The sequence below is a fragment of the Xenopus tropicalis genome, chromosome 7 (assembly GCF_000004195.4).
Source record: "Xenopus tropicalis strain Nigerian chromosome 7, UCB_Xtro_10.0, whole genome shotgun sequence".
Taxonomy (NCBI): Eukaryota; Metazoa; Chordata; class Amphibia; order Anura; family Pipidae; genus Xenopus; species Xenopus tropicalis.
In genome coordinates, this window is record NC_030683.2 from 111,932,527 (window position 1) to 111,993,474 (window position 60,948).

Here is a 60,948-nt window from a genome sequence, read left to right on the forward strand (position 1 = left end):
TAGTTTGGGAACAGAATCCAACAGGGGGCCTGTGGGTGAATCTGCCCACACGGAATATAATCTTTATCACTGCTCTCCGGGGTACCACTGTATGAGGGGTCTATTTGCACACCCTAATGGATGCTCTGCTGAGTGGGCTACACACACCCACATGGTTAAAATCCAAAAATAGGAAAAAAAAAGCTCCAGCAGATTAACTGCAAAACATTTATTATGGGTAGTGGTAACACGACATGTTTCGGGTTAATACCCTTTATCAAGTGACACTTGATAAAGGGTATTATCCCGAAACATGTCGTGTTACCACTACCCATAATAAATGTTTTGCAGTTAATCTGCTGGAGCTTTTTTTTCCTATTTTTGGATTTTTGCAGTTGTATTTGGTTGCAGCACAGAGCAACAACTAGGAGCTAAAGCATTTTTTCGTAAGTACTTTATACAAAGTTCACCAATAATTTTTCATTTTTGAACACCCACATGGTTGCACTTACTGTAAATGTGCTTCTATGAAGTACACTGTAGTATATTAAGCATTGACTCTTACCCTCAACACGTATCATCATTGGATTGCTTTCTGAAGATTTCATTTGTACTGCGCCCCCAGGCTTAGTTTTGAACTTACAAAAATACTGTCCTATGTGTTGGTTTGATGCATTTGTTATATGATAAGTAATTGAATTTTCCTCTTTAACTAATTCCGTAATTAAGCCATTGTATTTATATAGAGAGAGGATTATGTTGGAATAAGGGGTGCTGCACGTTATTGTGATGTTGCTGCCTGGTAGAACAATTCTTCGAGGAGTGACAGTTATGGATGGAGCAGGGTAGCTCTCTGTAAAAGAGGAAAAAATTAGGAAAAGGAAATGAGGAAAGAAGAGGAAAAGGAAGTATGTTTAATTGTGTTGGTGACACTGATTAATAGAAACAAATAGCATTCACAGCACCATACTCTGATGCTATTCCCCCAACAAATGTATAGTAAATCAAACTGTAATGGGGCTCCCCAGGACTGGTAAACCCACATCACAGGAAAGGGGGTAGAGCAGGCCTTTGCTGGAAGAAGGAGACATCTTACAAAGTAATGTGATGAACCAAGGCACGGACTATATTCTCGCAGGGATGGCAACATACAGACTGGGGCATGGGAGGCCCAACATTGTCAGTAGAAATCAGATACACAAAATTAACTACACAAATCACTGCATCTCTAAAGGATCTTCTCACATACAGAGTGTTCAATAACCCTGTCACATGGAAAATGCGATAGCAAAGTGCCCTTAGCCGTTGAGGGGGCCTCCTCCATCAATAATGCTTTCCCCTTCTTCTCTGTTCTCTCTTGTCCAGCATACAGTGAATGAGCTTCTCCTGAGATATCTCACCACAGCTCCCCCGGCCCCCGCTAACCTACTCCTGAACACTCCAAGCCCTAACTTGAGCACTATTGCCCAGGGTCATAATTTTTACACTGACTCCTTGTTGTTGCCACAGGCTGCCCTTACTGACTAGCACAGCCATCTCTCACCTCTGTAGTCTGAGTTTGGTACCAACCTCCTAACTCACTTAGTCCATTCAGAATTCGGACTACCAAGTGACTTTTATACATTTCCAACTGCCTTTGGTGTTACCAGGGCAAAGATGAAGTCCTTGGCTCCTGCACTACCGACTGGCTTACCTGAACATTGTCTAACTGTTTACATTTCAAATTAAACATATTTCACCTCCTTACAAAATGCAACCATATATAAATATATAATAATATATAATAAAAGGCACCAATAGCAACCAATAGGATGTTTGCTTTTAAACAGGTTACCAGTAAATGCTACCTGCTGAAGTAGCATTGGACCTCTTTTTGCTAGTGAGTAATAAATGTTCCTAGCCACGGGGTCTGCTTCCTTTATAGTTACGTGTACAAATTGAACCTTAACCCGCACACCCTTAGCTCTCCAAAAAAACTCACCGCTCGGTGCACAATGCCCAGGGGGATCGGCACCCCCCCCACAGACTCCAAACAAATAGCAGTGGCACTCAAGAGCTTCAAGCAGGACTAGCCCTTAAAGTTCTTTATTGCGGAAAAACATGCAACGTTTCGAGGCAAAAACCGCCCCTTTGTCAAGCATGTCAAGCTTTATAGTTACACCACTGGCACCAGCAAACAAGTACATGTACGTTGTACAATTCAGCAATAAAGGCATGGGTCCAAATAAGGGACGTTTATCTTATCTGAGGACCAAAATAATGTTTAAATGAGAATATTAGTCATGTTAAATTATAAATAACAAGCAAGTTATGGGTTGGAAGGGAGGGCACCAACATACCTAACCCCTTCCCACCCCTTATGAAACCTGCACCATTTCATTTAGCATGATGGGTTGCACATAGTAAATGTAACCCTATTTTGGCTACGGTTGTACTTTTAACACGCAATCACCTGCGTGTGGCGCTACAGGAGCCCTGAGCCCCCGCTTATTATGGGGGACAGGTGTAATATAAATGAATGGCGTGCCTCCACCCAGGGTAGGTATAGGTAGAACTATATGTATCCTCCCTGGGAAAACTCTATGAGGTCCTCTTTGGACCCGGACTCCCAGCAACTCTCGGTACCTTGCCCCTCCCTTGGGGTAGCTGCTTACCAGGCAGTTGAGGATCCTCAGTATATGAACCACCAAGACACTGGTTGAAATGGTGAACGAGATGAACTTGTTTATTGATGCAGGCAGAACACTTCAGAGGATGTCACACAGACGGCTCAAGTCACACACTCTCTCTTTGGGCTACCCCCGGTACTCCCGCCGGATGCTTCCACCTAGGAACTCACCCCGGTCCACGCGTAGGGTCCCTTCACTGGGAACACTCCCAGGTGCTGACTTGGCTCCCCTTACTACACACTACAGGCCCTTAACTCCAGCCATGAGTGCTGGGGGGTCTTAACCCCTCTCTCTCCTGTCGGGGCTATCACTGCCCGTTCTCTCTAGCCTGCCTGTCACTCCTAGAGTGACCTATTACAGTACCTCCTGTACTAGAACCAAGCCTGTTATACGCTTCTTTACAAGAAGCAGTCCCAGGACGAAGACCTGCACAAAATGGGTGTCAGCCCTTTTTATACTTTTAGCACAGCGACATCTAGTGGTTACTGTTAACTTGCAGGGAAACTCCCTTTTCACACATAAACACCCAGGACCACCTTTAGGTGTCCAAATCTCATAAGGCCACCCTCATGGTGCCTGTCTAAAGGGGAACTAATCCTGGAGGGGCCCAATTCTTTGGGGTCCCTACATAAATGATCCCTTATACCTCTGAATGTTATAAAACAGGATTAGGAAACCTTTGTGACGCCGGCAGGAAGCAGCGGCAGATTTAATAACCCTGCCATAGACTCTAGCAGCCTTGCAGTTTCATGAGATTTGTTTTGTATTTGTCTCCATAGCACATTTTTAGATGACAATAATATAACATTGCTGATACTTAAGGTTTGGCCTTACCCCAGACATACACATACTCTTCTTCACTATCCTCTGAACATTCCTCCGCACCACAGTATCTACAGGTGTATGTGCCACTCATGTTTCTTTGGACATTATTTAATTTAAACTTGGACTGACTTTGTTCCACGGTGACATTGGAATCAGCGTGCCGCAGGCTGTACGTGTACACTTTCTGTGATGCTGTTTCACAATCCAAGTGGACACTGTCGCCCAACATAATCTTATCGGCTCCATTTATTGTAGATAATACCAAGTTTGGCTGTTGAAGAAGACCTGCATTGAAACAAAGAATTTTTCCAGGATGTTTGTACATGGCAAAGAATGGTACATACAGAAAATGAAGTTTAATTTATCGATGAGCGAATGCCAAACACTCACCCCCATAGGCTTCTTTATTTACTATTAATAGGCAGCCTGGAAGATAAAAGAGGGCGGTGTTAGAAATAAAAACCAAAAGGAAAAAGCATGCCTGGTGGTGTGTGTTTATGTCACATGATTCATCTATGACAAATGGCATTGCTTTGCTATGTGATGGGCACAAATGTCTGGCATCTTACAGCCGCCCCTCTGGCATTTGCTAGAACCAACAGATTGCCCATCTGGGCCTGCCTAAGGCCCCCATGGGTGTCTCCTGAGAGACAACACAAGCAGGTGAACTGGGATTGTCATGTTTCATTTCATTTGTTCCCATCTCTCCCCCGTAGTTTCCTCAGTTTTCTGTCTATGTTGTTAACTCCACCCTCCAGCAGTATCTTCTAGACTCCATTTTTGTACACATATATATTTGCTGGAGTTGATCATTGTAAGGTTCCTGACCGCCGATTTTAAATGTAGTAATCCGTGGGAGCCCTCCTACCAGGATAAAGGCGTATACGGGGACAAGAATGACACAACTCCAATGGAAGTTTAAACTTGTCCAGTTTATTCTTACGTGCTCATAGTATTTATACCCCTTGTGTACGTGCAGATACAAAGAAATCATTATAGAAAAAAGATGGAGTAGAGCCTCATTAGTAAAAAATGGCCTACTTCGTTAGCTTCAGAGATGGCCTTCAAGGATGGCTAATGCGGGACAGGAATTTTAAGGAGGACACAAGGAGTAGAAAAGGCGTTATTGCATAGATAAGATTAAGTTGTTTTTCAAGGCTTATATTTCGTAAGGTGCCAGCTGTGCAAGGGTACTATTTGGGAAAAACAACTATTATGGGATGTTCAAACCTTGCTGTTTGCTGTTACAAAATGGAGATACATTTCTAAAATGAAGTATGATATGCTAAGCATCAAAGTGTATCAAAGTATCAAAATACATGCATATATGACTATATGAATATGAGAATACAGGATATTATATCAAACCTCACAATCCCTCCTTTTATCACGAAATGATAACATATTGAAAGATGAAATCTATGAAGGGAGAATTTTAGGTACCCTCCCTTTTATCACAAAGTGATAACACTTAAAGTTAATCATTATAACATGAACAACACAAAACTTGCAATAATACAAAACTTGCAATAATAGCAACAATGATGACAGATAGAGAAAAATAAGAGAATCCCTTAAGGAGGCTCCCAGTGAAATACGAACAAACCAATTTAAGCGGCCAAACTCCTGCTACCCCGGCAGGCAATAAATCAACCTCTATTAATCTTGCGCTATAAAAAACGCAAATAAAACCTTGCGTTACCAAAACGCAAATAAAACCTTGCGTTACCAAAACGCAAATAAATCACTTTTGTATGCAGACTTCAATGGAATGCTGCCAAAACGCGGACATGGCGGTGCTACAGCCGGACATAGTAAGACTCAAAATTAATAGAGTTATACTCACCCTTCCAGCTGACGACACCCCACTCCTGGTACCATAAAACTGTAAGGTTCCTGACCGCAGATTTTAATGTAGTAATCCGTGGGAGCCCTCCTACCAGGATAAAGGCGTATACGGGGACAAGAACGACACAACTCCAATGGAAGTTCAAACTTGTCCAGTTTATTCTTACGTGCTCATAGTATTTATACCCCTTGTGTACGTGCAGATACAAAGAAATCATTATAGAAAAAAGATGGAGTAGAACCTCATTAGTTTTAAAAAAGATGGCCTACTTCGTTAGCTTCAGAGATGGCCTTCAAGGATGGCTAATGCGGGACAGGAATTTTAAGGAGGACACAAGGAGTAGAAAAGGCGTTATTGCATAGATAAGATTAAGTTGTTTTTCAAGGCTTATATTTCGTAAGGTGCCAGCTGTGCAAGGGTACTATTTGGGAAAAACAACTATTATGGGATGTTCAAGCCTTGCTGTTTGCTGTTACAAAATGGAGATACATTTCTAAAATGGAGTATGATATGCTAAGCATCAAAGTATCAAAATACATGCATATATGACTATATGAATATGAGAATACAGGATATTATATCAAACCTCACAATCATATTATGATCTTTTGAACCTATCTAGATGTTCCCTGTTATCAAGAGCTTCACAGTTTGGAGTAAACTTCTTAATGATCTCCAGGTTGCCATTCTGATTGAGTCAACTGTCTGCCAACGCTACTGAGGTTGTAAGTTATTGCTATCTCAAGACAACTTGATAAGTTATAGAGATCACACTTTCAATGCTTAGAATGGAGAGGCAGAACAGAGATGGTAAATATACAAGTATATTATACATAACATAAATAATACAGACACAAAAACAATTTTGTGGAAATACAAAAGGCTTGAAGAACAAAAGATTAATCATCCTTATCTCTACCCTGCAGTTTAGCAGTTAGCATACCATGATGTAAATGCTGTCCATGCAGAACATCTTTAGGTGGGTTAGATTTGACCTATAGGATTCTTACAAGTAACTTATAGATAGTAGCTATCTGTGAATGCAATCTAAAGGTGGCCATGCACATTAAGATCCACTCCTTTGGTGAGGGTATACAAACAAGCGGATATTCTCCTGATACACCCACCCTAAAGTGGCCAATAGTGGGCTAATTACGATTGAATTACAAAAAAGGCATGTGAGCTGTCGGACGGTGGATAACTTCAATGAGCCAAAGCAGTCCAAGATCCGTCGGGAAAAACATACCTGCCCAATCAACATCTGGCTGATTTTTTGGTCAGATATTGATCAGGGAGGCTGGAATTCTGGGGCAAAACACTACATTATTGATTAAACACTGGGATTTGTGGCCAACATTGCACAATGCACTTTGTCTGCAAATTACCCTTAGAGATGGGGTTAAGCAAGGATACCCATCTATATGTTTATGGTGATCCTCTCTCATTAAACGTGAAGCACCCAGCATTTATTTATGTGTGAGGGATTGTCATGTTTTATGGCGATTGTATTACCTTTTAAACGCCGAAAATGAGAAAGTGCCTTCCCCTTAGCGGTGTTTCTTACTGTTAAAAACTCATTCTATTGTGCATCACTGCTGCAGAATATGTGGTGCTTTATAGATACAAAATACAAGTATGGGATCTGTTATTCGGAAACCCATTATCCAGAAAGCTATGAATTACGGAATGCTGTCTCCCATAGACTCCATTTTAATCAAATAATTCAGAATTTTAAAAATGATTTCCTTTTTCCCTTTAGTATTAAAACTGTACCTTGTACTTGACTCCAGTTAAGATATAAATAATCCTTATTGGATGCCAAACAACATTTAATTAATGTTTTATTGATTTTTTAGTTGACTTAAGGTATAGAGATCCAAATTACGGAAAAACCCCTTATCCGGAATACCCTTGGTCCCAAGCATTCTGGATAACCTATACCTGTAATAATAATAATAACCTTTTGCTAATGTTCTTCACTCCTAATAGTCCCCTCTGTTTCTCTCAGAGACGCTGCCTTTTGGCATTCCCCACATCCACTACATCTCTCATGTCTCTTTCCCCTCTCCGCCTTTCTTCTCTCCCTCGGCCTCTTCAAAACTAGCTGATGTGGTATGAACAAGCTGGGATCTGGGGTTTTCTGGATAATGGATGTTTCTGTAATTTGGATCACAATACTAAAGTCTGCTAAAAATCATTTAAACGTGAAATAAACCCGACAGGATTGTTTTGCCTCCAATATGGATCCATGCAGCTTAGTTATCATCAAGTACAAGGAAATAATTTTTAAAAATTAGAATTATGTTCTTATAATGAACTTGGGAGCTGGCCAATTTGGACAGTAGTCCGGATAAGGGATGCCATATGGTAACATAGTAAGTTAGGTGGAAAAAAGACGCATGAACATCAAGTTCAAACGTTTCTGTCTATATATAACCTGCCTAACTGCTAGTTGATCCAGTCCCTGAATAATCTGATTTTTTCCCCAATCACTGTGAATGGCAGTACTTATTACTATGTTACTACATTATATTACTCATGTTGCTCTCCTCTTTGTGTCTGTAAATTACTCTCACACTTAGACTGTAAGCTCTACAGCAGGAACCTCCTTCCGCCTCTGTCACTTAATACACAGCACTTAATCTTTGTAACTGGATGCATTTATAATTTTACTTTTTGCACTTTTTGTTCTCTAACCTGCATTATTGTATTATATAATGTACAGTGCTGAATATGCAATCAACCCTTTATAAATAAAGATATACATATTTCTTGCCTCTATGGGAGTGAATGAAAACTAATACAGGTATCGGACCCCTTACCCGGAAACCCGTTATCCCAAAAGCTCCGAATTACGGAAAGCCCGTCTCACATAGACTCCATTTTAATCAAATAATTCAGAATTTTAAAACTGATTTCCCTTTTCTCTGTAATAATAAAACAGTACCTGTACTTGATCCCAACTAAGATATAATTACCCCTTATTGGGGGCAGAACAGCCCTATTGGGTTTATTTAATGGTTAAATGATTCCCTTTTCTCTGTAATAATAAAACAGTACCTGTACTTGATCCCAACTAAGATATAATTACCCCTTATTGGGGCAGAACAGCCCTATTGGGTTTATTTCATGGTTAAATGATTCCCTTTTCTCTGTAATAATAAAACAGTACCTGTACTTGATCCCAACTAAGATATAATTAATCCTTATTGGATGCAAAACAATCCTATTGGGGTTAATTAATGTTTTATTTATTTTTTAGCAGACTTAAGGTATGGAGATCCAAATTACGGAATACCCTTGGTCCCGAGCATTCTGGATAACGGGTCCTATACCTGTACAGGCAAATTAAAGGTTGCAGTTACTCATCTCCATAAAACAATTGGCAGAAAATATATAAAAAAAACCATATATATATACTACTAAATATCCAGCATACATGACGTGAGTAAAATATTTATAAATAGAAGATTAAAAGAATAATTTGCAACCTGTAAGGCAGTTCACAAAATGTAAAAAATCGTTGCCTGTTTTGCTCTTGCACGCTGCCTTCTTCTGATTCAGAATTGCTGCAGGTCTGTGGCTCCCGTCGGATACCCGTGGCTGCCCCAATGAACTGGATCAGTATTGTCTGACTTGTATTTCATTAAAAATGAGAGAAACTCGTACATGTTATGGAATTGGTTTAGTAACAGAATTGTGAGCAGACTTTAGACTTTAGCCCATAGGAAACAATGGAATTTGACTGCTCAAAGCTGGAGAACATATTCTTATTGGTGAAAAAGAGGCGAGAGAGGGAAATGCTTTAAAAAAATGAGTGAAAGTGGTTAAAGGAGAAGGAAAGGTAAAAACTAAGTAAGCTTTATCAGAAAGGTCTATGTAAATACAGCCATAAGCACTCACAGAAATGCTGCACTGAGTTCTCCATCAAAAGAAACACAGGATTTCTTGTCTCCTTTTTTGTTAACATGTTCTTAGGGTATCTGACTTCCTCTCTCAGAAAAATCCTTCAATCCTGGGGCCAGAGTCTGCAGTTCTCTCCCCCCTCCCCAAGCGGTGGGGGCAATGACCCACGGCATCGCACCCCCCCCCGAACTGCGCATGCACGCCAACGGAGGGGGCGGGCGAGGTGGCCGACCGGGTTGCCTAGGGCGCTCGGACGGCTTGGCCCTCCCCTGGTTCTAAGGTTCTAGGTGGCACTAATGTGGCGAATCTATTGGCAGTAAAAAATGCCAAAATGACTTTCATTCTCCTTTAAATAATAAAGAATAAAAGAAAGTTAAATAAATGTGCTAAATTCTGACTGTTAGGAATATGCTAGGAATTAAATTTCAACCACTGAAAAAAAACTCCTATATTTTTAAATTGATCCAATCATTCTGCCCATCGCTGTCTGTGCACTTGATTTGCCCACAATGCCACCCTCTGCCAAAACACAAGCATTAGTCATAGTACAGATGGGCATTCTATTGTTTGTAATTCTTTATCACCCTTGTAAATAACCCCCAATATCTTCTCTCACCCCAATATATACTACACCCAGCATGGAGAAATTAGTCAATAATAAATAATTTCCTGCTAAAAATTGGCTTCTGTGAGGTATCAGACGTGTAATATCCTGACAGATAATTCACATTTATAATAAATATCTATAATTTCTCATAGTAGAAATGCTTCTTTTATAAGGCGGGTTCCTTCAGCACCATGTGAACTGTGTGTGTGTGGTTTTGTGCATGTTGTGTGCAAGACGGTTGCTGGTTTAGAGAAGACAGATTGGAATTGATGGAATAAGAGTTAACAATTTATTCTCATGAATTAGCAGCTAAACAGATAAGGGGAGAAGCTGGACCACTTTGTATGTCAACTGTGTGATGAATAAAAATCAGTATACAGTAAGGTCACATGGTACCAAATTGTATTTGGACTTTGATGCTGCATGAAACTTTGTAAACAATAAAACAACTGCTGTTCTCGGAGGAAAGTACATTCATTTCACAGAGATAAATGAGTTAGGAACCAAGCCATCCAGTTCATGCAGAAAGCAGCTAGAATGGCTCATCCGAATGACAATTTAGGGCTATGACAGATGGGGAGATTAGTCGCCGTGCGATAAATCTCCCTTGTCGCGGGCGACTAATCTCCCCGAAAAGCCATCCCATCGACAAAAATGTAAATCGCCGGCATACTCGATTTGCCAAAATCGTGGAAGTTGCCTTGAGAGGCAACTTCTGTGACTTTGGTAAATCGTGGCCATTTACATTCTAGTCGTGGGATGGCATTTCGGGGAGATTAGTTGCCTGCGACAAGGGAGATTTATCACGCGGCGACTAATCTCCCCGTCTGTCACAGCCCTTATGGGAAAGGAGTCAGTGTGTGGGTAAATGAGTGAGGGAAAGCCAAAGCCAGTTCATTTCAAGAATGGATTAACAAAACAGTTCAGTCAGACAGTTGGCTGTGAGAACCAGACTAAACAGTTCATCTAAGCCACTGAAGTGAAACAAGTTCTACGGCTGATGGGCTTTGGTATAGTGACCCGCTTGGGCTTCTGGCTATGGATCCTATCCTTGAAACCACGACTCAACTCATTTCCCCGAATGTCACTCATTTATCAAAAGATCCAAATTGAAAAAGCATGATTGAAAAATGATGTGGAATAAATGCAACAGTGTCAAAAAATGTAAAAACCTCTAAAACCATAAAGCAAAGACAGATCTTCCAGTTGTAACATGGACGTCTGCCATTGACTCCTACATGATCTCAGCAGGTTTTAGCTGGCGTATTTTTGGATTTGCCACAATTGTGTTGCATACTAAATGGCAGAAAAATCATATATTCTCTACAACAAAATCGTATTTTGATGCAAAATCCACGAATCATGGAAAAAAAAAAATCAAGTCTTAGTAAATAACACCTATAATATCTAAGTTTGGCTTTAATATTATAAATCAAAGAAAATCCAATTTTGTAATGGGAACCTCATTCTGCAAATTATGTAGGCAGTACCATATAATGTTATCCAGACCCATTATCCAGAAAGCTCTAATACAGTGATCCCCAACCAGTGGCTCCTATGCAACACGTTGTTCCCAACCCCTTGGATGTTGCTCCCAGTGGCCTCAAAGCAGCTGCTTATTTTTGAATTTCTGGTATCCATATCCTGCTGAAAAAGGCTGAATCTTCACCGAATCCCAAACCAAATGCTGGAGTCGGTGCATCCCTAATCCATATTGACGCCAAGACAGTCCTATTGGGTATATTCCATGTTTACATGATTTCTAGGAGACATAAGGTCTGGAGTAGTAATGAGCGAATCTGTCCCATTTCGCATCACTGAAAAAATTTGCAAATCTTTGAAAAAATTCGTAAATCTTTGAAAAGATTAGCGAAACGCGAAAAATTTGCAAAACGCCAAAAATTATGTGCTCAAAAGAAACTGTTGCACTCATCCTTTTTCTGACACACGCAACAGTTTTTTCTGATGCATGAGACAATATTTTGTAGTGCGGTGAATCCACGCCTGGAGAAAAATTTTGTTCATCACCAGTCTGGAGATCCAGATTACAGAAAGCATTCCAGATAATGGATCCTTTACCAGTACTTTATTTCCAAGCAAAAAAAAATTATTATTTTCACTATCTTTAACAGCTTTTTAGTATGGCAAAATCGCAAACTGCAAATATTTACGCGCCCACTCTTTGTTCAAATTACACCACAACTCTGGTGGCGAAAAAATATATTCTAAGCAAATTGCTAATTTCGGCAAAATGACCATCGGCGCTATGTTCGCACACAATGAACACACACAGTGGGCAAACTCACACAAACACACATCTCATTTGTGAATATTTGTGTGCGATGCGCATATCATTGTTTAGTAAGGAAAGGTAAGGCGGGCACAGCAGTGCAACGTGTAAATGTTTAGGGGAAAACGTGCATAAAGCAACCATATGCGAATGATCCCCCACTATTAGGAAAATTGAATAAAAATCGCAAGCTGCCCACAATAAAATACTGTTTACTAAACGTTTATTATTATTATATTATATTGAAGAGGGCGTAATTGCTAGCCCAAAACAAACTTTTTCATTAAGAATTTTTATTACAAACACTGCGCACATACGTAAACTAAAATATTCCCAATCACTATCTTACTGATGCATGAAGGGCAAAGGGTACGTGAAATGTATTTTACATTCGCACAAAGGCAAAATTGTTCGCAATGCAACTTTTAAGTATATTTATACAGGTATGGGACCTGTTATCCAGAATGCTTGGGATAAGGGATCTTTCCGTAATTTGAATCTCCATACCTTAAGTCTACTAAAAAAACAATAAAACATTAATTAAACCCAATAGGACTGTTCTGCCCCCAATAAGGGGTAATTATATCTTAGTTGGGATCAAGTACAGGTACTGTTTTATTATTACAGAGAAAAGGGAATCATTTAACCATTAAATAAACCCAATAGGGCTGTTCTGCCCCAATAAGGGGTAATTATATCTTAGTTGGGATCAAGTACAGGTACTGTTTTATTATTACAGAGAAAAGGGAATCATTTAACCATTAAATAAACCCAATAGGGCTGTTCTGCCCCCAATAAGGGGTAATTATATCTTAGTTGGGATCAAGTACAGGTACTGTTTTATTATTACAGAGAAAAGGGAATCATTTAACCATGAAATAAACCCAATAGGACTGTTCTGCCCCCAATAAGGGGTAATTATATCTTAGTTGGGATCAAGTACAGGTACTGTTTTATTATTACAGAGAAAAGGGAATCATTTAACTATTAAATAAACCCAATAGGGCTGTTCTGCCCCCAATAAGGGGTAATTATATCTTAGTTGGGATCAAGTACAGGTACTGTTTTATTATTACAGAGAAAAAGAAAATGCATTTTAAAAATCTGAATTATTATAAAATTATGTAATCATTAAAATGGAGTCTATGGGAGACAGGCATTCCGTAATTCGGAGCTTTCTGGATAATGGGTTTCTGGATAACGGATCCTATACCTGTATGCATGTATATCTTTATTTATAAAGTGCTACTTATGTATGCAGCGCTGTACAGTAGAATAGATTAATACAAACGGGGGGTTATTAAGGTAATAATAATAGACAAATACAAAGTACAGGTATGGGATCTGTTATCCAGAATGCTCGGGACCTGGGGTTTTCCGGATAAGGGGCCTTTCCGTAATTTGGATCTCCATAACTTAAGTCTGCTAAAAATCATTAAATATTGAATAAACCCAATGGAATTGTTTTGCCTCCAATAAGGATTAATTATATCTTAGTTCGGATCAAGTACAAGGTACTGTTTTATTATTACAGGGAAAAAGCAAAACATTTTTAAAAATTAGAATTATTTGCTTATAATGGAGTCTATGGGAGATGGGCCTTCCGAAATTCGGAACTTTCTGGATAACAGGTTTCCAGATAAGGGATCCCATACCTGTATAACAATAAATACAAATAAATACAAGGTACAGTTGCAATAAGGAGGTAGGTCCCTGCCCCATAGAGCATGCAATCTAGAAGTCCCATTGCAACCATTTTTTCATAAGCAACCTATATTACATTCCACCTAATGTTTTTTTTTGTCACACCAAAAATGTCATGGGAAGACATGCTTTGCAGAATAATTTGCGAAACTGCAAAATTATTAATGAAACGGCAAAAAATTGCAACTTTTTTGACACCCTCAACCTTTTTTTTTTGACGTGCTCGACTAAACTAGGAGTGCCCCAAACTTACTGGGGGTCTAGTATTAGGGAAGGGAATTTCCATTATAGTCACAGTCAGGTCTGGGCAAAAACACCATGTAGTAGTTTGTTTTGTATTTATATGAACAAGAACCATTTCTGAACCATCACATTGAGGATGATTGTAGCGCTGTACAATAGCACGGTGCATAATAGAAAGATGAGGGATGGTACAGTATGAATAGAAAGTCTAAGGATTCTGCAAATAATCACTTTCCCTTTGCTGAGCAATAACTGGTTCCTGCAAATGGGACAGGGAGATATAAAGAAACCGGGTACTTACAAACAGCAGCGACTGAGAGCGAGAGAAGTGATTTCATGATGACTCGAGTGGGATTTGAGTTGTGATATGGTCAGAAGTATCATTTATCTCTCAGAAAGGACCGGAGCCCTGCCTGCTCAAACAGAAACCGACTGAAACAATAGCTTCTTCCTGTCGGCAGTAGCATCAGACTTTAGCCAATATAGAGCTATAGTGTAATGAGCAATTAACAGAGCGAGTGTAACACATTATCTCAATACGGAAGGCTCAGTGTCTGAACACAGTATTAGGAACACAAAACACTCCTTTGGGTGCTTTTGCTATTTACATTATTTTCCCATTTTTAGTGGTTCTAAGTTATTAGCAGATTTGGTTCCATATGGGGTAGAAGTATGGTGCTCCAAATTACATAAAGACTCCATATCCAAAGACCCCCAGTTCCCAAGATTGCTGTTCAATACAGCCTACAAAACTGGCTGATAATCTGGGAAGTTCTCCAATGGAGGGTGTCCTGTAGCACTTCCCACTTATGGCAAAAACTGACCGCTTGCCCTTCTTGCTGCCTGACTTATTTCAATTAAGAGTAACATGTCCTGCATTACTTTATATTAATCATCCCTAGAATACAGCTCTGACTAACTAGCAATGTAGTGGTGAGGGGCAGACGGGTGGTGGCACATAGTATACACCCCATAGCACTTATAGCACTTGAGCCCCAGGATAATGTCAATTACCCCTTTAATCCCATGAACCACTTGAGTTTCCTATTATTAAAGGTGGATATGTGAATTGTGACTATACTGTAATCCATTCACTTACTGATGCCCCAGTATTTCTGCGTGGGTATGCCCTAACTATATCAACAAAACCCCACAAAAACCCTTGGCGTTTGAGCCGAAACGTTGGCGTATTCTCTCATCCAGAGTATCTGCCTTCATATCTTGTTTTTCAATTATTTCACTGGGGGTATGTATTTATTTGCTTTTTGATGGATGTATAATGTTTAAAGTCTGATACTTTTTTGTATCATGTTTAAATTATAAATACCTCCCTGGGGAAGTTTTTTCTGGTGTGCAGGGTTTTTGTGGGGTTTTGTTGATATATAGAGTCCTCTTATGGGGGAATTATTAAACCCTAGCACCTGGATACTTTATACTTTATTGTTGTTTCTTTGTATATATTTTTTGGCAAGGATATTCTAGCCAGGAGTGCCCTCCATTTCTCTAAATTGTATGCCCTAACTATACCCTGTTGGGAGTAAGGAAGGTTGAGGGCAGGACTAGGAGCCGCTAGGCTATATCTTATATGCACAGCAAATATATATCTAGTTAACTCTAATTACTGGGGTCTAGTATTAGAGAAGTGATTATGTTATAGACCATCCACCTTATTGCTTTACACTAATGTCCATGGCATAGGCCCCATCGTGCCTCTAGTCATTAACTATAATATAAATCCAACTGCCGGTAAGGGCAAATTTAGCCGCCAAAGCTGCTTGAGTAATTAGGGTTAGGATTTAGGATTTGCCTTTTCCAGTGGGATTGGGTGAATTTCCATTACAGTCACAGCCAGGTCTGGGCAAAAACACCATGTACTGTAGTAGTTTGTTTTATATTTATATGAACAAGAACCATTTCTGAACCATTACATTGAGGATAATTGTTATGATTGCAGCACTGTAAAATAGCATGGTGCATGAAAGAAAGATGGTACAGTATGAATAGAAAGTTTCTGCAATATGTATGTATGTATGTATGTATATCTTTATTTATAAAGTGCTACTTATGTACGCAGCGCTGTACAGTAGAATACATTAATACAAACGGGGTTATTAAGATAATAATAGATAAATACAAAGTATAACAATAAGTACAAATAAATACAAGATACAGTTGCAATAAGTTAAGAGTCAAATACACAAGAGGATGGAGGTCCCTGCCCCGTAGAGCTTACAATCTATATGGGAGGGTAACTTACAGACACAAATAAGCAAATATAGGTGCTGCGGGTCACAGTGGGTGACACTACAATATAAGTGCTAATTCCCAGATGCTGGGTGAGTGCTCCAAAAGATAGTCTTTAAGTTTAGTTTTAAAAAGACTGGGGGAGGATTCTCTCTGTAGGAAATCAGGGAGGGCATTCCCAATGTAAGGGGCAGCAGGGCAGAAAGGTTTAAGGTGGGAAACTGCAGTAGTAGTGGGGGCGCAACCAAGAACCAGCTAGGAGTCAGGCCAGGAACGTACGGAGACACAAGAGAAGAGATGTAGTGAGGAGCAGAGGAATGGAGGGCTTTGAAGGTTAAGAGAAGGAGTTTGTAGAATATTCTTTGTTTAATAGGAAGCCACGATAAGGACTTTAGCAGGGGAAGGGCCTGAACTCTCCTGGATGAGAGGAGGAGAATTCTGGCAGCAGTGTTTAATATAGACTGCAATAATCACAACTGGTTCCTGCAAATGGGACAGAGAGATATAAAGAAACCGGGTACTTACAAACAGCAGCGACTGAGAGCGAGAGAAGTGATTTCATGATGATTCAAGTGGGATTTGAGTTGTGATATGGTCAGAAGTATCATTTATACTAGAGCCCTGCCTGCTCATATAGAAACTGACTGAAACAATAGCTTCCTCCTTTCTGACTTTAGCCAATATAGCGCTATACCAGTGATCCCCAACCAGTGGCTCAGGGGTAACATGTTGCCCCCCAACCCCTTGGATGTTGCTCTCAGTGCCCCCAAACCAGGGAGTTATTTTTGAATTCCTGACTTGGGGGCAAGTTTTGATTGAATAAAAACAAGATTTACTACCAAATAAAGCCCCCTGTAAGCTGATAGGGTGCATAGAGGCTGCCTAATAGCCAATCTTAGCCCTTATTTGGCTCCTCCATGAACTTTTATGGTGCTTGTGTTGCTCTCCAAGTTTTTTTACATTTGACTGTGGCTCTCGAGTAACAAAGGTTGGGGACCCCTAAGCTACAGTGTAATGAGCAATATCTCACTACGGAAGGCTCAGTGTCTGAACATGGTATTAGGAACACAAAACTTAGTGGTTCTAAGATATTAGCAGTTTTGGTTCCATATGGGGTAGACTGCTACTCACTGGCGTAACTCTAGAGGAAGCAGACCCCTCGGTTGCAGGGGGGCCCAGGGTCAGTTTCCTTAATAGAAGTGAAAAATCCCCCCTTCCACAGCAGCGGATAGTGGGCAGGTGGGGTTCCAAGTAGGGAGAGATTTGCGCAGGGCCATTCTAAACATTTTTTTTCAGGGGAAACACCCTAGTTACGCCCCTGCTGTTACTACCAGGTTTTCAAAGAGTATCAGCGACTCTAGGGCAAACTGAATGCACAGGAAGCACATACTTAGAAATGCTAACACTTCAGGTCCTCCATAATAGGGCTCAAAGGACAACTATACCCATGAACAATGTAGGAATCTATAAAAATATATTGCTTAAACAACTCATATGTGAAACCCTGCTTCATCTAAATAAGCCATTTTCATAAAAATATTCTTTTTAAGTAGTATGTGCCATTGGCTACTCCTAAATAGAAAATTGCCATTTTATGTACTAAGGGCCGCCCCCTGGGATCATAGGATACACAAAGCACACAAACAAGCCAAGGCACACATACATGCTAGGCCCCATCAGCCAATTAATGGGCAGAGTTCTGCCTTTTACTCCCACACTACTTCCTGTTACAGTCAGAGCTGCATTATTTCTGGTCATGTGATCTCTGAGGGAGCCCACAGCCCATCACAAAAAGAAGAGGCTGAGTGCAGTGAATACAAAAGAAGCCCCATAAGGGCTGTGTGGGTAATGGGCCGGATGAAATTAGTCTGGGGGGGTTTGTTAATTGATAAAACAATGGGCTGCTAGAAAGGCAGTGGAGCCAGTTAGGAACAAGCAAGACAGTGGCTTAGAAAGAACACAGGAATGTCCCATCATTTCAAGGAAGCTCTTGGAATCCCAGACCATCCAGTAGCTCTGAGGGAGCACACAGCCCATCACAAAATGGCGGCTCAAGGGAAAAGATGTAAAAGGACAATATTTACTGATATATATATTCCACTTTGGCAAGATTCTTTATTAGGTCACTTAATATGATATAAACTATCTGTTAAGCATTCATTCTGGGGTATAGTTTTCCTTTAAGGACCTGCACTTGCTCTATGCATTCAGCAGCACTCTATTCATGCATGTAGGTGGCCCCTCCCACCGCCAACCTGTCCTCTAACCTGCACAGGGTACAAAGCATGCCCACCTCGCTCCTTTCCCTATGGCAGGTTGTAAGGCGAGGGCTGATTTGGAGTCGCTCAATACCCCAGACCCAACAGATTTGTTGAATGAGCACTAAGGGTGCAATTTTGCACTTGGGCATTGCTATATGACCCCTTCTCTGAATGAGTGCAGGCATTAACTTAAACTCCTATATCTAATAAATCCATAAATGCAGCATAATCAAAGCCTTAGAAAAAGCTTTTGCAAAATGAAAGTTTCCATGAACCTCAGTACAAGAACTCCGTAGGGCTCATACACATCTGCACAAACAGTGGGCAACTTGTCCTTTTCCCCTCAGTGAGTTGCATCTAAACCTCCTGACCAGGTGGTATCTCAGAGTTCCCTCAGCAGCGCACTTGCGGCTAAAGAATCGGGCGCAGACATCATTCGCATAAATTCTGGGGCGGAAAATGGTGCATTGTGGGAAAAAAACATGCTTGTGCCGAAATTGCACTTTGCCCACTGTGTCAGTGTAAGTGAATGTGCCCTTCTGTGTAGCAGCCATCAGAACTCGTGTGGCGGAAATAGTGTATAGGGTGGAGGGGGTCAGTGGGATTATGGGGCAAGTTGCCCCTCCCTTTCCCCCCCCCCGGGACTTCTGATGATGTCACTTCAGTTTTCACACTGCGACACTTCTGCTTTGCAGCAACAGCAACAGCCCTTACAGTATATTATGGTCAAATATTTTACAGCCATTTAGACAATGAAAAAGTGGAGGAACTAAGTTTTTTTAAAAGGAAATTATTTTGTCATTTTACTTCTGCATTTACTTCTGCTAGCCATCTGTACTCCCATCAGTGCTTGTGGTCTCTTTGGGTAACATTGCCCCCCCCCACTCCACAGCACCCCCAAAAATGTTGTTCTTTTCCAACTGACTGAAGTTCTTCTTAACTAATTTCATCCTCAATTCAAGAATCCAAGTTCATCCTCATTCAAAAAGTTCAGGAATCTGGTCTTTAGAGCTTTACTGGAAATACAGGTATATGGTGTTGGGGGGGGGGGGTAACTAGAGACACAGAGCATTATATAGAAGCAACACACATTACTGCAATGCCTGATATAAAGCATGTATATTAGAGATATAGTAATATATAAGTAGTTGACTAGCTGATGCATAATTATGTACTGTACTTAAAGGGCTACTGTACCTTATATTCTTGCTGCATTGTGCTTAGTGCAGGTGAATACCTATGTATATTATTATAATAGCTCTTAGTTCTGGCTATGAAAATAGGCAGTTATAGTTACTATAAATAGTTGCCTTTACAGTGCCATTTTGCCCACTTACCAATTACATTGGAATTTGCTGTGGTTTTAGGGCTCTGGCACACGGGGGAGATTAGTCGCCCGCGATTAACTCCCTGTTCGCGGGCGACTAATCTCCCCGAGTTGCCTACCCCTGCCATCCCACCAGCGAACATGTAAGTCGCCGGCGGGATGGCAGACGCGGCGGCGCGATTTCGCGCAAATCGCCGAAAAAGACTCGCAAGGCTTTTTCGGCGATTTCCGCAAATCGCCCCGCCGCGTCTGCCATCCCGCCGGCGACTTACATGTTCGCTGGTGGGATGGCAGGGGTAGGCAACTCGGGGAGATTAGTCGCCCGCGAACAGGGAGTTAATCGCGGGCGACTAATCTCCCCCGTGTGCCAGAGCCCTTAGGGCAACTACCTTCTACATTTTTATTGGTGCATTACAAAGCAATAGGAAGAACATGGGAGGTTGTGGCCACCCTGCCTGAGAGATGATGGCACCTTAGATAAGCTTAGCCAGTAAAACTTTAGTAAGGGGAATAATTATACATAAACCCCTTAATTTTTCCAATAATTAAATAGAAAGATTAAAGAGTACAGTTACCCTTTAAAGTCCATTTGAAGAATGGATTACTTAATCAGACATTGAATTAACTGGATCACAAAGTTTGTCATGGATTCTGCCTGCTGATTTCTGAAGTGGTGAATAAAGGGGTTGGATTAGAAGGTGGATAACACAAATCTATAACTGCTCCTTTTATTTATTTTTTTATAATCTCTTTATTTATCACTTTTTCTTTTACATTAATACATAACAATATCAGTGACATGGGTTACAGTACATTTTATTAAGAGGCGTTGATTAGTGTCAATGTCCGTAGGCAATCTCCTTTATTCTGAAAGTGGGGTGGACTGTCCTAATGGGGGTGTCTTGAAAGTTGTCCAGGGTTCCCAAAGTTCGTGGTGTTGTTCCAGCGAATCCGATAAAGTAGCTGCAAGGTAATGCATAGTTTGTATATATTCTATACGAGATTTTAATTGGGAGATGGATACGTGTGGGGCTAGCCAATTTAAAGCAATAACCCAGCGTGCTGCCGCTATAAATTGTATAGTCAGTTTGTTCTGGGTTTTTGTTAAGTTTTTGGTGGTTAGTGAGAATAGTGCTAGTTCTTGGTCTATAGCTACTTCTGCTTGCAATACTTGAGAAATAAGCTGAAATGTTTGGGACCAGAATTTTTCCACTATTGGGCAAAGCCACCATGAGTGGTAATAATTTCTGCCCCTTTTATTTGACACCTTTTAGAAAACATTTTGTGCAAATTCATTATGTCCCTTAGTGATGTAGGAAGCTCAGTAAATAGGGCGCCTATAAAAATGCTTCATTGCATCACATTTAGAGCACTTGTGCCTGTGTGCATATTCACTCTGTAATGTTTTGACCACCTTGGTGCTTAAGGAAAACTGTTTGATTCAATAGCCCCCTCCACCCTCATATAGTGTTGCTTAAACAATGGGCAAATTGACCCAAAGTAATTAGGAGTTGCAATACTCTGCTTTCCATAATACAGAGTGTTTCCTTTCAGGGGACCCAGATAAAGTTTGAAAGGCGGCACTGTGACCCAAAGCAGTTGGTAAGAGTAACTGTACTGAATTAATGGGATCATGGTGACCCAAACAGCACAGGGCCCATTTTGGGTTTCCAATTAATTGGTTACCAATTCTTGCCTAAATACCTGGAAAGCTCTGTTGACTTCATTGTGCCATTGATGGCTGTGTGTGCTTTTCTAACACCAGAGCAGGACATTGGGAGGTGGCCGGGCCAAATTTCCGGCACATTTTAGCACAAACCACCCCATGTAAAGCCAAATGCTTTCACCCGCAAACAGAATTTACATTTACATTTCTCAGTAGGTGCTTAAAATACTTACAAATCTGTGAACTATAAATAACACACCGTGCAACATTAATATGTGATATTTACTGTGGTATCACGGTATGATGGGTTTGGTGCTCAATCTTACTGTAATATTCTCAATAAAGGGAATTATAGCAAAATGTTACTTGTCTGTCTTTCTTCTTTCCTTTATTAGAAGTCAAACTCTATATAAACTGCTGGGGCCCCAGCAGCCGATCAGCAGAACAATGGGAAGGGAGCAAGATAGCAGCTCCCAGTAGGTATCAGAATAGCACTCAATAGTAAGAAATCCAAGTCCGGCTTGGGACTCCTCCAGTTACATGGGAGTAGGAGAAACAATAGGTTAGCTGAAAGCAGTTCTAACGTGTAGCGCTGGCTCCTTCTGAAAGCTCAGACTCAGGCACAATGCACTGAGATGGCGCCTACACACTAATATTACAGCTACAAATACATTTGTTGGTTCAAGGATAACATTTTAAATGGTAGAGGGAATTATTTGCTATGTAAACAGTGTAATTTAGAAATAAAAAGTATACTATAAAAATCATGACAGTATCCCTTTAAAGGGGTAGTTCACCTTTAAATTCACGTTTAGTATGATTTTAACAGTGATATTCTGAGACACTTATTATTTTTTCAGTTACTTAGCTTTCTTTTGAGCAGCTCTCCAGCTCTCTGGTTGCTAGGGCCTTGTTTACCGTAGTAACCAGGCAGTGGTTTGAATGAGAGACTGGAATATAAATAGGAGAGGGACTGAATAGAAGGATAAGCAATAAAAAACAGCAGAAACAATAAGATTGTTTTTGGCTTCCAGCGTCAGAGCACTTTTCTAAGCACTTTTGCAGTTTGCATTCATTGTTTCTACTTTTTCAAGTTATTTGCAGCTTTTAAACTGCTAGAGTAACATAACAGGATGCTCCTTTGCACACTAAGTTAATTTTCAGACACATGTATCCAGCAGGTGGCGCTGCTGTTTCAAATTCATAATATCAGTTTAAAACTGCTAATAACTTGAAAATAACAAACAATAATAAATGCCAAAGTTCTCAGAAGAGGGTTCTAAGAAATGTTACATTCATTTGTTTTGATGGTATAACCCCTTTTTAACATGAGTTAAAATTCTATGGTTTTTGGTATTTTATGAGCTAAACTGAGCAAACAGGGAAACTGAAACTACTCCATGTTTGGTCCTTGCAAGGTAAATAATAAGTAAACTTTCCCCAATCTTGCCCTTTTGTTGTGACTGTTTTGTTAGCAGGAGTTTATTATGCAGGGAGCTCTGTGCACTGGGAATCTAATTATCTACCCCTCAGAGACCACACATGGCGTATTGGTTTGATTGGCTGTGACTAGTCAATAAAAACTCCTAGTGCACCAGATACGGCCACCCAAGATCATTTACCCAGCCCCAGCTGCGTCCTTACTCCTGGCTACGTCCTGTCTGCCTCAGTGTGGTCCTTGGCCCCTGCGTGCCAGCCAGTGTGATATGGTGACATGACATGCTGGGGCCAAGGACCACACTGAGGCAGACAGGTAGTAGCCAGGAGTGAGGCAGACAGGTAGTAGCCAGGGGGGAGGATACAGCAAGGGCAGGGATATAGTTTGAGGACTAACTATAGTCTGGCCCCCCCAACAGTCTGAGGGACCATGAACTGGCCCCCTCAAATTAAAAAGTTTGAGGACCCCTGACCTATAATATCTGCCTGATAGCTGTAAATTGCTTTGAGTCCCACAGGAGAAAAGCACTATATAAATAATTCCCCTTCATTCTATTGCAGCCCTGTAGTATTTAGTCATAATTGGTCATAGCCCAAATCCACAAACCTATATTTTAATAAACTTTATTCGCAGCAACTCACAAACAGTCTTCCAAAAATCAACAGTCAAAGCTCCACAATATGGTTTCCTTATTGTGTGTATTTCTTTCCAGCTTTGTAAAGTGGGGCCCAGCTCAGGGCTTCTTATCAAAATAAGTTGCTAATATTGGATTGCAGCTCTGGGAAGGTATAGGCATAACGTAATTTATGAAAAGAAAGAATTTCAGAAAACTGTCTCTTTTGGCAGATTATGACTAGTAGTGCCCTGCTCTAAGTGTAGCCCAGCAGTGTCTGACTTGGTGCCCAGATATGTAGGAGACTCTGTGGATCTGGGGAAGGTTGAGAAGCAGTTCTGTGGAAAGTGTTCCACGCGTATATTACATTAAATTAATATTTGCTCAGTCAATATATTGATTCCCTGGTTTTTGTTCCACCGTTATGGCTTCTGACTCCATTGTGAACGTGACGTTATCCGACGGCCGATCGAGCAGAACGGATCTGTGCAGACTCTTGAAATGGATGCAAGTAATGGCAGCAGTGGCAAGAAGGATGAAGGCTGCCAGAAGTAACCGGATGATGTTTTCTGTGGTATGGTCATTATGTGCTGAAATTGAGGTTAACAACATTCATTACTCGCTGCTAAAAAAAAAGGAAGGGAGGCACAAATAGCTCAGAAATGTCACATAGAGGAAATCACAACTAAAATAAATATTATTTTTTCTCATTTTGCTCGCTCTGCCCTAAAAAGGAAATGCCATTTGCAAAGTGATGTAACTAGGTGTTCCTGGGCCCCACAGCAAATTCATATTAGGGGCCCGGCCATTGATGTATTAAAATTTCTCAGTAATAGACCTGCCTGCAGGGCCGGATTTAACACGGTGCCCTAAGTCCACCCCCATTGCTTGCCCCCCGCGTCCATTTAACTCATGTCCTGCGCAGCAAATTTGTACCGCCCTAGGCCCGGGCCTTAGTGGCCTCGCCACAAATCGGGGCCTGCCCGCCCCCCACCCTGGCCGGTAACAACATTGACGAAAGGTGGCAACCCTACTGGGTGGGCTCATTGGCACTCAGCAGAACTTTCCAGAAAAGAAAGCCTCATTTAATATTTGCACCTAACAAGGCTTTTAACTCTCTCCTTGCATACCTAGGTTAATTTGGGGTTAATATAATTCACTACAATTTTGCCATGTCAACTAACCCACATAAGCAGTTAACTCTATTAACTCTATTAACATTATACAAACACATACCATTTACCTCCCCTTCTATTAAGCTTCTATTGAACCTGGAAACATTATAAATTACATAACACAGTTTATACAAATACACAACACCACAGAAGTCCCGTCAACCCTCCTGTGGTTTAATGAGCGCCACCCATGAGCATGGGCAAAAGAACACTGCACAAATGACAGTCCTGTGAGGCTGAGCTCTCTGACTCCATAGCCAATCAGAAACAGTTGAAGTGCAAATGCTGCTTTTGCATTTAATTTTTCTGTGGAAATTAGTCACTGGGAGTTATATCTCGGCTACCGCAGTGTCTAAACCCCCCCCGAAATGCCCAGGGTACCGTCAGCCTTAAGGCAATGACACACAGTGCTACTTATTTCCTGCATTTTGGCACGGCTACAAAATACCAGAATACACCATGCCATAGGCAATACTGAGAATCTTCTCTGCTAAAACTCTCTCTTTAAGGTCCCCATACACGGGCCGATTATAGCTGCTGATATCGGTCCCTTGGACCGATATCGAACCGACTGCCCCATGGCCGCAAATGTAATCTGATCGTTTGGCCCCAGGGCCAAACGATTAGATTTTTTTTTAAGGTACTTGCTACCCGATATCGCCCACCCGTAGGTGGGGATATCGGGTGAAGATCTGCTCGCTTGGCGACATTGCCAAGCGAGCGGATCTTATAGTGTATGGGCACCTTTAGTCTCCCTAATCTTTTTACTCACCACCTAGGGGTGTATTTATTACCATTGGAGACAAAGCAACCAATCAAATCTTTGCTTTTGTTTTCCAACTTGTAGGTGACCATTTCAATCTAAGTGCTAATTGGTTGCTATGGGCAACATTAACGGTGATGTTTATCTCCAGTGTTAATAAATACACCCCATAGTCTTCTTTCTTTCTATAACACCACAAACCCATACCTCTCCAGTCACATACACAACCCCCACAGGAGTGAGGCAGGTAACACAGAAAGCCCAGGCTGAAAACCAGTACCAGAACCTCTTGCTCCTGTCCCTGTTGACTGGACAAATGGGGCCAGAGATGAAACACCAACACATGTGAACATTTATTTCAGCACATACCTGATCCTATGATTGCTGCATTGCTCACTTTGGAGTAGGCAAAGTCGTTACCAATGCGTATACGATAATCACAATAATATTTCTTTTGCAAGTATTCGGGATAGCTGATGACAAACGTTACATTTTTGGTTGGTACATCATTTATTTCCTGTTCGGTGTCATTCTTATCGCTTATCAGTCGAAACCACATTCGTCTGTACTGAGTGGGCGCAGTGCAGTGGATTAGTAAACCCTCGTTGTCAGAATAATTGGTTTCCCCAGAAATGGTGGGTTTAGGCAGATCTAAAGCGAAACACAAAATGAGAGGTTGTGCAACAATGGACACTTTTAGTCAGTGACACTGCTGTGAATGCAGCAAGGATAGGGTTAAAAGCTCAGCCAGTCAGTAGTGGAGATTGGCAATCTATAGCCCTCTCACTAGAACAAAGGTTGCAAGGTAGTATTTACAGATCACCTGTTTAAATGCAAACATCTCATTGGTTGCTAATGGTTAGTAGCCCTGCTGCAAATTTTTGCAATTTGTACAACTTTAGCCCTTGTCTGTGAAGATAATAATGGCTGATCAATGGGTTCTAGGGAGCAATTTTATTATGATTAGGGGGAAGGAAAGATTTTGCTAATAGCAAAATGGCTATTAGTTTGATTTTGATTTTTTTCCCCTCATTCTGGACCAGAATAAATACAGAGAGGGTCTTTGTGAGGTTGAACTTTAAGGGATTGTGTCTTTTTTAACCGTAAAGGAAAGGGAAAGGTAAAAACCAAGTAAGCTTTATCAGAAAGGTCTATGTAAATACAGCCATAAGCACTCACAGAAACGCTGCACTGAGCCCTCTATCAAAAGAAACACAGGATTTCTTGTCTCCTTTTTTGGGAACATGTGCTTTGATATCTGACTTCCTCTCTTTTAGGGCTCCTCCAGGTTTGAGGCATGAGTCTGCTTAGTTCTCTCCTCTCTCCCTCTCTCCCTCCCTTCTCCTGCTCCCCCCTCCCATAAGAATGCAGAACTCACTCACCCCTCCCTTAGGAATGTGTGATCTGAGCTTCCAATGGCTATAACTGCAGCAGGAAGCTACCAAGACCAAGCTAAAATGGCACCTGCTGTCTGAGGGAGCTTCTAGGGCTCTTTACTCAGATATAATTGCACTTTTTATACTTAGGTATAATTGCATTTTTTTAGCAGTAACATTGGTGTGTAGGCAGCCATCAAGGCAGCCATTTTAGATCATTGTGTCTGATCCTGTGCTTTCCAAAAACGCCAGCACTGCACAATAAAACTGCTTTCAGATGAGCTATTTTTTCTCCTACTCCCATGTAACTGGAGAAGTCCTGAGCCAGTCTTCTGATATCTTGCACTAGGTGGGGCGTGAGTGCATTTTTAGCAGGTGTCAGGAAGCTGCCATCTTGCTACATTCCCACTGTTCCACTAACTGGTTGCTGGGGGAGGAGGGAAAGGAGGGGGGATATCACTCAAACTTCAGTAAAGAGTGACTGGAGTTTATAAGAGGGCACATGCTGAGGCCACCTAGGAAACTAAGAACATGTCTACCCTATGTCAAATTTCGAAATTAAATATAAAAGAAATCTGTTTGCTCCTTTGAATGTGTTTTTGAGTGAGGTAAAATACAGGTATGAATATCCAGAATATCCAGTCTGTGTAGAACCACAACTTCAAGCATCTTCTCATAACGACTAGGGGAACACAGGTTTCTTTGAGAAATGCCAAAAAGAAAGTAGAACAACTATTATACACTGCAATGGTATTTAATTATATTTTAACCATTAACATTTAACCCCACTGAGTCAATGCACTCATTGTTGTGCCCTAGGATTACAAGGCTACAGAAAATGAAACTGACTCAGAGCCAATGAATTGCCAAAGGTCCCACATGATTCAGTTCCTATTACCATGGAAGAGATCTTGTGGAAACCGTGAGAGTAGCCAGCTGTACTGTATAGTACAATGCAAGAGATTTCATAGAGACCTGGAGACTGACAGTTTGAAGTGAGTTGCACAAAAGCAAAGTATTTTACCTTTAGCTCTAATCAGGAGGGGATCACTTGGCTCAGACTGAAGCTGCAGCTTATTTGCCATGGTTTTTGTAAATGTGCAGATATACTGTCCACCATCTTGTTCATTCATCTGTGTGATGTTATAATAAAACATTCTTGCATTGTTACCATCTTCGGCGACTAACTGATTGTTTTTGTAAAGGGAGAAGCTGACATCATCATAGGGAGAAGAGCATGCGATTGTAATGGGGTCTCCAGGCTGCACAACCTTCCAGGGGATGGCAAAGATCTTTGGTGGTGGGAAGGTTTCTATGTGTAACAACAGAAAGGAAACACAGACAAGTGTCAGGTTCAGATAACAAACCACTTTCTTCCCCTTCTGATGTTTGTTTACTCCAACAGGGGCAAGAGAGAGAGCAATAGAGGAACCCCAGTCAGTATGAGCTCCTATGTTATAAATAACAAAAGGCAACTCAGCAAGAGCTGGGCATTACCCTTGGGTTGTGTTCCTACTAATATATAAATAAAAAAGAGTCCATATTCTCATCAGCGTCTGCAGAAAAATTGCAACATTTCTAAACTGATAAAATATGTAACCCAAAAAAAGCTCATAGTACTGTAATGAGCTACAGGCTCTGGTTGCCACCAGACTACTTGGTTTGGTTGCATCGAACTAGGGAGTCAGTGGCCCGCCATGGCTGTGATCTGCATGCCACATTTTATATCATTTACCTCCTTCAGAATTAGTAAGTAGGTAAATGGTACGCACTGGGCAGGGGAACAGACCTGGCTTGGTGGGGCCTATGAGGGCCGGGGGCCACCGTGTTTTCTCCTAGTATTTCGCTGGTCCAGTCCAAACCCTGGGCAACCAGCAGGGCCAGCAATAGGCATTATAAAAGTGGACTAGCTGTCTGTTTGGAGCCATAAGGCCATGGTACACAGTGAAACTTCCAGGAGTTTGAGTGTCACACAAACTAGGCACCCAGTGCACCTAAAATTGTGTTGATTGCCGTTGCCCTTGGGTAAGTACCTGAACAGAAACACATTCATAGAACCTTGTAGCTTGGCATATTGTTAGCCATGAGAGTAAACATTAGGATGGGAAAAGACAATTAAGGGATTCCTTCATTAAAGGTACTGAAATATGTATGTTATCCCCTTAATGTAATCAGACCACCAGTAGCAGTGCGTCAGCAATTGAATCAAAACAACAACATGATTTAAAGTGACATTTTCCTGTTCATCTTACCTCGGACATACAAAATGACGGGATCGCTTGGCTCTGAGCACACTGACTGGACACAATATTGGCAGGTGTAATATTTGCACGTATTGTTTGACGTGACACCAACTATGGTGAAATTCGATTCACTTTGTTCCACTGGCAGATTTTGGTGTTGGCATTCTAGTAGGAACCTGCTGGCTCCGGAGTGTGCAGTTTGGCACATAAAGTTAACTGTATCACCCACCATAACCACATCATCAGAATCCTTGGTAAGTACCAATAAAGCTGGTTTTGAGAGCTGGTCTGGAATGGGAGGTAAAGCAGAGATTCAGCAGAGAAGAGGAGAGTTTTAAATGGCAGTACAAGGTTAATGGATAGATCATTGGCCTATTGACTTCATCACCATCTGATACCGCTAGTTAAGGCGGCTTTTACCTTAAAGCATGCATTATAATAATAGCCATGTTAGGAGGCTTCTATTAAAGTCAGTAGGAAGCTGCACAGGTCCCATTTGCCATTGAGCTCCCATTGACTTTGGGCTCCCAGAAGTTGTTGGCAACCCTTTTGAATGTAGAGAAAAGGTACAAAAGGCATAATATATTGTGTAACAGTGGTTGTCTCTTTCTAAATTATTGTATAAATGAATGTTGGCCATTCCTTAGTTATCTAATTCTTCCTGTCTCATGACTGCCCTTATCCCTTATTTCCAGGGTTGCGCTGGGCTGACAGGACACCAGTTAAAACCCCAGTGGGCCCTGCCGACCCAGACCCGATCCTTGATGGAGCTCCACCTGCTGACCCCCTTCCCCTGTTCATGCCTAGGTGTCAGATAAACATGCTCGGGGGGAGGGGTGGCGTGTGTGCCTGGGTGACCCCTAGGGGGTGTGGGGGTCTCTTAGTGACAACCTCAGTGGCCCCCGCACACCCCAGTCTGATCATGCTTATTCCTACTTTGGTGCTTTATAAATAGGACCCAGAATAATAAGATTGTAGTCTTTCTATCAGTATAAGTACTGTTATTTTCAGTGGTTTCAGACTTTATCCAGGGAAGGAATAATCTATGCTTAAAGGGGATCTCTGTTTTTTTGTACAATAAAGAAGATAGAATGCTAAGCAATTTTGCAGTATACAGTCTTTATACATTTTCTGTAGTTTTAAACTTCTGTGTAAATGTATAGTATATAGTTCTATATTCATTTTGTTTTGTATTTAAACTCGAGGAGCAGGGGCCTCTTTACCTCCTGTGTTAGTCAGCAATTGCATGTTATTTGTATGTTTGATACATACATGATCCTATTTATTAGTGGAAGCAGCCCTATCACTAGGTACTCACCACCTCTTGCCTGCAGGGTCATGAAGAAAAATAAACCTGAAAAAAAAACATTGCATTTCAGGACTGTATATAAAATGTATTCTCGGTAGAACTTATTTTCTATGCAGTGATTCCCAGAGGTTTCACTCTTGGTTTGGGGGGGGGGGGGGGTCACATTTTTAGGGGTCTTTTTAATTTTTTTAGCCAGAATGCCACATCTGCACCAAATGATTACAAAAAAGGCCAATAGGAGAAAGGAGAACGAAGCCATGGCTGGCAATATGGGGAACCAGAGACGGCTAAGAAGAAGGAAGATGATGAAGGAGGAGAGGAGAAGTAGATAAAGAAACTATTTTGTTCCTATTCTGCTGATTGGCTGCCAGGGCTAAAGGGAGGGGCTGCCATTACTGCAACTTGCAGGGCAGCACTAAAGAATGGCTGAAGTTTATCAGAGCACAAGTCACATGGCTGAGGGCACCTGGGAAATTAGGGGAATGTAAAGGGACGCCAACATGCTTTCCCCACAGCCACTTCTTGTGAATATAACACTGCCGGACATGGGCACGGCTGTATTTATAGAAGGAAAAAAAATAAGATGGCAATTTGCTTTGCACACAGACCCACCATCAGTAAATAAGCCCTAAGATTTGATTAGGCCACTTGTTTTCATCCTGGGGATTAGCAAAGCCCTAAAGCTCAATCTTTATATTACAGGGCTTCTGCTGCATACAAACAGCCTCACCAAGAAACCACTTCAGCTCTCCAGGAAAGGTGGGCACAGCAGAGGGTTGCAGTTCTGCTGCAAAATAGTGTCTCTCCCTGCTATAGATTGTAAAGCGGAACTAAAGGGAATAATTTAAGCAATGAATTTAGCAGAAATGAGAAGTGGTTAAAAAGAGAGCAAACGTGGGTGCTATAGAGCAGGATATAGGGCACGGGCAGTGACAAAGTGTTACTTTTAAGAAAAATGAATACGTGACTGTGCAGTTAGAAGTCATGTGATTACTCACAAAACTTACCTCTACCAGGTTAGATGAGGCAGAATATTATAGTTTTACAAGTTCAAGTATTAAATGATGCCTTCCCTGAATCTGTACCAGTTATTCAGGGTCAGATGTAGGGTAGGGCCGAGAGCATTTACCTTGGGGTCCCCAACATGAAAGGGGTCTCTAAAGGAAAAGATCAATAGAAACACAAGCAGACAATAGTGTTGTTCTTGTTGTCTAATCTGGACTAAATCCAAATGTATATATATATACACTGCTCAAAAAAAAAAAGGAACACTTAAACAACACAATGTAACTCCAAGTCAGTCACACAAGCCAGTCACACTTCTGTGAAATCAAACTGTCCACTTAGGTAGCTACACTGATTGACAATCAATTTCACATACTGTTGTGCAAATGGAATAGACAACAGGTGGAAATTATAGGCAATTAGCAAGACATCCCCAATAATGGAGTGGTTGTGCGGGTGGTGACCACAGACCACTTCTCAGTTCCTATGCTTTCTGGCTGATGTTTTGGTCACGTTTGAATGCTGGCGGTGCTTTCACTCTAGTGGTAGCATGAGATGGAGTCTACAACCCACACAAATGGCTCAGGTAGTGCAGCTCATCCAGGATGGCTCATCAATTCGAGCTGTGGCAAGAAGGTTTGCTGTGTCTGTCAGCGTAGTGTCCAGAGCATGGAGATGCTACCAGAAGACAGGCCAGTACATCCGGAGACATGGAGGAGGCTGTAGGAGGGCAACAACCCAGCAGCAGGACCGCTACCTCAGCCTTTGTGCAAGGAGGAACAGGAGGAGCACTGCCAGAGTCCTGCAAAATGACCTCCAGCAGGCCACAAATGTGTCTGCTCAAAGGGTCAGCAACAGACTCCATGAGGGTGGTATGAGGGCCCGACGTCCACTGGTGGGGGTTGTGCTTATAGCCCAACACCGTGCAGGACGTTTGGCATTTGCCAGAGAACACCAAGATTGGCAAATTCGCCACTGTCCTGTGCTCTTCACAGATGAAAGCAGGTTCACACTGAGCACATGTGACAGAGTCTGGAGACGCCATGGAGAACGTTCTGCTGCCTGCAACATCCTCCAGCATGACCGGTTTGGCAGTGGGTCAGTAATGGTGTGGGGTGGCATTTTTTTGGGGGGCCGCACAACCCTCCATGTGCTCGCCAGAGGTAGCCTGACTGCCATTAGGTACCGAGATGAGATCCTCAGACCCCTTATGCTGAGACCATATGCTGGTGCGGTTGGCCCTGGGTTCCTCCTAATGCAAGACAATGCTGGACCTCATGTGGCTGGAGTGTGTCAGCAGTTCCTGCAAGACAAAGGCATTGATGCTATGGCCTGGCCCGCCCGTTCCCCAGACCTGAATCCAATTGAGCACATCAATGACATCATGTCTTGCTCCATCCGCCAACGCCACGTTGCACCACAGACAGTCCAGGAGTTGGTGGATGCTTTAGTCCAGGTCTGGGAGGAGATCCCTCAGGAGACCATCCGCCACCTCATCAGGAGCATGCCCAGGTGTTGTAGGGAGGCCATACAGGCACTGAGCCTCATTTTGACTTGTTTTAAGGACATTACATCAAAGTTGGATCAGCCTGTAGTGTTTTTTTCCACTTTAATTTTGAGTGTGACTCCAAATCCAGACCTCCATGGGTTGATAAATTTGATTTCCATTGATAATTTTTGTGTGATTTTGTTGTCAGCGCATTCAACTATGTAAAGAACAAAGTATTTCATAAGAATATTTCATTCATTCAGATCTAGGATGTCTTATGTTTGTGTTCCCTTTATTTTTTTGAGCAGTGTATATATCTCATTATATTTCTAGTATATGTCTTCCTTGGCTGGGCAGGTATTGCTATAGTGTCTGTTTGAGCAAAGAGTTGTGATCTTAAAGAGATACTGACACCTGAAATTAAACGTTTTTTAATTAAATATATCATAACATTATCTTTGCATGCTGTTTATTATTTTCCCCGGTGCTTGTACCTTAATTATCCAATCCCCCATGTTCCCCTATGAGGGGGCGTCCATGTTTGTGCAGCAGGAGGCCGTTAGCACTAGAAGCTATAACTGACAGGCCGAGAGGGGACAGTCAGGCTGGCAAAAGGTTTAGGAACATTAAGTACTTACAAAAGCAGCCCTATCAGCCAACAATGATCAATGTGACCTATAGGCAACTTGTACATTAATATTTTGAAGAGTCATTTTTTAGTGTCAGTATCACTTTAAGCTTATTTTCATGATTGTGAATCCTGGAAAAAAGAGTCAGTAGAGAAAGGCAAATAATTTAAAAGCTATACAAAATAATCATGAAGACCAGTTGAAAAATTGAATTGCTAAGAATAGTTAATTCTGTAACATACTAAAGGTTACCCTGAGGTAGAACCACCCCTTTAATGGTAATCTCACATTTTGTGGACCCGCACCCAACTCTAACCAGAACCCAACCCAACCTGACCCGACAATGCACCTCTATTTATAGACCTGTGCCCAACTTGTCCATCTCTGACATCACAAAGGGGCCGGGTGGGGCCAATATTGTGCAAGTGTTGGCAGTTAAACCTGTAGGTCCCACGGGTTTGGGGCCAGCCCATACATCACTGCTACATATGTTAGTAAGATCCATACTAATTAGTAGTGAACTTGTTTGCCTGTGTAACCTCAGAAATACAGCACCCCAGGGAGCCTAGAGTCCCCTCCCTAGTCTAGCAAATACATCCCAATACATCAGAATGCTGGGATTTGGATTCTACGCCCCTTTATCCTGGCAAAAAGGAATGGCTGCCCTGGGCCATATCCTTGATATAGACAGTGAGGGCCCTACATTGGATACATTGCCCCCAGACCCTCAGGTTTTTTAGGACTGCCCTGCCCTGGTTACCGCTAGCGACAGAGTGAAAATGGCACATACTCACAGGCAGCTGTGCGCAACGTAAAGGGATCCATGCTTTCTGCTAAATCTGCAGAAGATTTGTGCCTGTTAAGGAACTGAATTAAAATATTAGTCATCTCTTCCTGATTGCTTTATGTCACTGATGAATGCAGCAATCGGTGATTCCCCGCATAGCGTTTATTCCTCTTTATTCTGCTACATAATAACAATATTCACTCTAAATACCAACTATATTATCAGCCATTCAATTAGGGAAAGTGTAACCCGGTGGGAGTAAGGAAGTGTGGGGCCCGTTCCTGAAAAGAATTAATTCTGTAAATTAGGGGTTGTCCAACATGCAAGTCTCCATCTGTAGTAGAACCCCCTGCTCCCCTCTATATGAATAGTTTGTATTAATTTCATATGTACTGAACTATGAAATGTACTGAAAGTATGAAATATAAGGTGGAGAGGTTGCACATCTGGGATGGTATGGGGGCGCATTAGTGCCCATGGGATAGGGGGCTGGCACATCTGGGATGGTATGGGGATGCATTAGTGCCCATGGGATAGGGGGCTGTCACATCTGGGATGGTATGGGGATGCATTAGTGCCCATGGGATAGGGGGCTGTCACATCTGGGATGGTATGGGGGTGCATTAGTGCCCATGGGATAGGGAGCTGGCACATCTGGGATGGTATGGGGATGCATTAGTGCCCATGGGATAGGGAGCTGGCATATCTGGGATGGTATGGGGATGCATTAGTGCCCATGGGATAGGGAGCTGGCATATCTGGGATGGTATGGGGATGCATTAGTGCCCATGGGATAGGGAGCTGGCACATCTGGGATGGTATGGGGGCGCATTAGTGCCCATGGGATAGGGAGCTGGCACATCTGGGATGGTATGGGGAGTGCATTAGTGCCCATGGGATAGGGAGCTGGCACATCTGGGATGGTATGGGGATGCATTAGTGCCCATGGGATAGGGAGCTGGCACATCTGGGATGGTATGGGGATGCATTAGTGCCCATGGGATAGGGAGCTGGCACATCTGGGATGGTATGGGGGCGCATTAGTGCCCATGGGATAGGGAGCTGGCACATCTGGGATGGTATGGAGATGCATTAGTGCCCATAGGATAGGGAGCTGGCACATCTGGGATGGTATGGGGATGCATTAGTGCCCATGGGATAGGGAGCTGGCACATCTGGGATGGTATGGGGATGCATTAGTGCCCATGGGATAGGGAGCTGGCACATCTGGGATGGTATGGGGATGCATTAGTGCCCATAGGATAGGGAGCTGGCACATCTGGGATGGTATGGGGAGTGCATTAGTGCCCATGGGATAGGGAGCTTGCACATCTGGGATGGTATGGGGGCGCATTAGTGCCAATAGGATAGGGAGCTGGCACATCTGGGACGGTATGGGGGCGCATTAGTGCCAATAGGATAGGGGGCTGGCACATCTGGGACGGTATGGGGGCGCATTACTGCCCATGGGATAGGGAGCTGGCACTTCTGGAAGGCGCCATTAATGTGGAACTATATACACAGGATTTGGAGCAACATATAGTTAGGGAAGGCAGGGCATATTTCTCCCCAGTTTCCAATGAGTTACACAGCGTTGGTGAAACAAGAGTCGATGCAACACAGAAGAAAACATGTACAACTTTTTGGAAACGTCTTACTGGCATAAAATTGTGAAAAGTGAAAATGGGGTTTAAATGATTTGCAAATCATCTTATTCTCTTTTAGGGTGAAGACACACAGTTACTAGTAGCAGCTACTTATCATGGCTACTAAAATAAACAATGCTGATCATTTACTGATAATTGTCTCTATGTGTGTTTTAGCAGAGGCAATTCTCAGTATTGTCTATGGCAGGGGATTTTCTGGAGTTTAGTAGCGTGTGTGTCGTCACCCTTAATTTACATTTTACACAGTGTCCCAACTACCAGGCTTTCTGAATCAAGGACACTGATCCATATCTAGGGAGAGCAATATATACTTTTTTCCTATATATACCTACACAACTGTAACCCTTTGTACGCTGTATCGTCTTGGGGCAATATGTACATCAGGGTTCTTTATAAATCAGATTGAGCTTTGTGAGTGTGTATTACTTGACTCTGGCCTGTAGGAGGCGCCAATAGTTTAGCCTTGGTTTGATCACTTTCATATTTATGTAATTATCACGGCTAATAAGAAAGAAACTAAAAACATATTTCTATTTTCATAAACATTATCTTTAAAATAAATGGTTGTTACGGTTTAGCCTTGCTTTATGGAGCATGTCTTAAAGGTCTGGACTGAATCTGCCACACCAGGTCCCCTGAAGGTGAATTATAGTGGCCCTGAATGAATTAGACCAATATATTCTCTGCCCCTCTGGGATTTTACATTCTGCCTATTAATTCCAATGCCTCTGTATATTTCCTTACTCTACTCTGTCCTCTTTGCTGCAAGCTGTGTTACACAATTACAGAGATGATATAAGAACTCGTTAGCCTTTTGTGATGTGAGTTTATTCATTGATGATTCATCTGTTGGCAGTCAATGTTGCCTTTGCTTAGAGGTACAGTATATCCCAGCCCAGTACATTCCTAGCCCAGTACATTCCTATGCAGTATATATACATACATACTGTACATACATACATACATACATACATGCACAGCAATTGAATATGATTTTTTTTAGCAACAAAACGGCACAATGCACACAGGGTTGCCATTTGTTTTATCCGTTTGGCTATTTATATTCTCTGCACTGCTGGCTCTGACTCCTGAGACATAGCAATGACCTAGAGAAACACTGATTCCTGCCACATGGTGTTAAGGGTCAGAGCCCAAGAACAGAAAGGAGTAAACAAACATTGCCTTCAGCTGCAATCAGATTTATACATCATTTTAACACCATTGAAAAATTACATTATGCAAATAAATCAGATTTTGGATGGAGGAGCCCTATAATGCCTGCAGGTGTGGATACTAGCGTTGCCACCTGTCTTCCTATTAATACTGGCCTTTAGAATGGGGGAGGGCCGTTATGTAGTTTGGGGGCGGGGAAATGGGCAAGCTAGGCCGTGGAATTAATGGATGGAGTGGTGAAATGGGCAAGCTAGGCCGTGGAATTAATGGATGGAGTGGTGAAATGGGCAAGCTAGGCTGTGGAATTAATGGATGGAGTGGTGAAATGGGCAAGCTAGGCCGTGGAATTAATGGATGGAGTGGTGACATGGGCAAGCTAGGCCGTGGAATTAATGGATGGAGTGGTGAAATGGGCAAGCTAGGCTGTGGAATTAATGGATGGAGTGGTGAAATGGGCAAGCTAGGCCATGGAATTAATGGATGGAGTGGTGAAATGGGCAAGCTAGGCCGTGGAATTAATGGATGGAGTGGTGAAATGGGCAAGCTAGGCCATGGAATTAATGGATGGAGTGGTGAAATGGGCAAGCTAGGCCATGGAATTAATGGATGGAGTGGTGAAATGGGCAAGCTAGGCCATGGAATTAATGGATGGAGTGGTGAAATGGGCAAGCTAGGCTGTGGAATTAATGGATGGAGTGGTGAAATGGGCAAGCTAGGCCATGGAATTAATGGATGGAGTGGTGAAATGGGCAAGCTAGGCTGTGGATGTGGGCAGGAATGGCAGGGAATTGGGCGGGGCAGTGGCTGGGTCTATATAAAAGGCTGTGATCTGTAGTGTAAGAGAGTCTGGGAAGGGAGGGATTATAGTTTTGTTAATCACAAATTTACCAACAGATATATTGTTTGTAATTTGTAATACTAGCACCAGCCCTAGCTGGCGATTTGCTGGGTGGCAACCCTAGTGGATACCCATGGGCAGCCCACTTACACTCAATGTTGGACTGGAGTGCCAGGGGCCCACAGGCCCAATTGTCTGAACTATTTTCTAGCCTCTTTTCACTAACCTACTCTTTATTTATGTCACATACACTCATCTATACTTTCATCCATATGAAGGGAAGGGCCCACCAAGAGTTTACCTGGTACCCAGTTGGGCCAGTCCGACACTGCTTATACTCACATAGCAGAAGCCAATCAGAATTCACCTGACACCATGATGGGAGAACTGCAACATGGGTAAATTACATGGAGGTTTTTTGCATGTTGCTCCATTCCCCCTGATAAATGAGCTTTAATGAGTATAAATTTCTTCCAGAGTAGGGCAGTAATGAAGAGTAAGAATTGTATCCTCTTCATGGGTGTTTTTGGCACTTTGTACACTACCCCGCATATAGAATTGCTGCACAGACCTGTGTGCCCCCCACCCGATTCATATGGGGCCATTTAGTGCCATTTAGTGCTTTTGCCCTTCTCTCCAGGGCCTAAGAAAAATAACCCCTTGTGTCTCAGCTTATTAACAGAACCTGGTGAGGAGTTTTTTACTTTCTTTGTTATTTGTTGCTGTTTGTATTCTTGGTTTGCGCAAGCTGTGGCGTGATCTACCCAGGCCTCCTCTCTGCCCTTTCTATAAATAAAACTGAGAAGTGAGAAATTATGTAACAAGTGAGATACGGGTTTAGTAACAGTAAGCTGAGCTGTCATTTATCACTTACTGAAACTCAGTGTGCACGTGCAACCCCCTATGTGCCTTCCTTACAAACAGTCCCCAAAGATAATCCCATTAGCAGCCCCCTCAATTGCACCTGAGGCATGTGCCTAGCATTGCCGCCTTTCTTAATTCTAAACCCAGTCAGGTTGCAGGGCCGGTGATGTTAGGGGATGGTATTGTGATTGCCTGGCAATCATGTCATTCAGTCCAGGTTACAAATCTAGAAAGGCAGTTTTGAAGGCTGTTGGGTACAAAACCGAATGGGTGGCAACCCTACATCTACCTCTTCTGCCTATCCCTACTATGGGCCCTAGGACTGCAGAACTATATTTAAAGGGGGTCCAGTTTAGGCCAACTGCCCTGGGCTGATAGTTGAACCCATTAGAAGAGCAGCTGTAAACTGAAGAGTGTGGGAATGCACCGCAAACATTCATTAGGCAAAACAGAGACCATGTTGTCCAACCAGCAACACCCAGCAGGGAGTTATAGTTAGGGTTTGTAGAGTCCTACTTATACAGGTATAATAGCCCTGTTCTGTTAATGTGAACTTTATTTGCTTTTTTATTTTACCCGTAGCTTCTTAGACATTATTGTTTAGTCAATGTCACTAAGGAACATCATTGTCTGCATGCATGGGTCATAGAAATATATAAGTATATAAGTGCCACAAGGCAATGGTTCCCAACCTTTTTTGCACCACGGACCAGTTTCAAGCAAGACAATTTTTCCAAGGACCGGGGATGGGGGGTGCGGCGCAACTAGTGCTAGTTAAATTTTATATTATGCACTTTACTATTAATATTATTATTACATACAGCTTAATAAAGTACTTTGGTCCTTGTCGTAATCAGTAGAAATCTTCCTGGGCTTCGTATAGCTATTGTCATGGCTGTGTAACGCCATGGGATCACAAATAATTGGGAGCAGATGTGGCCCGGTTCAGCACAGCCCACGGCCCGGCACCGGTCCCCGGACCGGTGGTTGGGGACCCCTGCCACAAGGGGTTAGGTCTCACCCAAAAGCATCCAGTCTATTTATTGGCCCCCAAAAGACTTTCAAATAGTTCCTGAAGTTAGCATCTAAGATACACGGTAAGATCCGGTTGCTTGGCGAGGTCAGCAAGCGAGCAGATCATCCCCCGATATCCCCACCCCGCGGGTAGGCAATATCGAGCTAATTCGGTTAGGAATAGATCGGTGGGTACAGGTGCCCATTGGTTCGGGGACCACATCAACGAGCCAATGTGATCCCCGATCCAACAAAAAATGAATCCTGCCCGATTGAGATCTGGACGATTTCAGGCCAGTCGTTAGTGCCTGTGAAGTTATATAGATGGGGGGTGGCACTGTATGGGGGAATAGGTGGTTGATTTGGGATAGAATGACAGGGCTGGTGGGTTGGGGAGATGGGGTGGCTCAGATTGAGAGAGGAAGAGTTTCTCCACTTGTACAGAGAGACAACGGCTGTCAGGAAAGGAGAAGTCAGAATGTGCTTCTTATAGGAAGAGGAAATGTTTCTGTGGATGTGGGAGAAATTTAGATAATTGTTGATATTCTCACATTATACTAGCAAGGGTGGAACTTTCATATTTAGCTCTTCTTCTGTCCATTAGTTTCATTTTCCTTTGTGACTTCTTCTTAGTCGTTATGCTTGGGATCTGTGTAAGGTTTAACTCGATGGGATAAATGGAAAAAGTAATGACATTTTCCATAGTGGCAGAAACCGTAATTCTGAGCAACATTTTATAAACATTAATTACAATTCTTCTGTAATTTTAAAGGTATTATTTAATTTAAAATTCCAACTGAAAACAGTATCTGTACTTTGCTGTTCTCTGCGCTGCTGGATCAGACTTCTAGCAATGTGGCCAAAGCCAGCCCCCCATTATTGTCCTTATTATTTGGCTGGAGTTATTTTTGCAGCTCTTCTATAATGTATTCTATAGAGAAGGGGATACAATGGCGTAGGCGTTTGTCGCGAAAGTGTAAAGCAAGCCAATGAGGAACCTAATATAGGGAGCACCAATGCACTTTTCATTGTTTACTGAACTTTTACTGAACAAAAGGACACAAAATGAATGGGAATAAATGCAACTTAGTGGCTGGACAAATGCTCGGCACGTGGCTAAACCTCATAATGTAGACTGAGTCCATTTAAGGCAGGGGGCTCAAACTCAATTTACCTGGGGGCCGCAGGAGGCAAAGTCAGGATGAGGCTGGGCCGCATAAAGGATTTCACAAAAAATTGGCTTTCAAGGGATAATGCAAGGCACGGCGGGCGGGAGCTGCTGATTGTGGAAATGACGTTATGCCATCATAACAGTTACTATGGGAAGACGTTCTGTGTGCACAATTAGCTCCTTAGCAGCTAATTGTGCACACAGAACGTCTTCCCATAATAACTGTTATGATGGCATAACGTCATTTCCACAATCAGCAGCTCCCGCCCGCCGTGCCTTGCATTATCCCTTGAATCGCAATAAAAATCGCGATCCATTCATTGCTTTTGAGAAGGCGTTGGTGCGGGCCACAAAATACTGTACCGAGGGCCGCAAATGGCCCGCGGGCCGCGAGTTTGAGACCCCTGATTTAAGGGCTTTGGGGGGAGGTCGGTCTTAGTGACTAATGGTAAAATATATTTGCACAACATCAACATCTCAGGGTTTTTCCCAGGAATCTATTGCCCAATCATGATGTCTGTATGGAAACGCCCCTTTGTGAGACTCTGCACTTATATTGCTGAGCACAGCACCATATTTTTCAGCTTATATCAGGTTATTTAGCTTTAAGAAACAAAGGTAAATGTACAGGCAGGGCAGCTTTGAACCCTCTAAGCAAATTCATGTACAAATGCTCAGAGATATTCTAAGAACTTTTGCAATTGATGAAGATGAATCATTATCACTTCTTGTTCTAGTTTTCAAGATATTCACAGTCTTTCAATTGATAACAGTACCACCTGCCGGTCAGCACTGAACTGCAAAACACACAGAGACCTTTTTTTTCATCAGGATTTACAGGTGACTGTAGTCAGTTTGCAGAATTGGCCAGCGGGTGGCACTGTTGTATCCAAGTCGAACTTGAAAAACAGCTAATATCTTGAAAACCAAATAGAAACTAACAAGAAATATTGTAAATATCAAAAGTGCTTAGAAGAGCACTCTGAGCAATTCCCTTTGAAGAGATTTAATTCAGCAGTAATTAATTCAGGGGAACTCTGGCTTCCAAACCAAAGTTTGTCAAAGATTGTAAGCTCTTTTGGGCAGGGCTCTCTTCACCTCTTGTATCGGTTATTAATTGCTTTATATGTTACTCTGTATGTCCAATGTATGTAACCCACTTATTGTACAGCGCTGCGGGATATGTTGGCGCTTTATAAATAAATGTTAATAATAATAATAATAATAATAATAATAAAAAAGAGTCCATATAACAGAAAACATTGATGTTACAAATTGTAACAACTTCTCCACAGCTTACAGACAGCATGCAGGAACTACATAACCCACAATGCATTGCACTGGGACGTTCCTTTCCTTATTGACATCACGTGTGCAGGGAATTGTGGGATTGGGAGGATGCAGGCTGAAGGCAAGCTCAGGACAGGCGACTACTGTTACATTTTATTTGAGTCTCAAAGCAGTCAGCCAGATCAGCAGGGGAACAGGGGGCGGGGCTTAGGGAACTATTCCAAACCAGATTATTACATTCAAATCACAAAAAGACTGCATATTGCAAAGTTGCTTGAAATTATTTTTATTCAAAAAGCTCAAGTTGTGTTTGGGTTGAGTTTCTCTTTGAAAGTAGTATCAGATGCTTCACCAGCATCCACCCAATAATAAGGCGTGGTGCAAATCCAGAGGAGACCCATACAGCAACTTGGTAGAAGACATCCCAAAAATAAAATAAAAAAATGATTGTATAATGAAAATAAAAGTGATAGAAACACTATTATCAAATCCAGAGAAAGCCAAGCCAGGCCCAACACAGAACCCATAATATGTTGATGTATATGGGCTGAAGCACATTGGGCCTCTGTTAATATTTTGTATCACTTATGAGTGTGTAATTCTTCTTTCATTATTCCGCAGTGATTAAATGTGATTAAACATTGTGATAGAACTCCTAATGTGCCGCGGCAGTCAGCTGGCACTGGGGGTATCGTACTGTCAGCCGGGCAGAATGAATCCAAGCTGGGATGGGGGCAGACATATTTGTAGATAATTTAGACATAATTCGACATTTTTGAGTAGTTTTTAAATCAAAGTAAAAGGACTGGTAAAGTATCAGAGTAAAAGAAAAGGCTTTTTTTTTCGGTTCCAAAAAAGCAAAACTCTGCCAATTTCGGGAATAGAAAGTGATTAAAATTTTGCCCTTTTGTTCTGTCAAGTCAGATAATTATTCCACCACAAAGATCTGATATGAATATTCTTCTTTTTCTTTATTTGTATATATACACTTCATATATAGTGGCAAATGGTTTACAGAGACTGTATATCATTCATATCAATCTTTAGCCTATGTGAGCTTGCAATCTAAGGCCCCTATTGCATTCACTATGGTCAGTTTTATCAGAAGCCAATATCAATTTTTGAGCGTAGATGAAATCTGAATTACCCCAAGGGAAAACATACAAACTCCACACACATGCCCTGGCTGGAATTAAACCCAGGACCCCATGGCAGAAATGCTGACCTGTGCTGTACATAACACAATAGATCCACAGACATATTCCACTCAGATCTATGGATACAGCCTTGGCCAATTAAAGCAGCATAAAAGCTCCCATTCATTTGTATAAAACACCATTGTATATTACAGACTTTATCTGTTATCTGCTATGTAACCTGGGCCTTTTCTCCTAAGTAAGTCATGTATTAATTCTGATCAGTCTCCTGCAAGCGGTTTAATGAAAGCAATTCTCTGATTGGTGGTTATGGGTTATTACAAGTGTTGATAAATGAGGCCCATTAGGCTGAAAATAAAGGTGCCAATGTGCAATGAAAGGATTTCAGTCTTTATATTCATTTTCCTCCGCAGGTTCCTGCTGGATCTGCACTTCGGTTTCCTCTGACTGTGTGACAAACAGGACTCGAGCACTGGGCAGGTCGGGGGGCAGATCTTCTAGATTCTGGTATTCGCTGATGTGGTTTAGGAGGATGAGGCCAGTGGCAATAAGGAGGATTGCGGAGAGAATTAAACGGATGATGTTGCCTGTGGTGTGATCGCCTAGCCGGAAGCAAAGTATAACAGATATTAGGGGTTTCCCTGGTTGGAGGGGGAAGATATAGTAAAAAGACTGAGCAAGCAAGGTATAGTGTTTGCTTTTGGTAATTAGTGGACTAATTAAATGCTGACAAAGGCTCAATGCACATTTACTACCTCCAGCTTTTTCCTTTGAATGTTTACTCAGTGAAAGTTTGCAGCAGAATATATATAGGGTATAATCTACCCCCTGCTGTAAAATACAAGGATATACCCCAGAGGGCTTATTTTACACCAAAAGTGAGGTGTTCAATTTCAAATGCAATACACCATTTTTCTACCCATGCAGTGTTTTCCTCACAATTGTCGTCGTGTGGATTTGAACTTGGTAAAATTGCATTTGATTTGTTAAATACCCCTCTAATTGTAAAGAATTGGGCACAGGTGCACCCAAAATTGATGGCATGGTAACTGCATCATTTCCAGTACGTGCTATTAAAATGATTTCTGCATGTGATTCCTGTGACTCCTCTGCTGTGCCCATCAGGCCCGGACTGGCAATCTATGGGGCTGCTGTAAAGTGCAATAGACAGTCACTATTTATTGGGCTGGTGGGGGCTGGTGGGCTTTTGGGCACTTTAAATACCCAGTCCTGACCTGGTTTCTATTGGTGCAGCCTACAGTAGGAACCCTGGGCTCCCCCTCATCAGAACAGAATGAACTGTTCAATGGTGTTTGCTGCAAATACGGTATGTACATGTACAAAGAGTTTGTTTAATGAATAGCATCAGTATACAAAAATTGGTCCTTTTTTGTGCAATTATGGCTGTAAATGACTGAGTTCCAGGATCATATTTATGTTGCAAGTCTGCAGGATGGTTGCTTTTATACAGGCCATGGAACTGCTGGTTAACTACTTATATAGGAAATACAGTATTGTCCCCTCAGTTGTAATACAAGGATACTAGAAGTCACTGAGCAGTTCCATGATTAGTCGCCCGCGACAACGAAGATTTCTCACGTGGCGACTAATCTACCCCTGTGTCACTGCCCTTAGAGTAAGAGAACCTGAGACAACTGTGAGAAGGGAGGTCAAAGAACCAGTAAAAAAAAATGCAGGAGCAGTGTAACACTTACGTTTTCCCAGGAATATCATGTCACTTAATTCAGAATAGGCAAAGTCAGTACCAAGGCGTATCCGGTAAATGCAGTAATATTTTTCATTCAGGTCCCTGATTGTGAATGTTGCTTCCTTTGTGCCCACTGTTTCCTGTTCGACCATTTTATTTTCCCTCATTAACTGGAACCAAAGCCGAGAGTAGGTACCAGGAGCGGTGCAGTGAATACTGACATTTCCATTGTCACTGTTAGCAAATTCCAGAGAAACTGAAGGTTTGGGCAGGTCTGGGAAATGTCAGAGCAAAAAGTCAGAGTTAAATAGACGACTATAAAAGATAAAGGGTTTTTTTATGAAAACCAGTGCAGTGTCAATTTGCGATTTCCATTGCGTTCATTTTGGAGCACTTGCACTCGCGGATGTGTTCATCAATGTTGCCTAATTTCCATTATTACACCACCAATCACTGTGGTATTTGACTTTAATAGAAAGATTTTACAGTTTTATTCAATCAACAGAAACATACAGATTGCATTGATTTAATAATCAGGGCCAGTCATATTTTGGAACAAGTATCAGTGGGCCACATTATGGGTGTAGCTGCCTTTTGGTGCACAGGTCAAAATGGACAACATTTAAGGCCTTATTTATAAAGCCCCTGGGTGCAAGAGTCTGCCATTAGTGCTCATCAACAGAGGACTTGCGCTGCACTTTTAGGCAAAGACTGCAGGTCTCTCCAGTCTGTAGCAGAGCACAGAGGCCTTTAGCTATTTGCACAAAGCTCCATGCAGTGGGCAAATTGCAAAAAAATAGCCATTTGCTGCCTTTTTATGCACTTTGTGCACTTTGTGTTTATAAAACACTGAAAAGATTTGCACCATAGTGGCAGCTATTGTGAATGAGGTGTGGGGTACAGAGTTATAGCAGTAGGCCAGTCTTGGAGGCACAACATTTACCACGTTTGACTGTTTAATAGTAGGCAATGAGCACAATTTCCATTCTACATTTTCCAATTTCCATTTTTCCATTTTGTGAACAACATTATGTTGGCAGCAGATGGCATTTTTCGCAGTGAAATAACATTTTTCAACATTTATTCTTATCTATTGCTGGATTCAAGAGATGCATAAAAATTACTGTTTCCCATTGCAGAGGTATAAATGTAGCATTTTACCTTTAATTCGTATCATCAGGGGGTCACTGGGCTGAGACTGAATTACTCGGTTGTTTTTCGTTTTCTTATACCAGCACATATACTGACCGGCATTTTCCTTTCTGATGCTTTGGATCTCATAGGAAGTTGTATTGCTGCTGGCAGCAGCTTCTTTAACCAACTTATAGTCTTTGTAGAGCATAAAGATGATATCCTCATCGGAAGCACTGCAGGTGATTGTGATGCTGTCTCCAGAGTGGACAATTCTCCTTGGTTTCACAGAGATTATTGGCTCAGGCAATGTGTCTGCCAAATGAGAAGGGAAAGGTCAAGTATACACACAAGTGTGATGTTACCTGATGTTACAGTAAATATAAACAGTTAATATATGTTTCTATTGATGAGTGTAGTTCTATGTTTTATGCTGGATCTAGCTTAGCCTGTGATTGGATAGTTCCCCCCATTAATTGCCTGTGGATCCACTTCCTTTTACTTTTAGGTGAAAGTTTTAAAAGTGACAAGGTGCCAAAAACTACAGGGCAAAAGTGGGTTTTTTGTTGTGAAAGAAAACAGTGATTACACTGTAACTAATCCATCACAACTGGCAGCAAATCGAAAAGGCTCCATTGAAGGCACCTGAGCAAAATCTATGTTCAGGGCTAAATCTGCAGAAGGAGTTAAAATCCCTATTGTTTCTACTTCCATATCTGACGATTCAGCCCTAAACATCAGTGTAGGGTGGGAATGATGTTTCGTGCGACCAATGGTCGCATGAAAGATTGAAATTGCTACGTGTATGGCCACCTTGAGTCAGGTTAGGTGACTTTATCCTTGAGGCTAATCAAGTGGTTAAGATGGCACCACAGATCATTCCAGATAAATATGTTCAAGAAGTAGAACTGATTAGAGCCAGGTCTGAAGATTCTAAATCTAGAAGTTAGGAACTGTTTTGGTTACTATTAAACCATATTTTCCACAAGGAATATCCTTATAGTACCTCTCAATGGGGGATTTGTTCTATAGATTTGAATGAAACTAAGGAATGTTGGGAGTTTATATTAGACAGGAGCTATAATACTAGCTGCTTCTGACTGGTTTTATTTACATTTAATTGAAAATTTGGGAAAACTCATTCACCAACTATATTATCTAGAACATACTATGAAATGTAGGTCACTGGTCAATTCCTTGGTAAGAAAGATAGGCACTAATTTATTGTCCTTCAAAACAAGTGTTGACATATTCTCATTGGCTGTAATTACCTTCTTTTAAGGCATCTCGCTTTGTTCAGGCTGACCTAATGTTTACCTACAATCATTTGAAAGGAACCAATTGCTCACACACTCTGGATTAAGAAATTGGTCATGAAGTTGCAAAGAAGTACAAAAGCTGGCCTGCAATACTTTCTTCCCCCCAAAACCAACTGATGTTATTATTGCTCAGCCAGTGGGCTAATGGCTAAACTATAGCGCAATATATACACCCCAAAGTAGTGTCTATAAAAATATAACAACACACACCATTACAACGTGCTATACTTTCCTGATTGTAATCTCACCTCGAACATAGATGTGTTCAGGGTCACTAGGCTCTGAGCATGATGATTGGTCACAGTATTTACACGTGTGCCCTCCAGAGTGGTTTTGTGTGACCTCGTTGATAGTAAATTTTGATTGACTCTGCTCTCTTGTCACGTTAGTTTTGAGACATGTAAAGAAGAATGTCTTTGCGTTCCTGTATGGGGTCTCACAGAGAAAGCTGATTGTGTCCCCCTCCATAATCACATCATCAGGATCACTTGTAAATAATGACACGGAGGGCTTTGGAAGATGTTCTGCATTTCAAATAGAGAATTCAGAAAACACAATGTGTTAGACTTGTTATATTTAACAGATTGAAGTTACTCATTTTCCTGTGAATTTGTTCTGTCACATTAAAATGGAGATCAGTGTAAATCATGGTGCAGTGTTTTTCAGACTGCGAAACCACATCACTTCAGGACCACTTACACATCTTATGGGGTCCGAGTGGAGTCCTGGTTAGTGGCCAGTCTTCTCCTTTACAAGCTGCAAGCGGGGGAGAATTAAGCCTGTAGAACCAACCAATGCTGTGATCTTGGCAATTTCTCTCCTATGAAAGCTAATGGCATGGGGGGGGGGGGGATAAGCCCTGTGACTGGAACCAATGCCCTGCTCAGGAGACACTTGTCCCAGAAGCTGCCATGCAGGGAGGTGCCAGCCTTTGAGGGGTATGGCCAGAGGTGAATAGTTGGGACCACTATGTTAGGTTTGCCTTCATGTGGTGTGGTGGCTTGCCAATTTTGTTTGTCGCCATTTTGTAATTAAAACTCATGTTTTCTGAAAATACACTTACTGGCATTGATACTAAACTACTTATGAAACAGGGGACCAGGGAATGTGCATTGATCAATCTCCCCCTCTCTTGTGTATGTCTGTAGCTAATTTTGCCAAATCGGTCACACTTCCAGTGTACTTGTATATTTTACTTTTTGTGGAGTCCTTGCTGCTGCCACTACTTCTTCATAGGATGTATTTAAAGCTCCAATAACACTGCACTCTCATTGAGCTTGCTTTCTGTGCTGGCAATGTTCATTGTACTGTATGTAACAGGAATTGAAGTAACCCAACTTTTAGACACAATTGTTTGTTTGTGGTTTTTGAACTATTTAATATTTTGGTCTGTGGCGTACCAGTTTGGTAGCCAGACTGGTATCTTGTTGCTAGGGTACTACTTTCCCTAGCCACAAAGCAGTGGTTTCAGTTGAAGGCTGGTGGTAGAGCTTGTGTTATATGAAAGACCTCCCTCTTTAATTAAGGGGCAAAACCCAATTGCCACAATTGCTCCTGGTGCATCAAACAGGATACGACTGTGCTTGTGTTGTGACACAAATCGGGTGCAAGTTGTATGTAGCATCTTTAGAGTGAGGGTTATATCTCTGGAGCACATATTTATCATGTCCTATTCCCATGTCAAATGTTCAATGGCTTGAGAAGGCTGCACCACTGCAACACAGCATGTAACTGAGGTTACAGTAAGAAACAATGCTATTCTGAAGAAACACACTAATAATTCATTTAAATGTATAATATTAATAATACCAATTAGTGAACACAAGACCTGGCAGGACTACCTAACCCTCTCCAACCTTGTGGGGTGAATGTTACACAGAACTTGTATAGAATGAGTACGAAGTCTGCTCCATACTAACCATCAGTTACACTCACAGCCCATTTAATGTTAGCAGTCCATCGCACAGGGAAAGAACATTGTTATTCAAGCAGAACTAGTGGAATGCAGACCTTGCCTTCCCATATACTCACCACTCAGTGCTGGGTGATTCATGATTGACAGATGGCCTGAAAGAAACAGACCAAATTAGGGAATCTCTAGGAAATGTTATCTATATAGAAATAAGTAACAATACTTTGCAGGGCCCTCATACAGTACCTGGCTCGTGTAAATGGTACATAATTACTCCAAGCATGAACATAGCCTAACCTGAATCTAGAGCAAATGTAGGGTTATTTTGCCATTGCTTAGCAGGTCTGGTTCTTTAGATTCAGACCAGTGTTGGAACCCAGGGGCCCACCAGAAAACCTTAGACTCTAGCCCCGCCTTTTTTTTCTCCTTTCCTCACCCAAACTCCTTTTTCTCCTAGTCTCTCTTATTTACATGCTAGCATCTATTCTTCCATCTATTTCTCCTGTTTCTTCCCATTCAGAAATAGGGAATGACCATGAAACAGGCCAAATGGCCAGGAGCAGGAGGGCCCACTGACACCTGGGCCCACCGGGAGTTTTCCTGGTATCCTGGTGGGCCAATCCGACACTGATTCAGACTAATATCCCCATGATAACAAGGAGCAGATGCCCGGTTGGATCTTCCTTGATGCACTGCATTGCCACACGACTAGTGTGAATCAAAAAGATTCACAAAATGGTAAAAAATCCACAAAAAGGCAAAAATGTTGTGCGCACATCATTTTTGCCTTTTTGTGGATTTTTTACCATTTTTGATGGGGGCAACAATTTTTTGTTGTTTTCCATTTTGCGTAACGTGGAAATTCGCCGTGAAGGCCATGCCTGCCAAATTATTTCGCCCATCACTACACATGACACCTCATTTGAGATTCGTTTACAATTGCAAATCAGAGCAGATTATCTGTGGGGCTTTGCGCCATGATTGGCCAAATATTACTCTACTGGCTGATATAAGTAAGTGTCAACTTTGGCGTGGGTGGCCATATTGCATACTATTGGTACTCGTGGTGTCTGGATACCAGGGTTCTCATAGGAGGAGGTTTTCTCCAAGTGCACCTTTATTTATATGTTCTTTTACTACTAATAACATTTATTCCTACAGCTTGGGCATAAGTGCCTTTATGTATGTACATATGTTACCAGAATTACAATGCTTCTTATATGTTACGATTCTAAGAGGTTGAACATAAGGTACACGTAAAATTGTTCTTTCAGATATACTAATCTGTGCATGTAAATATACCATTTCATTTATTAATCTAAAGGGACAGTGGCCAGTGATATGGTCTTCAGGTGGATGTTTTTACATGTTTTTAAAGGGGTTGTTCACCTTTGAGTTATGTTTTAGTATGTAGAGAGTAATACTCTGAGGCAATTTACAGTTGGTCTTTGTTTTTAATTATTTGTGGTTTTTTACTTATTTCACTTTTTGTTCAGCAGCTCTCAAGTTAGGAATTTCAGCAGTTATCTGGTTGCTGAGTTCAAGTTACCTTAGCAACCAGGGAGTGGTTTAAGAGTTATATACTTATAGGACAGGACCTGAATAGAAAGATAAGTAATAAAAAGTAACAATAACAATAAAATCATAGCCTCACAGAGCAATAGTTTTGGGGTTGGAAAGTGTCAGAAGGCAAATGATTGAAAAAGTATAAAAAATAAATAAGCACTGGTTCACATATGTTTGTGAGTATATTTATTATTGTTTATAAATAATAAAACAATTGTTGGTTTTACACAAGGAGCCATTATTTAAATCCCACAGTGAACAGATAAACGACATTTATACTTGGTAGAAGCAGAGAGGTGCAGTTCAAGAGTGTGACTAAATTCTAAGTGGCCTTTACATATAAGCACAGAGCACTTTATACTGGTCTGTAAATTAACACAAATTGTCGGCACTTTATTGTTTTTATGGCACTAACAATTGCATGGAGAACTTAAATTGACTTGAATTGAATGTATGAATATACTACACTATAGATCTCTATGTTTCTTTTTTTTTTCTTGTTTTATGTGTTTTGTGTTTCTTCTAAAATATACCTGGCAAGACCCAGTCTGATTGTCTAACCAGAAGGGGGCACTACAATCCTACAATCTAGGCAGAATAACAATGCCGGGGGATAGCATACATTTAACACTGAAGACATATATTCACTGCCTAATATATCAGGAACTAGTGCTATAGACTTTGTCTCTGCGCTTTCAATGTTTTCTTGCTGATCTCTTAAAATGCTCCGGAAATCATATGTCAGTTTGTATGCAGCTGGTTGGCTTCTTGCCCTGAACTATTTGTGATTAGCGATTGAACAACAAGTAGAACAGTAGTATTTGTGTTTGGGTTTAGTTAAATCTCAAGTAATCGATTCTTCTTCATGTAAAGTACAAGTGGTGGTCAAAACAGTCTATTTCAGGGGGGTTTCCCCATAGTTGTTTCTGCAATGGGCTAGATAGTGTTGTTTTGCCTGGCATAGAAGAGACTGTGCCAGTACAGTTATGTGTAAGTAATTAAAAATGGAAAAGATGAAATAAGATAAGGGTAGCTGAGTTGGCTATGCCAACAGATCTTCCATATTAACTGAGGATGAAGGGAAAGACAACTTACAAGTCTGCAAGGGTAGTGAGCAAACCCACACAGAGGGGGATGTGAGCAGTGAGGTTGGGGAATGCCCTTCCTAGTGATGTTGTGATGGCAGATTCTGTTAATGTCTATTAGAGGGGCCTGGATGAGTTCTTGAACAAGTATAGTATCCAAGGCTATTGTGATATTAAAATCTACAATTAGTTTTGATGTTGGTATATACAGTTTATGTATGTGAGTGTATAGATAGGTCAGTGTGGGTCTGTATGTGAGTGTATAGATAGGTCAGTATGGGTCTGTATGTGAGTGGATAGATAGGTCAGTATGGGTCTGTATGTGAGTGGATAGATAGGTCAGTATGGGTCTGTATGTGAGTGGATGGATAGGTCAGTGTGGGTCTGTATGTGAGTGTATAGATAGGTCAGTATGGGTCTGTATGTGAGTATATAGATAGGTCAGTATGGGTCTGTATGTGAGTATATAGATAGGTCAGTATGGGTCTGTATGTGAGTGGACAGATAGGTCAGTATGGGTCTGTATGTGAGTGTATAGATAGGTCAGTGTGGGTCTGTATGTGAGTGGACAGATAGGTCAGTATGGGTCTGTATGTGAGTGGACAGATAGGTCAGTATGGGTCTGTATGTGAGTGTATAGATAGGTCAGTGTGGGTCTGTATGTGAGTGGATAGATAGGTCAGTATGGGTCTGTATGTGAGTGGACAGATAGGTCAGTATGGGTCTGTATGTGAGTGTATAGATAGGTCAGTGTGGGTCTGTATGTGAGTGGATAGATAGGTCAGTGTGGGTCTGTATGTGAGTGTATAGATAGGTCAGTGTGGGTCTGTATGTGAATGGACAGATAGGTCAGTATGGGTCTGTATGTGAGTGTATAGATAGGTCAGTGTGGGTCTGTATGTGAGTGGATAGATAGGTCAGTATGGGTCTGTATGTGAGTGGATAGATAGGTCAGTGTGGGTCTGTATGTGAGTGGACAGATAGGTCAGTATGGGTCTGTATGTGAGTGGATAGATAGGTCAGTGTGGGTCTGTATGTGAGGGGATAGATAGGTCAGTGTGGGTCTGTATGTGAGTGTATAGATAGGTCAGTGTGGGTCTGTATGTGAGTGGACAGATAGGTCAGTATGGGTCTGTATGTGAGTGTATAGATAGGTCAGTGTGGGTCTGTATGTGAGGGGATAGATAGGTCAGTATGGGTCTGTTTGTGAGTGGATAGATAGGTCAGTATGGGTCTGTATGTGAGTGGATAGATAGGTCAGTATGGGTCTGTATGTGAGTGGATAGATAGGTCAGTGTGGGTCTGTATGTGAGTGGATAGATAGGTCAGTATGGGTCTGTATGTGAGTGTATAGATAGGTCAGTATGGGTCTGTATGTGAGTGGATAGATAGGTCAGTATGGGTCTGTATGTGAGTGGATAGATAGGTCAGTGTGGGTCTGTATGTGAGTGGATAGATAGGTCAGTATGGGTCTGTATGTGAGTATATAGATAGGTCAGTGTGGGTCTGTATGTGAGTGGATAGATAGGTCAGTATGGGTCTGTATGTGAGTGGATAGATAGGTCAGTGTGGGTCTGTATGTGAGTGGATAGATAGGTCAGTATGAGTCTGTATGTGAGGGGATAGATAGGTCAGTGTGGGTCTGTATGTGAGTGTATAGATAGGTCAGTATGAGTCTGTATGTGAGGGGATAGATAGGTCAGTGTGGGTCTGTATGTGAGTGTATAGATAGGTCAGTGTGGGTCTGTATGTGAGTATATAGATAGGTCAGTATGGGTCTGTATGTGAGTGGATAGATAGGTCAGTATGGGTCTGTATGTGAGGGGATAGATAGGTCAGTGTGGGTCTGTATGTGAGTATATAGATAGGTCAGTGTTGGTCTGTATGTGAGGGGATAGATAGGTCAGTGTGGGTCTGTATGTGAGTATATAGATAGGTCAGTGTGGGTCTGTATGTGAGTGTATAGATAGGTCAGTATGGGTCTGTATGTGAGTGGATAGATAGGTCAGTATGGGTCTGTATGTGAGGGGATAGATAGGTCAGTGTGGGTCTGTATGTGAGTGTATAGATAGGTCAGTGTGGGTCTGTATGTGAGTATATAGATAGGTCAGTATGGGTCTATGTGTATATGCTGGGGTTCACTTGGACTTCAATCTTTTGCAACCCAACTTAACTATATAACAACGTAACTATATAAGAATACTAGTAGAACAGAGGGAGCAGCTTTGGCCATAATTGGTACCTACAAACAAAGAGTTGCGCTGTTTGCCTTTTTTGCCTGTAGAGCAGTGGCTGTCAGAGTTATTTAGTTCAAGTTCCCCTTGGAGTTTTAACATTTGGCCTCGCCCCCTTAGCTTAGAAATCATTAGTGCATTAGTCATTTGTCCATAGTTACAAGAATATCTAGAGCAAAAAAATAAGTTTTCAGCCCAAATCCCACACCAATTGAACTTTCAGTTGAAATTCTAGCTGTATCTAGGAGAGCAGATCTAGGAGAGTCGGCGATACATGGGTCAATAAAACCAGCCAGCTCAGCCCATTGAAGCCCACTCACCACAACATATTGGCCCATGCTGAAGACAAAAAACATCAGCCAGATATCTATTGGGCAGGTTTAAATATCCCATCAGACATCGGCACATGGACTTGGCCCTTCCCTGACAGGTGTGCATAGCCTGCATATGCCTAGTGGCCAGGGATCAGCCCTATTTAGCCCCACACCCAAGTGTCCAAATTGTCAACCTGATCAAATGAGTGTATCTGTTTGCCTATGGCTCCCTGTACTGGCCTTCAGATTGAGCCCTCTCCTGCATCACTACTCCAGGCCCCTCAAAGTGGGCCAGCCCCACCATATCAAATCACACTTTCCATAGCACTGTAACAGTGTCCTGACCAGTGCCGGGCCAAGCCGGCCAGGCACCCTAGGCAACCTGGTCAGCTTGGTCCGCCCACTGCCAACACCCAACCCCACCCACAGCTGCCTCTTCTGCCTATCCCTAATTCTGGCCCTGGTGCTGACAATGCACTTATGGTGGCAGAGCTTCATGAAAGAAAGTTTCAAATAGTGCACCCCCAGTTAGGCATGTCTGGGCACCAAGTGCACCCCCAGTTAGTCATGTCTGGGCACCAAGTGCACCCCCAGTTAGGCATGTCTGGGCACCAAGTGCACCCCCAGTTAGTCATGTCTGGGCACCAAGTGCACCCCCAGTTAGGCATGTCTGGGCACCAAGTGCACCCCCAGTTAGGCATGTCTGAGCACCAAGTGCACCCCCAGTTAGGCATGTCTGGGCACCAAGTGCACCCCCAGTTAGGCATATCTGGGCACCAAGTGCACCCTCAGTTAGGCATGTCTGGGCACCAAGTGCACCCCCAGTTAGGCATGTCTGAGCACCAAGTGCACCCCCAGTTAGGCATGTCTGGGCACCAAGTGCACCCCCAGTTAGGCATGTCTGGGCACCAAGTGCACCCCCAGTTAGGCATGTCTGGGCACCAAGTGCACCCCCAGTTAGGCATATCTGGGCACCAAGTGCACCCCCAGTTAGGCATGTCTGAGCACCCAGTGCACCCCCAGTTAGGCATGTCTGGGCACCAAGTGCACCCCCAGTTAGGCATGTCTGGGCACCAAGTGCACCCCCAGTTAGGCATATCTGGGCACCAAGTGCACCCCCAGTTAGGCATGTCTGGGCACCAAGTGCACCCCCAGTTAGGCATGTCTGGGCACCAAGTGCAGCCCCAGTTAGGCATGTCTGGGCACCAAGTGCAGCCCCAGTTAGGCATGTCTGGGCACCAAGTGCACCCTCAGTTAGGCATGTCTGGGCACCAAGTGCACCCCCAGTTAGGCATGTCTGGGCACCAAGTGCACCCCCAGTTAGGCATGTCTGGGCACCAAGTGCACCCCCAGTTAGGCATGTCTGGGCACCAAGTGCACCACCAGTTAGGCATGTCTGGGCACCAAGTGCACCCCCAGTTAGCCATGTCTGGGCACCAAGTGCACCCCCAGTTAGGCATGTCTGGGCACCAAGTGCACCCCCAGTTAGGCATGTCTGAGCACCAAGTGCACCCCCAGTTAGGCATGTCTGGGCACCAAGTGCACCCCCAGTTAGGCATATCTGGGCACCAAGTGCACCCTCAGTTAGGCATGTCTGGGCACCAAGTGCACCCCCAGTTAGGCATGTCTGAGCACCAAGTGCACCCCCAGTTAGGCATGTCTGGGCACCAAGTGCACCCCCAGTTAGGCATGTCTGGGCACCAAGTGCACCCCCAGTTAGGCATATCTGGGCACCAAGTGCACCCCCAGTTAGGCATGTCTGAGCACCCAGTGCACCCCCAGTTAGGCATGTCTGGGCACCAAGTGCACCCCCAGTTAGGCATGTCTGGGCACCAAGTGCACCCCCAGTTAGGCATATCTGGGCACCAAGTGCACCCCCAGTTAGGCATGTCTGGGCACCAAGTGCACCCCCAGTTAGGCATGTCTGGGCACCAAGTGCAGCCCCAGTTAGGCATGTCTGGGCACCAAGTGCAGCCCCAGTTAGGCATGTCTGGGCACCAAGTGCACCCTCAGTTAGGCATGTCTGGGCACCAAGTGCACCCCCAGTTAGGCATGTCTGGGCACCAAGTGCACCCCCAGTTAGGCATGTCTGGGCACCAAGTGCACCCCCAGTTAGGCATGTCTGGGCACCAAGTGCACCACCAGTTAGGCATGTCTGGGCACCAAGTGCACCCCCAGTTAGCCATGTCTGGGTACCAAGTGCACCCCCAGTTAGGCATGTCTGGGCACCAAGTGCACCCCCAGTTAGGCATGTCTGGGCACCCTTTTTGAAGGGTAATGTTACACACAGCAGCTACAAACCCCAAGGGAGGTGACAAAACAAGCCTAAACACCCCCCTGTATACGCAGTTGGCAGTTGCCCTTGCTACCCCTGTCAGCTCCTCACTTCCTACAGCTGACATCAGCCAACTTTTGAGAAGAAATAAGGGGCAGCCATAATGCAATCGCTTATCACTGCTGAGATATCAGCCCATGAGTTTGCACTCCTTTAGAACAATTAGCCCTTCTCAAGAAAAAAGATAAATAGGGAAGTCATTGTTGTAGCTGGAGTTCTGATCTAGGGCGTATTAGTGAAAGAGTGAAGCAAGAGCTAACAGCAGTCTGCCAGAGGGATATTCACCAGTCTTTATTCACTTGTATAGAGCTTTAGAAGCGTAATATTTAATGGATTCTTTGATAAATATGTTCCTAAAAATCCCAAGTGAACAAAGACTGGTGAAATTTCCCTCTCGTGCATTGTGCTTTGCCCTAGATTTGCTCTTTCATAAATATACCCCTCTTGTTACAGCCCCAGAGGGAATTAGCTAGGATAATACCTCATCCTCCCCATCCCTCTCTATGATTTTACTTTCTCAATGACTTTTAATATTTACCCTTAATAAAAACAGATCAAACACATTTTCTATAATGAATTATACATACATTGATCATGGATCTCAGCATTAGTAATTCAGAAATATTTTTGGTTGATAACTTTAGCCCATATGTCATTTATCAAGGTCCCCAGTGGCATTCAAGTGTGTAGGTGTCTGATATTAATATAAAGTAGCCAAACTCCCTGCTAACGTTTAAATGATGTTTTCTGACCCCCTAAGAGATCACTAAAGCCCCATATAAAGAAAGCCCATGGTGCATTGAGAACACTACATACCTAGACATAATTAAAACAAATGGTGCCCCTGCTAGTGAGTAGGCTGTACTCAGTGAAGAATACTCCGTGGTTACCACTTCTACCCTGAGTTTGATGCTAACCTAGGAACGATAGGCAAGGACGTTGTATGTGGGTTTCCCCTGGGCACTCTGGTTTCCTTCCACACACCAGGAACATACATGCAGGTAGATTGGCTCCTAAATTAAAAAGTCCCTATGGACCTTACTTGTTTTGTTCGCTCCCCATAAAGCAGAGGGTTCTATAGAAATAATGGATAACAGATATATAGAAATGTGCTTACTTTCCTCCAGAAGTAACTGCAATCATCAGCAGAATCCACTACAGAAATAGCTGAAGATGCCAGTTTCATCTGATCATTGCTTCTTGAAAAGCAGAATTCTTACCGGGCTATGCTGCAGCTGCTAGCAGACATTATTCAGCACAGTGTAGGCAGTGTATAGACAAGGAGAAGAAGAGAACAGATACTTACAGACTGTAATAATCATTAGCACACTAAGCGGTGTCATGATGACTTCTGCCAGTTCCTTGCTGTGCTGTGTTCTTGCCCCCAGTGTTTTCTTATAAGGAACTATCTCATCCACTCAATCTGAAACTACAATCTTTTTTTATATAATCCTTGCTTCCTCCTTGGTGATTAGTGATGGGCGAAATGTTTCGCCAGGCATGGATTCGCGGCGAATTTCCGCGTTTCACCATTGGCGGATTGTTTCGTGAAATGGATGAAAAAATTAGCCGGACGTCCAAAAATTGTCGCCGGCGTCAAAAAAGAATAGTCGAGGGCATCAAAAGAATAGCCGCGCGACTAAATAATAGCCACGGGCGACAAAATAATAGCCAAGGACGACAAAACATTTGTGCCCCGATTGGTCAATTTTACTGTCTGTCAAGAGAGCTCTGATTGGAGAAGCCACAAAAAGATCCAATCAGAGCTGGTTACAGCAGAACCGGAGCTGGCAGGAAGGAGGAATGCAACAAGATTTCCCAATGTTAAAGGTTCCAGACCAGTGTATAAGGTGCCAAGCAGGTTTGGGAAGGCTTAGCTTCCCGTAGCCTTATTGAAAATCCGCCTATGGCGCCTTTCAGCCTGGCAGTTTCCAGTTGGATGAAACATATGACTGAGTTCCACAGGAAATACCTTAAGGTGCCAGTACTGGCGATTTACAGATTCTCTAGTGCCCGTTGGCAGTAAGGTTATACCTACTTTTTCAGTCACCCTGGAAATAATTTGTATTATTTTTGTTGCACAGGCATATTGCACATGGATAAAAACATTTTCATTTGTCCCTCTCCCTCCCACCCCTCTGGTTTTGGAGGTAAGATTTTCTTAAGATGTTCATACGCCTCTAACACATTCCGGTGTCTTGATTTTATATTGTTAATTTCACCAACTCCAGGGGGCTGATTTACTAACCCACGAATCCGACCCGAATTGGAAAAGTTCCGACTTGAAAACGAACATTTTGCGACTTTTTCGTATGTTTTGCGATTTTTTCGGATGCTGTACGAATTTTTCGTTACCAATACGATTTTTACGCAAAAATCGTATTGGTAACGAAAAATTCGTAAAGAATCCGAAAAAATCGCAAAACATACGAAAAAATCGCAAAATACCGATCATTACGAAAAAAACGCAATCGGACTCCATTCGACCCGTTCGTGGGTAAGTAAATCAGCCCCCAGGTGTGTAAGTGGTGATAAAATTGCATCTATTATCATCCTTAATGTGTTTTTGGGTTAACTTACCCTTTAATAAAGCTGTTCTTTCTAACTGGGCCACTTTTGGCAATTCCTTTTCTATGGTTTAATCAGGGTTTTAATGATTTTTAGACTTAAATTATAGAGATCCAAACTAGGAAAACACCCCTTCTCCGGAAAACCCCAGGTCCCATAGCTGTACAACTATTAACAAAACACTGCAATTCATTTTATAGTATGTATATTTTCTTATTTTCATATTAGTAAAAAAAAATATATATTAATGAACCATTATAATGTCATGTTATATAGTGATGATTATATAGGGATTATCTCACAGACGTGTTCCTGGAGAAGGAAACACAGGAGGGAATGACATTGGATGGATAAGTGAGACACTAAAAGAAACAAACCCCTCTGCAAGCCAGAAGTGATGGCATGTTCTGGGGTGGGGACACTCAGGAACCACAAGTGGCATCAGCAATTGTCATGTTAATACATTTTGCGTTGGGTACCTGCTTGACCACTTACACAGTTAAGACATCAGGGCTTTTTTACCCAAATCCTGACAGCTTTGCAGCTATTCCATGGGTACCTGACCCGCTGTAGTGTTGGACTTGTTGAGCAAAACTTTCCCTTTTTTGCTATAGTTTATACAGGAGCAGTGGCCAGCTCCATGTTGTAGCTCCCACCCTTCCCAGCAACAGTCAGGTGATCCCAGTGGAACCAATAAAAGGGCAGCGATGTGGGGGTTTTAACCTTGAAAGCAAGTAAGTTTCAGGTACAACTCAGTCCCTGTGCATAATGTACAATGAAGCAGTGGAATTCTTAATGAATCAGATGAGAGTGAGTGTAGGACTGGCCAGACCGGGGGTGACTGTGACGCAGTTGGGCAGCTTGAAGTATATTGCAATATATGGACAAACAGTCCTTGGTTTGTATAAAGGGGAGGGCATTTCCTAGTAGCTTAATGCACAGAATGTCTTAATGTCCTATATTTATTGATAATGGGTGAGTGCAGAGGATCTCTTGTTGTTGTCTGTATGAATTTTATGGTCACACCCTCATTGCACCTCCGCCTAATGGTTTATAATTTAGTCGTGAGCACAAACTTCCTTTTTTTACTCTAGTTTATTCTGAGAACCTGGCATCCAGGGGTCACTCTCACAACAATTACATAGTAACATAGTAAGTTAGGTTGAAAAAAGACATATGTCCATCACGTTCAACCTTAATGCCTA

General features: G+C 42.3%; 3 protein-coding genes across 4 annotated transcripts in view; all 3 read right to left on the minus strand.

The window, feature by feature from the left end:
- Positions 1 to 3,719, minus strand: part of xilr4 (Ig-like receptor 4) — an 8,521-nt gene extending 4,802 nt beyond the window's left edge. Inside the window, exons 1-2 of the mRNA XM_004916561.4 lie at positions 3,483 to 3,719; positions 545 to 832 (exon numbers count right to left, since the gene is read on the minus strand). Coding sequence (XP_004916618.3) covers positions 545 to 832; positions 3,483 to 3,702 — 508 coding nt within the window. The 5' untranslated portion in view covers positions 3,703 to 3,719. The remainder of the gene's footprint in view (positions 1 to 544; positions 833 to 3,482) is intronic.
- A 19,896-nt stretch (positions 3,720 to 23,615) lies between these two features.
- On the minus strand, positions 23,616 to 34,443 carry LOC100496171 (immunoglobulin superfamily member 1). Its single transcript, XM_002938519.4, has 6 exons — positions 34,405 to 34,443; positions 30,497 to 30,532; positions 29,188 to 29,466; positions 27,960 to 28,247; positions 25,929 to 26,210; positions 23,616 to 24,211 (listed from the first exon to the last, which is right to left on the minus strand). Exons 1-6 carry the CDS (start codon positions 34,433 to 34,435, stop codon positions 24,006 to 24,008), a joined length of 1,122 nt encoding a protein of 373 aa, XP_002938565.3. The 5' UTR covers positions 34,436 to 34,443; the 3' UTR covers positions 23,616 to 24,005.
- Positions 34,444 to 43,359: 8,916 nt separating this feature from the next.
- xilr2 (Ig-like receptor 2) lies at positions 43,360 to 58,609 on the minus strand. 2 transcript variants are annotated; one of them, XM_002938518.5, is made up of 6 exons: positions 58,482 to 58,609; positions 49,761 to 49,796; positions 47,978 to 48,253; positions 46,441 to 46,725; positions 45,287 to 45,553; positions 43,360 to 44,173 (listed from the first exon to the last, which is right to left on the minus strand). In XM_002938518.5, the coding sequence occupies exons 1-6, from the start codon at positions 58,516 to 58,518 to the stop codon at positions 43,956 to 43,958; spliced, it is 1,119 nt and encodes a 372-aa protein (XP_002938564.3). In that variant the 5' UTR covers positions 58,519 to 58,609; the 3' UTR covers positions 43,360 to 43,955. The 2 variants fall into 2 exon arrangements, with proteins under 2 accessions (XP_002938564.3, XP_031762297.1); XM_031906437.1 differs by lacking the exon at positions 58,482 to 58,609 and adding an exon at positions 58,293 to 58,449.
- Between the last annotated feature and the right edge of the window lie 2,339 nt (positions 58,610 to 60,948).

Bases quoted from the DNA above. Each gene is read 5' to 3' on its own strand.
- LOC100496171 (XM_002938519.4), bottom strand. From the start codon at position 34,435: ATGGATCCCTTTACGTTGCGCACAGCTGCCT. The intron at 30,533-34,404 runs GTGAGTATGTGC...TTTTTTTTTCAG, and splicing joins TACGTTGCGCACAGCTGCCT to GTTTATTTTTCTTCATGACC. The intron at 29,467-30,496 runs GTGAGTACCTAG...CTCCCATTCCAG, and splicing joins GACCCTGCAGGCAAGAGGTG to ACCAGCTCTCAAAACCAGCT.
- xilr2 (XM_002938518.5), bottom strand. From the start codon at position 58,518: ATGACACCGCTTAGTGTGCTAATGATTATTACAGTCT. The intron at 49,797-58,481 runs GTAAGTATCTGT...TGTTTCTTTCAG, and splicing joins GCTAATGATTATTACAGTCT to GCCATCTGTCAATCATGAAT. The intron at 44,174-45,286 runs GTAAGTGTTACA...GCTTCCGGCTAG, and splicing joins CATGATATTCCTGGGAAAAC to GCGATCACACCACAGGCAAC.